This window comes from Rattus norvegicus, chromosome 2 (genome assembly GCF_021556685.1).
Source record: "Rattus norvegicus strain SHRSP/BbbUtx chromosome 2, alternate assembly SHRSP_T2T, whole genome shotgun sequence".
Taxonomy (NCBI): Eukaryota; Metazoa; Chordata; class Mammalia; order Rodentia; family Muridae; genus Rattus; species Rattus norvegicus.
This window is the reverse complement of record NC_141535.1, coordinates 214184498-214256586: the sequence shown is the minus strand read 5'-3', so window position 1 is coordinate 214256586 and position 72089 is coordinate 214184498. Positions and strand designations below refer to the sequence as shown.

Genomic DNA, 72089 nt, shown 5'->3' with positions numbered 1-72089 from the left:
AGCAACCAGAAGATTAGGATGAATTGCCAAAGTTAGTATGAAATTAGTAATTCAATGAGAAACTGGAAGAAGCCAGTTTGAATCAATTTACTTAGAGTGGAATTTGAGCCTGAGCAGCTGAGTTGACCCAACAAGCCAGAGATCAGAAAGAACAAAAAAAAAAAAAAATGAACTTACTCTTTAGTAAGTCTCAGAGGCAAAAAACATTGTAGGCCTAGATGGAAACGTATGGAGTCCAGGACTGGGCTAATGGACTAAGGTGGTAAGCCTTGGAGGCAACAATTATATCAGGCAAATGAAAGTTACTTTTATATTCCAGTTCTAACTATCAGTGTAATTACTTGAAAAAACAAAGAACAGCTCTAGGTTTTAAGATAAAATTAAAAGTTCATAATGCCCTAACAATTGTTCTACCATTCTGTAATTAACTAGAAAGTCTTTCCAAAAGTCTTCTGTTCTTGTGTACAACTAAGCTAATGCTCCAAAGATCAAGGCCATGTGAAAACCCATGTGAAAACCCTTGAAACCTCCATTTTTGATGTTAATATTATGGTTAGAGTTAAGTATGACTGGGTTCATGGAAAATCCCCAGCCAGCTGCAGAAGACTAATACAAATCTGGTGGTCAGGATGAATAATGATATGATAAAGCTCTGACCTTGCTGAGAAATACATCTGATGTCAAGATACCCAATGTGATGACCTGTAACCTTTCTGAAAAACTAACATCCTGTTGACATCAGCTAAACCACACAAATGCTGTGTCCTTGGCCTACGTAAATGTTTCCCACTGCCCCCCTCTCTCTGTTACCCCTGTTATGGTATAAATTCAGCCTTGGGAAAAAAATTAAATTGTCGCCTTGATCAGACTTTTGGCGTCCTTCTTTGCGTCTCTTGTCCCCCATTCTCTTCCAGGCACCCTCTGCACCCTCGTTGACACCAGGTAACAATACAACAGGCACAGCTGTGGGACACCTTAAGAGAGGGTCCGGCTATAAGCCTCTGGAATTGACCTACTATGGAGCCTGAAACACAGAGAAGAGCCTGTTTTCAGGCTTTTCAAAAACAGGGTGAAACCATGCGAATTATCCTGCATCACCAGGTGGAAGGTTTTAAGGAAATCAGGAGTCTAAGAAAAAAGAAAAAAAGAAAAACAGGGGAAACACAAGCACCTGCTCTGATGGAAATCTTTTAACTACTAGAGTTTGAAGGAGAGGAAACCTAATTAAATTTAAAACAACCTGGAAACTTGGCAGTTTATTTCACTTTCTTATACTATTGATCTCCTTTTAAGACTCATAAAAAGTAACTGCCTGATATGTTTAAGGCCTTTGCTATGTTGGGAGCTGCTGTGGTATTCCAAGTGTGAATAGAGGAAGAAGAAGAAAGCTGGGAGTGTAGTTGAGCCATAGCTTGAATCAAAGTCATTTACACAGTGCCCTATGAGAGGCTTTAGAGCTGTGGTTCTCAGCCTTCCTAATACAGCAGTCCTTTATTACAGTTCCTCATGTGTGATGACCCCCAACCATAAAATTACCTCATTGCTACTTCATAACTGTAATTTTGCTACTGTGATGAATCATAATGTAAATATATGATATGCAACCCTTGTGACAGGGTCATTCATCTTCCAAAGGGGCCGTGATTCACAGATTGAGAGACACTACTTTAAAGCAAGGAAAAACATTAGGATTTTTAAAACAATTTCAGAAAGGCTAATAATAACATGGGATTTTAGCAAACAAGTTCTTTCAATTGCTACTATAATTGAGCAACTCCAATAAAAGATTTAATGGTGTTAATTTAAAGATGCAAACAGCAAAAACTGGAAGTAAAATAATTTTAACTCCTTGTTCTATAACATATGGTAATGAACACGCAGAGACTATGAAAGAGAGAATGTGCATAACAGGAAGTTTTCACAGGTGCTGGATCATAACTCTTTTCTATCTATATTTAGGGATATTTATTAAACTTCTTCCAGGAAGGCAATGCTAAAAAAAATTAACATCTTGCCTCAGACACTTGCAGATGTCTAGGGCACATGTTAATTTGCTCTCTGAAATAATCGCATCTCCAAGATTTTAGAATTGTATGGATCTGTGCATGTACAAATTTGTCATCTAAAGGAATGATAGCAATTTGATGAGATCAAAGGGAGAAGATGTTAACTTTAGAACTCAAATGGAGAAAATTCAGGCAAAGGGACGATGCTCCCTATGTAATTAGCAGCTCCAACACCAGGGAAGATGGCATTGGGAACACTGGGGAGAAAGGCACAGATAAAGGGTACCAGATAACACAAGAATGGATGCAAATGTGGCTCATTCCTACAAACAAGAGAAGCAGAGACATAAAGAGTAGAGCCAAGTAGAAAAGGAATCTTCAGGAGAAAATTCAGAATAAGGGAAGAAAAGTACTTGAGAATCATTGGAGTTTCCATGGTGGAGGAGAGCTTGAAATACTGGGGAATATTACAAAAATAGAACATAGAAAATAAGAATTTCTGAAGAAGGCCAAAAGTGAAAACAGTATTTTGATTAGAATCAGGAGCCATCTAGGAAATGCTAAGCCTAGCATGTTGCTTCCTGGAGGTGGCCCACCATCTTTGCATGGCTTACAATGGGTAAGCTCATGGGAGGCAAGTTTCCATGAGACTTCATCTCAGGATTGCTTCTTGATATACCTTTCCTGTCACTATTACATAGCCTAAGAATTCCTGGGCATTAGCCTACCCTATTGAGCAGATTTCCTAAAGATCAGCATAAAGATGTTCTTTCATGAATTAATGCTATTTAGATGAATTAATGATTATATAGAATTCCTGATTTGATTTAAATAATTTAAGGAAGAAAATTTTAAGAGATGATTTTAGGTTTTTTCCACAAAATATATATTAAAGTTAGAATCCACTGTAGAGTGTGCCCCTTTCTCATAAAATAGGAAGTAAAGGCTTTATAATAGCAATACAATGAGATTTCACAATCACACTAAAGATCACAAACTTGATCAAGGTAAAACAGTCATTCTAGGTCAGTTCCAAGGATGAAGCCACAAGTGTGTACTATGATAGAACAAGGGCATGTGAAAGTGTTGTTTTGAACCTATAATGAGCTTACAGTATGAAACACTGCTTTGAACTTGTTATTGGTATCCTTCTGTAACTCCTGCTTTATGTAATATTTTATTTGTGAGATAATTCCTTCCTTTTGTATTGGATACTTTATTTATTTACATTTCAAATATTATCACCTTTCCTGGTTTCCCCTCTGGAAAATCCCTATTCCATCCTCCCATCCCCCTGATTCTATGAAGGTGCTCCCCCACCCACCCACTCAAGCACTCCCACCTCCACACCCTGGCATTTCCCTAAAATGGGGCATCCAGCCCCCAGGACCAAGGGCCTCTCCTCCCATTGATGCCCAATAAGGCCCATCCTCTGCTACATATGTATCTGGAGCCTTGGGTTGCTCCATGTATACACTTTGGTTGGTGGTTTAGTGCCTGGGAGATCTGGGGATCTGGTTGGTTGATAATGTCATTCTTCCTATGGGTTGAAAACACATTCGGCTCTTTCTGTCCATTCTCTAACTCCTCCATTGGGGACCACGTGCTCAGTAAAATAGCTGGCTGCAAGCATCTGCCTCTGTATTTGTCAGACTCTGACAGAGCCTCTCAGAAAGAGCTATATTAGGCTCCCGTCAGCATGTACTTTATGGCATCAGTGATAGAGTCTGCATTTGGTGACTGTATATGCCCCAGGTGAGGCAGTCTCTGAATGGCCTTTTCTTCAGGCCACACCTTATCTCCCTATTTCCTTCTGTGAGTACTTTGTTCCCCCTTCCAAGAAGGACAGAAGCATCCACATTTTGGTTGTCCTTCTTCTTGAGCTTCATAAGGTCTGTGAATTTTATCTTAGGTATTCTGAGCTCTTGGGCTAATATCCACTTATCAGTGAGTGCATATCATATGTGATCTTTTCTGACTGGGTTACCTCACTCAGGGTGATATTTTCTAATTCCATCCATTTGCCTAAGGATTTCATGAAGTCATTGTTTTTAATAACTGAGTAGTACTTCGCTGTGTAAATGCACCACATTTGCTGTATCCATTCCTCCATTAAAGAACATCTGGGTTCTTTTCATCTGGCTACTATAAATAAGGCTGCTATGAACATACTGGAGAATACAAGAAGGGAAGCTACACCCTAGAAAAAGCAAGAAAAAAATCTTCTTTCAACAAACCCAAACAAAGATATCCACACAAACACATTTCCACCTCTAACAACAAAAATAACAGGAAGAAAAAAGTCACTTATCCTTAATATATCTTAACATTAGCGGACTCAATTGCCCCAAAAAAGATAAAGATAAAGAAACCGAATACATAAACAGGACCCAGCATTTTGCTGCATGTAGGAAACACACCTCAGTGAAAAAGACAGATACCACCTCGAAGTAAAAGGCTGGAAATTATTTTCCAAACAAATGGTCCCAAGAAACAGGCTCAAGTAGCCATTCTAATATGAAATAAAATCTATTTTCCATGAAAAGTTATCAAAAAAAGATAAGGAAGGATGCTTCATACTCATCAAAGGAAAAATCTACCAAGATGAACTCTCAATTCAGGACATGTAGGTTCCAAATGCAAGGTCACCCACATTTATAAAAGACACTTTTCTGAAGCTAAAAGCACACATTGCACCTCACACAATAATAGTGGGTGACTTCAACACCCCACTTATATCAATGGACAGATCATGGAAACAGAAACCAAACACAGACTTGGTGAAACTAACAGAAGTTATAAACCAAATGAAATTAACTGATACCTGTAAACCATTTCTTCCTGAAATAAAAGAATATACCTTCTTCTCAGCACCTCATACTGTCTCCAAAATTGACCACATAATCAGTCACAAAACAGGCCTCAACAGATAAAAGATTAAAATAATCCCATGTATCCTATCAAATCAACAAAGATTAAGGCTGGGCTTCAATAACAAGAAAAAAGACAGAAAGTTCACATACACGTGGAAGCTAAACAACATTCTACTCAATGATTATTTGGACAGGGAAGAAATAAAGAAAGAAATCAAAGACTTTTCAGAATTTAATCAAAATGAAGGCACAAATACTCAAATTTATGGGAAACAATGAAAGCAGTGCTAAGAGGAAAACTCATAGCCCTGAGAGCCTCCAAAAATTAACTGGAGAGAACATCTGAAAGCACAAGAACAAAAAGAAGCAAATGCACCCAAGAGAAGTAAACAGCAGGAAATAATCAAACCCAGGGCTGAAATCAACCAATTAGAAACAAAAAGAACTATACAAAGAATCAACAAAGCCAGGAATTGGCTCTTTGAGAAAATCAACAAGATAGATAAACCCTTACCCAGACTAACCAGAGGGCACAGAGAGTGTATCCAAATTAACAAAATCAGAAATGAAAATCGAGAAACCACAACAGAAACTGAAGAAATTTTAAAGATCATCAGATTCTACTACAAAAGCTTATATTCAATTTCTAGATAGATACCAATTTTCTAGACAAATACCAGGTACCAAAGTTGAATCAGGATCAGATAAACCATCTAAACAGTCCCATAACCCTAAAGAAATAGAAGCAGTTATTAAAAGTCTCCCAAACGAAAGAGGCCAGGACCAAATGGGTTTAGTGCAGAATTCTATCAAACCTTTAAAGAAGACCTAATACCATACTCTTCAAACTATTCCACAAAATAGAAACAGAAGGAACACTACCCAATTCATCCTATGAATCCACAATTACACTTATACCTAAACCACACAACGACCCAACAAAGAAAGAACTTCAGACAAATTTCCCTTATGAATATCAACACAAAATACTCAAAATAATCCTTGCAAACCAAATCCAAGAATACATCAAAATGATCATTCAGCATAATCAAATAGGCTTCATCCCTGTGATGCAGGAATGGTTCTATACACAGAAATCCATCACTGTAATCCACTATATAAACAATCTCAAAAGAAAAAAAACATGATAATTTCATTAGATGCTGAGAAAGTGTTTGACAAAATTCAACACCCCTTCATGATAAAAATCTTGGAAAGATCAGGAATTCGGGGCCCATACCTAAACATAATAAAAACAATATACAGTAAACCAGTAGCCAACATCAACCTAAATGGAGAGAAACTTGAAGCAATCCCACTAAAATCAGGGACTAGACAAAGCTGCCCACTCTCCCTGCCTATTCAATATAGTGCCTGAAGTCCTAGCCAGAGCAATCAGACAACAAAGGTTAAAGGGATACAAATTGGAAAGGAAGAAGTCAAAATATCACTATTAGCAGGTTATATGATAGTATACTTAAGTGACACCAAAAACTTCATCAGAGAATTCCTAAACCTGATAAACAACTTTAGCAAAATAAGCTGGATATAATATTAACTAAAAAAAATCAGTAGTCTTCCTCTACTCAAAGGATAAAGAAGCTGAGAGAGAAATTAGGGAAACGACACCCTTTATAACAGTCCCAAATAACATAAAATACCTTGGTGTTAACCAAGTAAGTGAAAGATCTATATGACAAGAACTTCAAGTCTCCGAAGAAAGAAGAAATTGAAGAAGATCTCAGAAGATGGAAAGATCTTCTCCCATGCTCATGGATTGGCAGGATTAATATAGTAAAAATGGCCATCTTGCTGAAAGCAATCTACAGATTCAATGCCATTCCCATCAAAATTCCAACTTAGATCTTCATGGAGTTAGAAATCACAATTTGCAAATTAATTTGAAATAACAAAAAAAAAAAACTAGCAAAAACTATTCTCTACAATTAAAGAACTGCTAGGGGAATCACATGAGCACAGGTTTCCTGAACAGAACACCAATGGCTTATGCTCTAAGATGAACAATCGACAAATGGGATCTCATGAAACTGCAAAGCATCTGTAAGGCAAAGGACACTGTGGTTAGGACAAAACATCAATCAACAGATTGGGAAAAGATCTTTACCATCCTACATCTGGTAGAAGGCTAATATCCAATTTATACAAAGAACTCAAGAAGTTAGACTCCAGAGAGCCAAATAATCCTATTTAAAATGGGGTACAGAGATAAACAAAGAATTCTCAACTGAGGAATATCGAATGGCTGAGAAGCACCTAAAGAAATGTTCAACATCCTTAGTCATCAGGGAAATGCAAACCCAAACAACCCTGAGATTCCACCTCACACCAGTCAGAATGGCTAAGATCAAAAACTCAGGTGACAGCAGATGCTGGCGAGGATGTGGAGAAAGAGGAACACTCCTCCATTGTTGGTGGGATTGCAGACTAGTACATCAACTATGGAAATGCATCTGGCAGTTCTGAGAAAACTGGATATAGTACTACCTGAGGCTATACCACTCCTGTGCATATACCCAAAGGATGCTTCAACATATAACGAAGTAATTCTTTCATAAACAAAGAACTTTTTGTCTAAAAGCTATAAAAACCTGGCTTAAAGAAAAAAATCTGTAGCCATATCCCCTTCAGTATTTTGTGTATTGTCTGTATGTGTATTGTGTTTCCTTTCCTTTCTTTCTTCTCTGTTGCAAAAAGAGTTAACAAGGTCCAAGTCTCTTACCTGACCACTGAGGGGCTCCTGGCTGACTTGCCAGAAAAGAGCTCTAGTAATAAATCCTGTTACTTAATTCCCCACTGCTAAACAGCATGTGTTAACTTGTCAGAATATATCACTTATTTAAGCACAAATAATAAGAGAGTTACAGAGTAAGAGACAAGTGCATATTTAAACATAAATAGTTAAGTGTTCAGTCTGTATTTAAGCATAGAACAGTAAAAGTTATGTTATTTTTCTTTCACTTAATAAAGCACAGAGAGTTATAAAGATACAATGTTTAATAAAGCACAGAGTTATAAAATAAAGATACAGCCCTTACTAAAAGCACAGAGAGTCAAAAAATAAATTGAAACAAATAAAATAAAGTAAAATAAAATAGAAAGAAAGAAACCAAAGCTTAATAAAGCATAAATAGTATGATTATAAAGCCAGGGATCCAGTCCATTGTGTGGGATGCCATCCCGGGGCTGGTGGTCCTGGGTTCTATGAGGAAGCGGGATGAGCAGGCCAGTAAGCAGGACCTCTCCATGGCCTCTGCATCAGCTCCTGCCTGCAGGTCTTGTCCTATTTGCGTTCCTGTTCTGACTTCCTTTGGTGGTGGACTGTGATGTGGAAGTGTAAGCTGAATAAACTTTTTATGCCCCCCCCAAAAGCCAGGGACCATTCATTCAGTTTTTAGTCTTCTTCCAACTTTGTGCTCCAACTCTACTCTATCCCCTAAGCGCCAGGACTGCTTCCCCCACCTGCAGTTTCAGATTATGCACAGTCTCTAGAAAGAGCAGACATCAGAGGCTACCATTAATCTCCTAATAACCCATAAACACTCCCAGCCGTGATGTAAATCACCTCCTAAAAGGGGAAAGTATTCACATACCACGCTAGGTCTCTTGAGCAGGTGAAGCTCCTTATTTTCCATAGAGCAGTTGGTCCTTCCTAAGCACAGTGTGAGAATGTACACCTCATGACAGTTGATGAACAGTCGGAAATTGAAAGTGGGAAATAGATTTATATTTACTGTCTGTCAGAGGAGTCTACCATATATATGTGTAATCTACATCTTTGGGTTTAATGCTCCATTGCATATCAATAAAAAGGTTCTAGGAATTAAAATAACCTTTAAAAATAACAATAGTATTTTCTTTACAATTAGTAAAACCGTAAAATGTAATTCTATTCATAAAACAACCTTCTTTTTATAAAACACACATCTAACCATGAACACACAGAGCCATTCATTAGTATAAGGTATTTTGTCTTATATCCTCTACCAATATCTAAATTTACAGAATTCTTGAAATGAATTTTAAGTTAGGAATGACCCTAGTTTGTTCCCTGTAACACATTGGGTGTTTGAAAGTCAACTGGTAATTGCTTCAGTATTTACAATGTGCATTTGCAGGTCCAATATTAGTCTTCTGGAATTTCCATAACCTAGGCCTTCTTTACTAAACTAGATAAAATTCTTGAATATGTTGCCTTTGGAGAGAAAAACAAGAATAGACTTGCTTGTTATAAGCGTCCTGATTGAGACCCTGCTAGCAACATCTGTTTTTGCCCCTGAAGACATGGCATATGACATGGTCTTTTACAAGATATTCAGAGGGAATTAACATCTACGTTCCATCTTTTGGGTCACTATGAAGAAGCTCAACACCACATCCTCATGAATTGTTAGTTTCACTGAAAACATCTATATCCTGGAATGAGAGAAATAATAATTTACCAAAAACCACTGATGTGCCCCAGTTCCTGGTCGCATAATTTAATTCAGAAAAACACAAAGTAGAAAGTGAGATAAAAGAGCATGCATCTTGGTTTGGATTTTATTGCTGTGAAGAGACACCATGACCAAGGAAACTCTTCTAAAGGAAAACATTGAATTGGAGCTGGCTTACAGGTTCAGGGGTTTAGTCCATTATAAGCATGACAGGAAGCATGGCAGCATCTAGGTCAACACGGTGCAAGAGATGGAGCTGAGAGTTCCACATCTTAATCTGCAGGCAGTAAGGACAGTCTGTCATTCTTTGAAACCTGGGCAAAGCTTCAGCATAGAAGTCTTCAAAGCCCACTCTCACAGTGACACACTTATTCCAGCAAGGCCACATCTCCTCCAACAAGGCCACACCTTCTAATAGTACCACTCCTTATGGCCCAAGCATTCACACAGATGAGTCTATGAAGGCTAAACCTACTCAAATGGCCACAGCATGAAAGAGAAGTATAAGAAAGGCCATAGTGAGGCCAGTCAGATCAGAGAAGGACAAAAGAGTGCAGGTGCAGTAAGGAGCCCACATCACTGAGAAAGGGAGGGATCCTGACCTTCTTGTCCCTTTAATAAAATCTAGATGATACATATGAGTTTGTACCTCACAAACCTGCCCCCTATCTGGCATTCCTGCAAAGCCCACCCCACTGTGTTATCACTGTCTACACAAAGTGTATAGCAGCAAATTCACCTCTCTCTTGTCAGCCATAGTGAGGAGTGTGTGATGGTTTGTATATGCTTGGCCCAAGGAGTGGCACTATTAGGAGGTGTGGTCTTGTTAGAGTAGGTGTGTCACTGCGGGCGTGGGCTTTAAGACCCTCACCCTCACTGCCTGGAAGTCAGCATTCTACTAGCAGCCTTCAGATTAAGATGTAGAGCTCTCAACTTCTCCTGTCCCATGCCTGCCTGGATGCTGCCATGTTCTTGCCTTGATGATAATAGACTAAGCCTCTTAACCTGTAAGCTAATTAAATGTTGTCCTTATAAGGCACGGTTAATCATGGTGTCTGTTCACAGTAATAAAACTCTAACTAAGACAGAGTGAATCTGCACAATCGTTAAAGAACAGAGCTCTGTAAGGCACAGTTTCTTGGTGTCTGGCAATCATCTGTTTCCTTGTCACCTACTCATTAGATATGTAGATTGTACACTCTGCTGAGGAATTAGTGGAATCATAACAACAGAACAGGCAGTCAAAGAAGGCTACACATATATACAGATATGCAAACAGCAAATCAAATGTATTTTGTGCAGTAAACAGGATTTCTCTGGAACTGAAAATATTAAGCTAATTATGCAGGTTAATATAATACCATATTTGTCACTGACTTGCCTTTCCCTTTTAATTTGCAAGTGCTACATTTTCCCAGCGTTCTTTTCCTAACAAGCTCTGCCATGTTAGTTCAATTCAGTCAGTGATCAATCAGCAGCTGCAGCTTTTGTAAACAGATCGGGGTTCGTCTGTGTATGAAGAGATTACAAAAAAAATCATCAAGGAACCACATCCTCTGAAAGTGGGATTATTTATTTTTTTAATTAATTTATTTTATGTATATGAGTACACTGTAGCTGTTTTCAGAAACACCAGAAGAGGGCATCGGATCCCATTGCAGATGGTTGAGAGCCACTGTGTGGTTGCTGAGAATTGAACTCAGGACCTCTGGAAGATCAGTCAGTGCTCTTAGCCACTGAGCCATCTCTCCAGCCCACAGCACACTTATGTACACAATTAATTTTTCTACATTCTCCAGACAGAGGTGTGGGAGGGTAATTTTGAGTTTCTCAGCCCTAGATGACTGGTCTCCTGCCTGTCCTTTTACAGCTCTCCCCATTGGCTAAATTGTGGGATTATTTATAAATGGGAACCCGAACTTTGAATCAGGCTTTAGGAGATGGGTGTTTGGCTTTGGATTCATAACTGAGACATTTACAATAGTAAACAAGAGACATGTACAAAATGTTTTAACTTTACAAAGACATTAAGAGTCCCCCTCCATATACAGGGAGAGCTTTCACTGCTGGGATGAGAGCTCCCATCTATGTGGCAACATATAGTCAATTTCTCAAAGTCAATTAAAACTATCTCAATCCTGCTTCCTTTCTGTTTCTATTTTTAATATTTTTTAGTTATGGGTATGCCTGTGCATGTAAACATGCATGCATAAATCTGGTACCCCAGGAGGTAAAAAAAAAGATGTTGGACCCTCTGAAGCTGGAGTTACAGGCAGTTACAACTGTGAGCTGCCCATAGTGGGTTCTGAAGTTCAAATGCAGGTCCTTCAGTAAAGCAAAAAACCACTCGTAAGCCCTGAGCTGTCTCCAGCCCATTGCGATGCATCCCAGAGAGACAGAGACTGAGACTGGCAGTTCCGTGTCAGCATTTCACATTACCAAGTTAAACATTATTACTCTCCATTTGTTCTCTGAAGGAAAGGAAAGATGTGGGGTTGTCAGACATTTGGGACATAGTCATTCATTAGACAAGAAGTGTTACATCAACTCAGTGGTTTTTGCCTGCCTGGAGTGACCTACAATCTACACAAGAGTGTGACAGCCATAATTTCCCTGTCTGTTTAAATGTGAAAGTCAAATTTCTTCATCATGTCTATTACCTGCACTCGGGCCTTTTCTGTGTGTAGTGGTTAATCATTTTCAATTTAATGGGTTTGGAATCACCATGGAAACACGTGTGTGTGTGTGTGTGTGTGTGTGTGTGCGTGTGCGTGCGTGTGTGTGTGTGTGTGTGTGTATATAATGGGGCAGGGAAGATGCACTCTGGATGACGGCAGCCTGCAGTGCTAGCCTGTAGGCTACTGTCTTGAACTGAGCAAAATGGGAGAAAGTGACTGAGGCAAGAGGGCTGTGACTCTCTGCTCCTGACCCAGAACACAGAGTGACCAGCCACCTCATTTGCTTGCCGCTATTCTGTCCCTTCCATAATTGACTTTATGCTTCTTAAACTGGAAACCATTTCCCCTGCTGTTGCTATTTCTCAGGTATTGGTCACAACAATGAGAAAGTTTTAACTGATACTCCTGTGTGTAGTTTGTGTGTATATATCACTCCCTCTGTTTAAAAAGTCATAATCAGTATTCACAACAATCGTATCTCCATATCAGTAAATAGTGTTTCTAGGTGGATGGAGGGAGAGAAGAAACTGGGTGAGAGATGGGGTGTGGAGGGGATACGGGGAGATTGGGTGTAGAAGGAGCTAGCAGGAGTGAACAGAAATCATTTACAGTGGACAGGGTGTAGCATCTCTAGGATGTGCCAGTGACCGAAGATACAGGGATAGGAGGTAGGGGGGCAGGGTGTCTTTGGGGTCTAGCTGAGACTCCTTGCAGTACAATACCCAGATCCTGAAGTAGCCACCTCCTGTAGCCAGGCAGGACTACAAGTGAAGGGATAAGGACATCAACTCACATACAAAACCTTTGACCCAAAATATGTCCCCCTGCCTACAGGGTATTCAGAGACAAAGAAAGAGCAGAGATGGACATAATGGCCAACCAATGACTGGCCTAAATCAAGATTCATCCCATACGTAAGAACCAATCTCTGACACGACTAATGATACTCTGTTATTATGCCTAGCAGAACAGTCCTCTGAGAGGCCCTACCCAACAGCCAATGGAGATAGATGTAAAGACCTACAGCCAAGATGGAGCTCAGGTTGTCTTGTGGAAGAGCTGAGGGAAGGACTGAGGGACGAAAGAGGATGGGGACTCCACAAGAAGAACAACAGAGTCAACTAACCTGGACCCTTGGGGACTCTCAGAAACTGAACCACAAACCAAAACTATCATGTGCTGGACCTACCCCCTCCCAAACACACACACATATGCCCTCACACATATGTTGCAGAAGTGCAGCATGTTTTTCATGCATGTCCTCCAACAACTAAACCAGAGGCTGTCCCTGAATCTGTTGGCTGCCTGTGGATTCCAATCCCATAACTGGACTTCTGTGTCTGGCCTCAGGGGAAAAGGATGCTCCTAATCCTTCAGTGACTTGATCAGGGAAAGGGGGCATGTTTAAAGCCCAGAGAGGCTTCCCCTTCTCTGAGAAGAAAGGGAAGGGGTTGGGGGAAGGCTCTGTGTGAGGGATACTGGGAGGAGGGCTGATATTGGGATGTAAATTGAATAAATAAATTCATATAAAACTCTTAAATCATCAAAACAAAACAAACAAAATCCCCATAATATAAAGGAAATAATGGTCTGTGGAAGAAAAATTGATTGGGATTTTGTTATCTTGCTCCATTAATGCCTTACTAGAATTCCAGGAAAAAGTAGATAACCATTTCCAGAAAAACATTAGAAAATTGTGGATGACAATATCTGCCATAAAGCATAAAGAGGACAAGTGGGTGACAAGTATGGGTGACAAGTATGGGTGACAAGTATGGGTGACAAGTATGGTTGACAAGTATGGGTGACAAGTATGGGTGACTTGATAATCACTGCAAAAACATACTTTGGAGAACTGTAATATGTCTTTGGATATTTCCAAATATTTCTCCCAAAATATTTCAAAATGTAGTGTTTGACATTTAAATTTATAGCTAATCATAAACAGAAGTATATTACAATGAAGTCATCCCACAAGGCATGGTGATAAACGTCTTTAATCCCAGCACAGGCAGACATCGGCAGATCTCTGAATTCGAAGCCAGAAGGGTCTACACAGTAAGTTCCAGGAAGCCAGGGCTACAGTGAGACAGTCTCAAAAAATTAGTAACACCACAGAGAATATAAAAGCTAATACACTTATTTGAGACAGATAAATTATTAAGCTAACTTAATCACTGATTTTATTTTCCTCCACTAATTTCATTTATAGCAATTGTCCCATTCATGCCACTGTAACAAGTGAGTAATAGGATTTCTAGGGATCTCTTCTTATGTATAAGAAATACAGAAGCAGGGCGGAAGGCCTATTTGAGCAATGACTATCCACTGTTTTAAACCGAGGACTTAGGATTGTAATGAAAGATTTATTCCTGTAAATTCCTCTTTTGCTGGCATCCCTCTTCCAATTTGAAAATACATTACATCAGCGGTTCATTTGGAGGCTCGATAACCTTGGTGCATTATTCTTTCAAAGAGATAGATACCAATTTTGGTTTTTCTTGAATGGGAAGCAGTGTGTATAATCAGTGTAGATTGGGTTGCCCTATGAAGCTTTCCATCTGTAATTGACTAAAAATCTGATCCATGCAAGTCTCTCACGGTGTTCTGTAGATGGCTGGGAAAGAGACCTAAAGAAAGTTGTAGTAGATGGTGTGATAAGCACAGGAATACAGAAAACTCAGAAGTCAGAAATCATGAATTCTAACAACTAGCCTACGGGTTACATATTGACCCAAACAAGGACTTGGAATGTAGCTTATTTAACTCCGTCAGCTTCCATGACTGACTGCAACCTTAAAACTTGGACCCCTGGGAGCTCCCAGAGACTGAGCTGTCAACCAAACGGAATGCCTGGGCCTAAAATTCTGAAACTGTAAGCCAGTCCCAAATTAAATATTTTCCTTTATAAGAGTTGCCTTGGTCATAGTGTCTCTTCATAGCCATAAAACCATAACTAAGGCACTCAGTGAGACCTGTCTCAAAGATGAAACTAATAAATGAATATAGTCCCATAGAATACCATGTCCACCTGTCTGTCCAAATCCACTACTTGTATGGAAATGGAGTCATCCTCTCTCAGCAAACAAAACCCACCAGATATATATAATACTAAAACTGCCATTTTGATGTCATATATTTACTTCCATTAAAGGTTCCCATTTGGTTTTATTCCTTTGTTTCATCCTCCATCGAGGACTAATTGAAGATGTGATTGCCGAGGTGCTTACATTTGCAGTAACTGTCACCAAAACTAAATATTCTACAATCAAAACTTAACTGGACAAGCAATTTTGTTGGTGATACATGAGGCAGAACGGAATTCAAGTTGATTCTTTCTCAACTGAATTGACATTGCAGAACAGAGGGTAGCAGAGATTTCTGTGTTAGTAAATGAAGTTGGTCAGAGGCAACAAAAGATGCAAATGCCCGTGAGCCCACAGCATTCCTTAATATTTAGTTATGCTCTTGTGCAATGCACTGTATGCTTCGACAAGGTGAAAACACAGAAGAGAAAATGCCTCTTAAAGTGAATCTGAATTTCAGATGTATGCTGTTTTAATGACTGAACAATATGGTATCATTTCTTACAAAATTAAGAATTAAATTGTCTTAACAATTATTAGTTTATAATAAGAATTATTAAATATCTAGCATATTTTGTGCCACATAAAGCACCCTTACATTTTTCCTCTTTTAGTGTTTCCATTTCTAAAGCAATGGTACATGTGTGTGTGTGTGTGTGTGTTTTTCACAGTCTGAAATTGTCTATTACACAAATGGGAAAAATGTATCTAGAAGTTCAGTCAACTTATATATAAATACACTGATAGCCTGGGGAATATCTTACAACTTCTCTTCCACACAACTGATTCTTGTTACTCATAATAGTTACAGTGTATAAAGTCACCATAAAAACTCATCAGGAATCTGTGAAAGATTGCCCCCTTGAGCAAGGCAGAAATAGATTCCCATAAGACTGTGGTTGGAATATTTTTATCAACTGATCCATAGATAACCTGACTTTGCATGCATTTCCTTAAGTAAATGTATTTAATTAGGTCTTTATTAATTAATGTTGAACTAACAGACACTACATTTAATGTCAGCCAGTCAGCCTATATCCTGTACAGGTATGGCTGGTCCTCTTGCGCACTAAAAATCTCTCTAAAATCGTGACAGGCCATCTCAAGCAGCAAAATCATTGACACACTAGCATGAAAATGCAAAAGGCAGGGGGCTAACTAGATGCTAATAAAGATGCTGGGATACAAGCAGAGAGAAGGCTGCATATGTTTTGTTGGACTCAGGAAAGTGTGTGTCACTAACTCAAAATATTCCCCATTATCGAAATATCCATGCATGTCCAAAAATTTCTTAATAAGAAGCTTTAATAAAAAAAGGTGGAAATAATTTCAGCTGTGCATACTCATAATGTTAGCAGCAATGCCAAGTGTTGACTAGAAGCACATTGGGGCATAGTTCAAGGTCAGAAACCCATGAGGGTGCTCTATAGCTTTAAGTCTTCCTCTTGCTATTTGACTGTGTTATCCTGAGGAAAGCCTGGAGATGATGGGTGTACTGAGTGACACGGAGAAAAGGAATATTTGGCTTGGATTTCTCCCATGGAACTCTCACTACTAAGAACTGATTCTAAATGAAACAATTATAGTCTGAATTATCCAGAGCAACACACAAACATACCCACACACAACCGTGCTGCTTTACTGTCTGTCAGCTTGACACAGCCAGAGTTATCGGGGAACATGAACCTCAGTTGAGAATTTTTCTCTGTCATATTTGCTTGGAGGAAAATTTATGGAGCAATTTTTGACTTCTGAATGATGCATGAGGATCCAGGCCACTGTGGCAGTACCAATGCTGGGCACGAGTTCTGGGTTGTATAAGAAAGGTATAGTGAGCAACCCATTGGAAGCAAGTCAACAAACAGACTTTCTCCACTGTCTCTGCTTTGGTTCCTGTCTAAAGTTCCTGCCCTAAGAGTTCCGACCCTGATTTCCCTTCAAAATAGACTCTGATTTGGCCATGAAAGCAAATAAACCATTTCCTCCCCACGTTGCTTTTGCACATGGGGTTTATCATAGCAATGGAATGCAAACAATGACAGTGTGTGTGTGTGTGTGTGTGTGTGTGTGTGTGTGTGTGTGTGTGTGTGTGTGTGTGTCTGTACACACAGAGAGACACACATACATAATAGGGTATAATTTTTAACATATCTAGAAAGACAAATTTACTGATATGAAAATGAATACAGGAGTAGCTAACACATATAAATAGATGAAGAATTACTCTGAGGAACTGATTCAAATAAATGCTGAACTATGCCAAATCCACATTTAGTCAACTAAAGACCCAGGAGAGGAGATGATACAGAGTTCTAACCTAAGTTCAAAGTCCTGAAGACCAGGAGGTCTGCTGGTTCACAGACCTGGAAACAGTGCGGAGTAGAATTCTGTCCTACTTGCAATAGTCAGTCACAGTTTCTGTTCTCTCTTCGAGTCTTCAGTTCACTGGACTGGTTCACCCACATAAGAGAGAGCAGTCTGTTTCCCTCTGTCTGTTGACCCAAATGCTAATCTTATCCAGAAACACCCCAAACACACCGACCCAGAAGGTTCAAACAAATATTTCAACACCGCATGGCCCAGTTAGCAGGTAAAATTAACCATCACAGATTATATTCTCTTTTCCATAAATACATAAAGTCAATTCAAGTAAGTCTGTAAAGAATAACAAGCAAGAAAAGTGAACCAAGAAGATGGAATCTGCACCCTTTGTTTGCTTTTTAAATAAAATAAGGCATTTAATTCGGGATTTGCTTACAATTTCAGAGGATTGGCCCATGACATCATAGCAGGAAGCATGGTGGCAGGTAGGCATGGTTCTGGAGCAGTAGCTTATATCTGATCCACAGTAAGGAGGCCATGGGGACAAGATTGGGTCTAGCATGGGCTTTTGAAACCTCAAAGACTACTTCACAGTGACACACCTCCTTCAACAAGGCTACACCTCCTCATCCTTCCCAAACATGTCTTGGTTTGTATTTTAGCACGGTCAGGAACATGGTGCTTTCTATATGAAATGTTGTGCATACTCAGGTGACAGAATCAGCTATTCATGGGCTCTGAGTTCAGGTAGCATAATGCTTGTCCAGCATGCATAAAGACCTTCATTTAATCTCAGGCACTGCACAAACCAGGTGTGGTGGCACATATCTGCAATTCAATCACTTGGGATGTTAAGGCACAAAGATAAAATGTTTAAGGTCATCTTCAGCTTCACAGAGAGTTCCAGACCAACCTGGGCTGCATGAGACCGACAAAGGTGACAAGAGAGAAAAAGGAAGGGAGGGTAGTGATAAAAGAGGGAGAGAGAAGATTAAGGAAGGGAAGGAGAGGAGGGAGGGAGGGAGGGAGGGAGGGAGGGAGGGAGGGAGGGAGGGAGGGAGGAAGGGACAAAAAGATAAGAGCAATCCACACTATACCACAGTCATACAGTTTTCAGCAGTCCATTTAGACATATTCCTTCTGTATGTTGCAATAGCATTGTTCTTGACCTAGAGCTATCCTTTGGCCATTGTGATCTATAGCATCCTTAAATATATTTAGCTTATAAAGTGAACCTGCTCTGTCTTAGTGCTCAAAATCAAATTCAGTAGAACATATGTATGTGTACTGCTGGCAGAATACTCTTTGTGACTTTTATTTAGTAATCAGAACAACCACTTAACAAATATGTCACATGTTTATGGGATTCACACGTCAGCAGAAGTCGACCCTAACGAATTCCCCAAGAAGTGATGATTGGTGTGATATTACCTCGATGATGATGAAGGGTCAGCTTCCAGTTTCAAGGACTTCCAAGTCTGGGGTGGGAGGGGGATACCATTTTACTCTGAAACAATCTTCTTCACATCTGGATTACAGAGCCCTACAACTACATTCAGCTTCCAAAGGAACTTTGAGCCTAAATGCATTAAGAGATAGATAATATAGAAAAAGTCTCGCTTTCTGTTCCATTAGAGTTATTTTCACTTTCAAATCGACAGTAACACAGCCCATTATTGTGTTTTAGGAATCGTTCTTCCTGGGAATTTGAGGAGAGGAATAAAAAGTAAAACCAAGGATCGAAAGAAATATCTTTTCAGCCAAACTGTTGCTTGAGAGAACAGAAGTATACCATCTGTGAAAAAGAGACTTGACAGGTGAGAACATGTCTGTCTCAAATGACTCAAACTGCAAAGAGAGAGAGTAGCTATATGAGAAAATGCAGACACCACCCAGGACATGAGCTATGCAAAAGCAGAACTGCTGAGATGTTCAGGCCACAGCAGCCATCACAGGTGTTTGTGTGGCCTCAAAGGAGACAGTCAGTCAGTCCTGAGGTGATCAAGCATGACTACTGCGAACAGTGGATCCTCACTAATTGAAATGTTGATAGCATAACACATTATTTAAATGCCTTTAACCTGGAGAAAGGGTAATTCGGGGGTGAATATGTGAATAGTTTTTTCTATTTAAAAGCACAAATAAAGTTATAGAGAGCCAACAATACTCAGGTAAGTGTTGAAGGGAACTTTAAGTCAATACCTTCATGCAATGACAAGTGAAACTGAGACCTAAACCCCCAGTCACAACTCCTCTCAGGGAAAAAGGTAAGTAGAAATCCTTCCACAAGTTCATACAAACATATGAATTTGCTACAGAGATTTTCAAATAGCTTCTCAAATTTATTATAAATTTATAATCTGTTAGTGACAAAAAGCAAATTCTTGAGATTTCCTTAGGAATACAAGCTGCAATGTTACAATTTTAAAAGTCATTGAATCAAACAGTAAAGTTTAAGCACTAATTTATGGGACACAATGAAAGCTGTGCTAAGAGGAAAACTCATAGCTCTGCGTGCATATGTCACCAGCTTGACAGCACACCTAAAAGCTCTAGAACAAAAAGAAGCAAATACACCCAGGAGGAGTAGAAGGCAGGAAATAGTCAAACTCAGAGCTGAAATCAACCAAGTAGAAACAAAAAGGACTACACAAAGAATTAACAGAACCAAAAGCTGGTTCTTTGAGAAAATCAAAAAGATAGATAAACCCTTAGCCAGACTGACCAGAGGACACAGAGAGTGTGTCCAAATTAACAAAATCAGAAATGAAAAGGCAGTCATAACAACAGAATCTGAGGAAATTCAAAAAATCATCAGCTCCTACTACAAAAGCCTGTATTCAATAAAACTAGAAAATCTGGAGGAAATGGACAATTTCCTAGACAGATACCAGGTACCGAAGTTAAATCAGAAACAGATAAACCATTTAAACAATCCCATAACTCCTAAAGAAATAGAAATTAAAGGTCTCCCAACCAAAAAGAGCCCAGGTCCAGACGGGTTTAGTGCAGAATTCTATCAAACCTTCATAGAAGACCTCATACCAATATTATCCAAACTATTCCACAAAATTGAAACAGATGGAGCACTACCGAATTCCTTCTATGAAGCCACAATTACTCTTATACCTAAACAACACAAAGACCCAACAAAGAAAGAGAACTTCAGACCAATTTCCCTTATGAATATCGACGCAAAAATACTCAATAAAATTCTGGCAAATCGAATCCAAGAGCACATCAAAACAATCATCCATCATGATCAAGTAGGCTTCATCCCAGGGATGCAGGGATAGTTTAATATACGGAAAACCATCAACATAATTCACTATATAAACAAACTGAAAGATAAAAATCACATGATCATTTCATTAGATGCTGAGAAAGCATTTGACAAAATTCAACACCCCTTCATGATAAAAGTCCTGGAAAGAACAGGAATTCAAGGCCCATACCTAAACATAGTAAAAGCTATATACAGCAAACCAGTAGCTAATATTAAATTAAATGGAGAGAAACTTGAAACAATTCCACTAAAATCAGGGACTAGACTAGGCTGCCCACTCTCTCCCTACTTACTCAATATAGTACTGGAAGTCCTAACCAAAGTAATCAGACAACAAAAGGAGATCAAAGGGATATAGATTGGAAAGGAAGAAGTCAAAATATCACTATTTACAGATGATATGATAGTATATTTAAGTGATCCCAAAAGTTCCACCAGATAAGTACCAAACCTGATAAACGCCTTCAGCAAAGTGGCTGGGTATAAAATTAACTCAAATAAATTAATAGCCTTCCTCTACACAAAAGAGAAACAAGCTGAGAAAGAAATTAGGGAAACGACATCCTTCATAATAATCCCAAATAATATAAAATACCTCGGTGTGACTTTAACCAAGCAAGTGAAAGATCTGTATGATAAGAACTTCAAACCTCCGAAGAAAGAAATTGAAGAAGATTTCAGAGATGGAAAGATCTCCCATGCTCATGAATTGGCAGGATGAATAGAGTAAAAATGGCCACTTTACAAAAAGCGATCTACAGATTCAATGCAATCCCCATCAAAACTCCAATCCAATTCTTCAGAGAGTTAGACAGAACAATTTGCAAATTCATCTGGAAAAACAAAAAACCCAGGATAGCTAAAACTATCCTCAACAATAAAAGGACTTCAGGGGGAATCACTATCCCTGAACTCAAGCAGTATTACAGTGCAATACTGATAAAAACTGTATGGTATTGCTACAGAGACAGACAGATAGACCAGTGGAATAGAATTGACAACCCAGAAATGAACCCACGCACCTATGGTCATTGGATTTTTGACAAAGGAGTCAAAACCATCCAATAGAAAAAAGATAGCAATTTCAACAAATGGTGCTGGTTCAACTGGAGGTCACATGTATGAGAATGCAGATCGATCCATGCTTATCACCCTGTACAAAGCTTAAGTCCAAATGGATCAAGGACCTCCATATCAAACCATATACACTCAAACTAATAGAAGAAAAAGTGGGGGGAAATCTCAAACATATGGGCACTGGAGAAAATTTCCTGAACAAAACACCAAGGACTTATGCTCTAAGATCAAGAATTGACAAATGCTATCTCATAAAACTACCAGATTCTGTAAGGTAAAGGACAAAATGGCAACCAACAGATTGGGAAAAGTTCTTTACCAATCCTACAACTGATAGAGGGCTCATATCCAAAATATACAAAGAACTCATGAAGTTAGACTGCAAGGAGACAAATAACCCTATTAAAAATGGGGTTCAGAGCTAAACAAAGAATTCACAGCTGAGGAATGCCAATTGGCTGAGAAACACCTAAAGAAATGTTCAACATCTTTACTCATAAGGGAAATGCAAATCAAAACAACCCTGAGATTTCACCTCACACCAGTGAGAATGGCTAAGATCAAAAACTCAGGTGACAGCAAATGCTGGCCAGGATGTGGAGAAAGAGGAACCCTCCTCCATTGTTGGTGGGATTGCAGACTGGTACAACCATTCTGGAAATCAGTCTGGAGGTTCCTCAGAAAAGTGGACACTCCACTACCTGAGGACCCAGCCATACCTCTCTTGGGCATATACCCAAAAGATGCCCCAACATATAGCAAAGACACATGCTCCACTATGTTCATAGCAGCCTTATTTATAATAGCCAGAAGCTGGAAAGAACCCAGATGCCCTTCAACAGAGGAATGGATACAGAAAATGTGGTACATCTACACAATGGAATACTACTCAGCTATCAAAAACAATGCCTTTATGAAATTCATAGACAAATGGTTGGAACTGGAAAATATCATCCTGAGTGAGGTAACCCAATCACAGAAAAACACACATGGTATGTACTCATTGATAAGTGGATATTAGTCCAAATGCTCGAATTACCCTAAATGCACAAAACACATGAAACTCAAGAAGGATGACCAAAATGTGGATCCTTCACTCCTTCTTTAAAAGGGGAACAAGAATACCCTTGGGAGGTGATAGGGTGTCAAAGTTTAGAACAGAGGCCTAAGGAACACCCATTCAGAGCCTGCCCCACATGTGGCCCATACATATACAGCCACCAAACTAGATAAGATGGATGAAGCAAAGAAGTGCAGGCTGACTGGAACCGGATGTAGATTTCTCCTGAGAGACACAGCCAGAATATAGCAAATACATAAGCGAATGCCAGCAGCAAACCACTGAACTGAAAATAGGACCCCCGTTGAAGGAATCAGAGAAAGGACTGGAAGAGCTTGAAGGGGCTCTATACCGCATGTGAACAACAATGCCAAGCAACCAGAGCTTCCAGGGACTAAGCCACTACCCAAAGACTATACATGAACTGACCCTGGGCTCCAACCTCATAGGAAGCAATGAATATCCTAGTAAGGGCACCAGTGGAAGGGGAACCCCTTGGTCCTGCCAAGGCTGGACCCCCAGCGATTGGGATTCTTGGGGGAGGGTGGTAATGGGATGGGGAGGGGAACACCCATCGAGAAGGGGAGGGGTAGGAGTTAGGAGGATGCCTGGAAATCAGGAAAGGGAACATTTGAAATGTAAATAAGAAATACTCAATTTAATAAAGATGAAAAATAAGAACTTCACAATAAATTTATGTTCCATAAACATATGCCTCTTCATTGATCTGCATTTACTAGACCTTCTTTTTCATAATCCCGTATCCCATGTCCTGACTCCTGACAGCTGTTCTTCATTAGCAAGAAAATATTACATTTTTATCACACTGAAGAAAGTTGCCTTTAATCATTATTCCATAGAGTTCTCTTGGTTTCTTATTTACAGATTTCCCTAAAGCTTTTGTTCCTGTTCATGCTAGTCTTTATTTTTTTTTATTTTTTTGGGGAAACACAAGCTATATTTTTTTTTTATTAACTTGAGTATTTCTTATATACATTTCAAGTGTTATTCCCTTTCCCGGTTTCTGGACAAACAACACCCTCCACCCTCCCCTTCCTTATGGGTGTTCCCCTCCCAAACCTCCCCCCATTGCCACCCTCCCCCCCCAGTCTAGTTCACTGGGGGTTCAGTCTTAGCAGGACCCAGGGCTTCCCCTTCCACTGGTGCTCTTACTAGGATATTCATTGCTACCTATGGGGTCAGAGTCCAGGGTCAGTCCATGTATAGTCTTTAGGTAGTGGCTTAGTCCCTGGAAGCTCTGGTTGCTTGACATTGTTGTACTTTTGGGGTCTCGAGCACCTTCAAGCTCTTCCAGTTCTCTCTCTGATTCCTTCAACGGGGGACCTATTCTCAGTTCAGTGGTTTGCTGCTGGCATTCGCCTCTGTATTTGCTGTATTCTGGCTGTGTCTCTCAGGAGCGATCTACATCCGGCTCCTGTCGGTCTGCACTTCTTTGCTTCATCCATCTTGTCTAATTGGGTGGCTGTATATGTATGGGCCACCTGTGGGGCAGGCTCTGAATGGGTGTTCCTTCAGTCTCTGTTTTAATCTTTGCCTCTCCCTTCCCTGCCAAGGGTATTCTTTTTCCTCATTTAAAGAAGGAGTGAAGCATTCACATTTTGATCATCTGTCTTGAGTTTCCTTTGTTCTAGGGATCTAGGGTAATTCAAGCTTTTGGGCTAATAGCCACTTATCAATGAGTGCATACCATGTATGTCTTTCTGTGAGTGGGTTAGCTCACTCAGGATGATATTTTCCAGTTCCAACCATTTGCCTACGAATTTCATAAACTCGTTGTTTTTGATAGCTGAGTAATATTCCATTGTGTAGATGTACCACATTTTCTGTATCCATTCCTCTGTTGAAGGGCATCTGGGTTCTTTCCAGTTTCTGGCTATTATAAATAAGGCTGCGATGAACATAGTGGAGCACGTGTCTCTTTTATATGTTGAGGCATCTTTTGGGTATATGCCCAAGAGAGGTATGGCTGGATCCTCAGGCAGTTCAATGTCCAATTTTCTGAGGAACCTCCAGACTGATTTCCAGAATGGTTTTACCAGTCTGCAATCCCACCAACAATGGAGGAGTGTTCCTCTTTCTCCACATCCTCGCCAGCATCTGCTGTCACCTGAGTTTTTGATCTTAGCCATTCTCACTGGTGTGAGGTGAAATCTCAGGGTTGTTTTGATTTGCATTTCCCTTATGACTAAAGATGTTGAACATTTCTTTAGGTGTTTCTCAGCCATTCGGCATTCCTCAGCTGTGAATTCTTTGTTTAGCTCTGAACCCCATTTTTAATAGGGTTATTTGTTTCCCTGCGGTCTAACTTCTGGAGTTCTTTGTATATTTTGGATATAAGGCCTCTATCTGTTATAGGATTGGTAAAGATCTTTTCCCAATCTGTTGGTTGCCGTTTTGTCCTAACCACAGTGTCCTTTGCCTTACAGAAGCTTTGCAGTTTTATGAGATCCCATTTGTCGATTCTTGATCTTAGAGCATAAGCCATTGGTGTTTTGTTCAGGAAATTTTTTCCAGTGCCCATGTGTTCCAGATGCTTCCCTAGTTTTTCTTCTATTAGTTTGAGTGTGTCTGGTTTGATGTGGAGGTCCTTGATCCACTTGGACTTAAGCTTTGTACAGGGTGATAAGCATGGATCGATCTGCATTCTTCTACATGTTGCCCTCCAGTTGAACCAGCACCATTTGCTGAAAATGCTGTCTTTTTTCCATTGGATGGTTTTGGCTCCTTTGTCAAAAATCAAGTGACCATAGGTGTGTGGGTTCATTTCTGGGTCTTCAATTCTATTCCATTGGTCTATCTGTCTGTCTCTGTACCAATACCATGCAGTTTTTATCACTATTGCTCTGTAATACTGCTTGAGTTCAGGGATAGTGATTCCCCCTGAAGTCCTCTTATTGTTGAGGATAGCTTTAGCTATCCTGGGTTTTTTGTTATTCCAGATGAATTTGCAAATTGTTCTGTCTAACTCTTTGAAGAATTGGATTGGTATTTTGATGGGGATTGCATTGAATCTGTAGATTGCTTTTGGTAAAATGGCCATTTTTACTATATTAATCCTGCCAATCCATGAGCATGGGAGATCTTTCCATCTTCTGAGGTCTTCTTCAATTTCTTTCCTCAGTGTCTTGAAGTTCTTATTGTACAGATCTTTTACTTGCTTGGTTAAAGTCACACCGAGGTACTTTATATTATTTGGGTCTATTATGAAGGGTGTCGTTTCCCTAATTTCTTTCTCGGCTTGTTTCTCTTTTGTATAGAGGAAGGCAACTGATTTATTTGAGTTAATTTTATACCCAGCCACTTTGCTGAAGTTGTTTATCAGCTTTAGTAGTTCTCTGGTGGAACTTTTGGGATCACTTAAATATACTATCATGTCGTCTGCAAATAGTGATATTTTGACCTCTTCTTTTCCGATCTGTATCCCCTTGATCTCCTTTTGTTGTCTGATTGCTCTGGCTAGAACTTCAAGAACTATATTAAATAAGTAGGGAGAGAGTGGGCAGCCTTGTCTAGTCCCTGATTTTAGTGGGATTGCTTCAAGTTTCTCTCCATTTAGTTTAATGTTAGCAACTGGTTTGCTGTATATGGCTTTTACTATGTTTAGGTATGGGCCTTGAATACCTATTCTTTCCAGGACTTTTATCATGAAGGGGTGTTGAATTTTGTCAAATGCTTTCTCAGCATCTAATGAAATGATCATGTGGTTCTGTTCTTTCAGTTTGTTTATATGATGGATCACGTTGATGGTTTTCCTTATATTAAACCATCCCTGCATGCCTGGGATGAAGCCTACTTGATCATGGTGGATGATTGTTTTGATGTGCTCTTGAATTCGGTTTGCCAGAATTTTATTGAGTATTTTTGCGTCGATATTCATAAGGGAAATTGGTCTGAAGTTCTCTTTCTTTGTTGGGTCTTTGTGTGGTTTAGGTATAAGAGTAATTGTGGCTTCATAGAAGGAATTCGGTAGGGCTCCATCTGTTTCAATTTTGTGGAATAGTTTGGATAATATTGGTATAAGGTCTTCTATGAAGGTTTGATAGAATTCTGCACTAAACCCGTCTGGACCTGGGCTCTTTTTGGTTGGGAGACCTTTAATGACTGCTTCTATTTCCTTAGGAGTTATGGGGTTGTTTAACTGGTTTATCTGTTCCTGATTTAACTTCGATACCTGGTATCTGTCTAGGAAATTGTCCATTTCCTGAAGATTTTCAAGTTTTGTTGAATATAGGTTTTTATAGTAAGATCTGATGATTTTTTGAATTTCCTCTGAATCTGTAGTTATGTCTCCCTTTTCATTTCTGATTTTGTTAATTTGGACGCACTCTCTGTGTCCTCTCGTTAGTCTGGCTAAGGGTTTATCTATCTTGTTGATTTTCTCAAAGAACCAACTTTTGGTTCTGTTGATTCTTTCTATGGTCCTTTTTGTTTCTACTTGGTTGATTTCAGCTCTGAGTTTGATTATTTCCTGCCTTCTACTCCTCCTGGGTGTATTTGCTTCTTTTTGTTCTAGAGCTTTTAGATGTGCTGTCAAGCTGCTGACATATGCTCTTTCCTGTTTCTTTCTGCAGGCACTCAGCGCTATGAGTTTTCCTCTTAGCACAGCTTTCATTGTGTCCCATAAGTTTGGGTATGTTGTATCTTCATTTTCATTAAATTCTAAAAAGTTTTTAATTTCTTTCTTTATTTCTTCCTTGACCAGGTTATCATTGAGTAGAGCATTGTTCAATTTCCACGTATATGTGGGCATTCTTCCCTTATTGTTATTGAAGACCAGTTTTAGGCCGTGGTGGTCCGATAGCACGCATGGGATTATCTCTATCTTTCTGTACCTGTTGAGGCCCGTTTTTTGACCAATTATATGGTCAATTTTGGAGAAAGTACCATGAGGAGCTGAGAAGAAGGTATATCCTTTTGCTTTAGGATAGAATGTTCTATAAATATCCGTTAAGTCCATTTGGCTCATGACTTCTCTTAGTCTGTCTACATCTCTGTTTAATTTCTGTTTCCATGATCTGTCCATTGATGAGAGTGGGGTGTTGAAATCTCCCACTATTATTGTGTGAGGTGCAATGTGTGTTTTGAGCTTTAGTAAGGTTTCTTTTACATATGTAGGTGCCCTTGTATTTGGGGCATAGATATTTAGGATTGAGACTTCATCTTGGTGGATTTTTCCTTTGATGAATATGAAGTGTCCTTCCTTATCTTTTTTGATGACTTTTAGTTGAAAATTGATTTTATTTGATATTAGAATGGCTACTCCAGCTTTCTTCTTCTGACCATTTGCTTGGAAAATTGTTTTCCAGCCTTTCACTCTGAGGTAATGTCTGTCTTTGTCTCTGAGGTGTGTTTCCTGTAGGCAGCAGAATGCAGGGTCCTCGTTGCGTATCCAGTTTGTTAATCTATGTCTTTTTATTGGGGAGTTGAGGCCATTGATATTGAGAGATATTAAGGAATAGTGATTATTGCTTCCCGTTATATTCATATTTGGAAGTGAGGTTATGATTGTGTGCTTTCATTCTCTTTGTTTTGTTGCCAAGATGATTAGTTTCTTGCTTCTAGGGTATAGCTTGCCTCCTTATGTTGGGCTTTACCCTTTATTATCCTTTGTAGTGCTGGATTTGTAGAAAGATATTGTGTAAATTTGGTTTTGTCATGGAATATCTTGGTTTCTCCATCTATGTTAATTGAGAGTTTTGCAGGATACAGTAACCTGGGCTGGCATTTGTGTTCTCTTAGGGTCTGTATGACATCTGTCCAGGATCTTCTGGCCTTCATAGTTTCTGGCGAAAAGTCTGGTGTGATTCTGATAGGTCTCCCTTTATATGTTATTTGACCTTTTTCCCTTACTGCTTTTAATATTCTTTCTTTATTTTGTGCGTTTGGTGTTTTGACAATTATGTGACAGGAGGTGTTTCTTTTCTGGTCCAATCTATTTGGAGTTCTGTAGGCTTCTTGTATGTCTATGGGTATCTCTTTTTTTAGGTTAGGGAAGTTTTCTTCTATGATTTTGTTGAAGATATTTACTGGTCCTTTGAGCTGGGAGTCTTCACTCTCTTCTATACCTATTATCCTTAGGTTTGATCTTCTCATTGAGTCCTGGATTTCCTGTATGTTTTGGACCAGTAGCTTTTTCCGCTTTACATTATCTTTGACAGTTGAGTCAATGATTTCTATGGAATCTTCTGCTCCTGAGATTCTCTCTTCCATCTCTTGAATTCTGTTGGTGAAGCTTGTATCTACAGCTCCTTGTCTTTTCTTTTGATTTTCTATGTCCAGGGTTGTTTCCATGTGTTCTTTCTTGATTGCTTCTATTTCCATTTTTAATTCCTTCAACTGTTTGATTGTGTTTTCCTGGAATTCTTTCAGGGATTTTTGCGATTCCTCTCTGTAGGCTTCTACTTGTTCTCTAAGGGAGTTCTTTATGTCTTTCTTGTAGTCCTCCAGCATCATGATCAAATATGATTTTGAAACTAGGTCTTGCTTTTCTGGTGTGTTTGGATATTCCGTGTTTGCTTTGGTGGGAGAATTGGGCTCCGATGATGCCCTGTAGTCTTGGTTTCTGTTGCTTGGGTTCCTGTGCTTGCCTCTCGCCATCAGATTATCTCTAGTGTTACTTTGTTCTGCTATTTCTGACTGTGGCTAGACTGTCCTATAACCTGTGTGTCAGGAGTGCTGTAGACCTGTTTTCCTGTTTTCTTTCAGCCAGTTATGGGGACAGAGTGTTCTGCTTTCGGGCGTGTAGTTTTTCCTCTCTACAGGTCTTCAGCTGTTCCTGTGGGCCTGTGTCTTGAGTTCACCAGGCAGGTTTCTTGCAGGGGAAAAATTGGTCCTACCTGCGGTTCCAAGGCTCAAGTTTGCTCGTGGGGTACTGCCTAAGTCCTCTCTGCTGTGGCAGCAACCGGGAAAATCTGTGCCGCTCCTTCCGGGAGCCTCCGTGCACCAGGGTTTCAGATGACGTTTGGTGTTTTCCTCTGGCGCCTGGATGTGCACAGAGTGCAGTCTCTTCTGGTTTCCCAGGCGTGTCAGCCTCTCTGAAGGTTCAGCTCTCCCTCCCACGGGATTTGGGTGCAGAGAACTGTTTATCCGGTCTGTTTCCTTCAGGTTCCGGCAGTGTCTCAGGCGCAGGGGTCCTGCCGCTCCCGGGCCCTCCCCTACGGGAACCCAGAGGCCTTATACAGTTGCCTCTTGGGCCAGGGATGTGTGCAGGGGTGGGCAGTGTTGGTGGTCTCCTCCGCTCTGCAGCCTCAGGAGTGCCCACCTGATCAGGCGATGAGATCTCTCTCCCACGGGGTTTGGGAGCAGAGAGCTGCTGCGGTCCGGGATCCGCCGGTGTGGGCCATGCTAGTCTTTATTAAACATAGGATCTCCTTATGAATCTGTTTTCCCTTGGTTGTTTATTAAAGGCGCTCTTTGTGTCTTTACGTAGCCCTTTAAATCCTAACTTGCCTTACAAACAGATGCAAATTTGCAATGCTTCTCCAGGTTTAGCTCAGTAAAGACAATTGTCCTCTGTCATTTCTTACAACAGCCTGACTACACTGCAAAGATTAGTGTGATGATCCGCTAGGTAAGAATGCATACTTTAATTTTTTTGTAACTATTCTAGAATGTCCGTTATTAATATGTATATAATTTAGAAAGCCACCCACTTTTGGTGGGAGAGACTGAGATGATTTTGCAGGAATTCTTTCAGAAGTATTTGTGCCTTTCTGATTTTAAATCTGGACTCTTAAAGATGTTACCCATAAAGAAGAAAAGCAGACAGGTAGGAAGAGATAGTGATATTATACTTGTTTGACATCTGTAACTTAAACTTCAAAATAAATGAGAGTGAAAATAGTAAATAGGATTTCATTTTAAAACAGCACCTAAGACCCTTAAAAGCTATTGAACCTGGAGGCAATAATACAATAGAAGTCATGAATAGAAGTCTAAGATACCTGTTTGCTTATAGCATCCGGGAACCACAGTTATTAATAAACTAATCCAGTCTATATACATTTATTGATCATTTGATACTTCCTGGGCATTAAAATGTAAGAACTCACATTAGATTCCAAATAACTGAGAAAGCCATCCATTTTCATTTCAAGTGTTATACTATTCAGGTCATTGAAACAACTCAGTGTTTGAAGTCAACTATCCTCTGGGCATGTGTAGATGCTGCTTGTCAACTCACAGTGCTCAGCATATAGAAGCCAGAGAATCATGAGTTCAAAATCAGCCTGACTGTATATGCTCAAAAGAAATTAAAAGTTAAAAGGAAGACAGTATATTATAAACACATACTCATTTGTGAATTATTCATCAAATAATTTTGGAGGTGTTACTTGATTTGTGATTTGTCAGGCCACTAACAGGATACTAATAATACAAGATCAACAGAGCACTAAGCAAAACCTGTCAGGGTACATACAACCTTGTGCGAGGAGATATGCTCTCAGGACACAATTAAAATAAAAAGAAGCCCTGAATTCTGCCCATTCAGAAGTTAAAATTTGAAAGTGGTATGGAGGACAAGATACTTCACTTGGTAGAGGAATGAAAGACATTGGAGACACACAAAAGCAGACTAGTCCTTGTGAAGAAATGCTTGGTAAAGGGGAACACAGCCTGTACAGACGCAGACGGCACGCATCAGACTGTGAAAGGCCTTAAACGCCACACATGGATTCTGCTCTCTTCACGGATTCTCAGCAAGGGAGTAGCATGGTCACAGTTGTATGTTAGATGAACTAAAGGACAGAACAGTGTTTACACATTTGGATCAAAAGAATGTAAAAGACAATAGGTAGCATTAGAAGGTGATGGAGAGGATTAAAGGGAAAATTCTTTTCAGGGTGTCAGGCTTGAGTGACCGCTCCTCAGCCCTCAACACTGGAACAAACTGTCTGTTGCTGCCTGCTATTTATAAAGGGTAATAAACCCTTTATCTTGCAATTTTAGGAATTTAAAAGGTAACATTGGATGCCCCCACTCCCTGACTGATTTGGCTTCTTGTGAGTGTAGCAGGTGGTGGCACAGCATGGTGAGAGCATGTGTGGAAAGATGGTTGCATCTCAAACAGGAGCAGAGAGGGCACATCCCCGAGCCTAAGGGCCTTGCATTAAATCCCACTTTGTAAAGGTCCATGTCCACCTGTTTAAATAATTATTGCAGTGTATCCTATTTTATACGTCTATCTTGAGTGACATAAAGATTTCTTGGGCACAAAGAAGTAACATTTGGAAAATGCAAAAATAAGTGCTTCCTTGACTAAAATGGCATAGCATTTACATATAGGCTGTGCACACACTCATGTGTACCTTAGGTAGATGCTTCTTAACGTTTCATTTCATTTCCCTGGGCATAACGAAAAGAAGAGAGCATGCTCATGTCCAGGACATGTGCATTTTCTCTCCCCACACCCTGTCCCCAACATAATTCGTGTGTGTGTATGTGTGTGTGAGTGTGTGTGAGTGTGTGTGTGTGAGTGTGTGTGTGAGTGTGTGTGAGTGTGTGTGTGAGTGTGTGTGTGAGTGTGTGTGTGTGTGTGAGTGTGTGTGAGTGTGTGTGTGTGAGTGTGTGTGAGTGTGTGTGTGAGTGTGTGTGAGTGTATGTGTGAGTGTGTGTGCGAGTGTGTGTGTGAGTGTGTGTGAGTGTGTGTGAGTGTGTGTGTGTGAGTGTATGTGTGAGTGTGTGTGTGAGTGTGTGTTATGTGTTGTTATGTGTAACGAGCGCGCACGTTATGTGTTGGGTGGAGAATCAGAGGACAATACTAGCATTGTTTCTCAGATGGCAGAGGGGTGTTTTGGGTTTTGGGTTTTGCTTTTGCTTCCTTTGGTTGGATGTTTTTGTTGTTGTTATTTGTTTATTTGTTTGTTGGTTTGTTTTTAAGATAGGGTCTCTCTTGACTGGAATGCACCAAGTAATGAATTTGGTAGGTAGTGAGCCCCAGAACTCCTCCTGTCCCCATCATCCCAGAGATTATAAACACACCACTGCAGTCCCTAGCTTTAAAAACATTTTTACTGTGTTTTAGTGGGGCAGGAGGGAGCTCCATATGTGCATGTACAGTGGGGCCCAAGATTCAAACTTGAGTATCAAGGCTTCATAATTGATTTGTCTCCCCAACTTCTATTGTGTGGATTTCGTGTGTTGAACTCTGGTCCTCGTCCATGAAAGGTAAGCAGTTTCCTGACCGAATTATCTGTTGTGGTAAAAATTAATGAAGAACGTTTTCTTTTTTCTTTTCTTTTCTTTTTTTTTTATAAAGAAGAGCTGCAATATGGTCCTAAAATTATGAGCAGAATGGGATTGGGAATTCCTTTTTTTGTTTGTTATTTTTTTGTTTTGTTTTTGTTTTTTGTTTTGTTTTGTTTTCTTTTCATCTTTATTAACCTGGGTATTTCTTATTTACATTTCGATTGCTATTCCCTTTCCCGGTTTCCAGGCCAACATCCCCCTAACCCCTCCCACTTCCCTTTTCTATGAGTGTTCCCCTCCCCATCCTCCTCCTATTACAACCCTCCCCCCAACAATAACAATCAATGGGGGTTCAGTCTTGGCAGAACCAAGGGCTTCCCCTTCCACTGGTGCTCTTACTAGGCTATTCATTGCTACCTATGAGTTTGGAGCCCAGAGTCAGTCCATGTAAGTCTTTGGGGAGTGGCTTGTTCCCTGGAAGATCTGGTTGCTTGGCATTGTTGTTCATAAGGGGTCTCGAGCCCCTTCAAGCTCTTCTAGTTCTTTCTCTGATTCCTTCAACGGGGGTCCTATTCTCAGTTCAGTGTTTTGCTGCTGGCATTCGCCTCTGTATTTGCTGTATTCTGGCTGTGTCTCTCAGGAGAGATCTACATCCGGCTCCTGTCGGCCTGAACTTCTTTGCTTCATCCATCTCGTCTAATTGGGTGGCTGTATATGTATGGGCCACATGTGGGGCAGGCTCTGAATGGGTGTTCCTTCTCTCTCTGTTTTAATCTTTGCCTCTCTATTCCCTGCCAAGGGTATTCTTGTTCCCCTTTTAAAGAAGGAGTGAAGCATTCACATTTTGATCATCTGTCTTGAGTTTCATTTGTTCTAGGCATCTAGGGTAATTCAAGCATTTGGGCTAATAGCCACTTATCAATGGGTGCATACCATGTGTGTTTTTCTGTGATTGGGTTACCTCACTCAGGATGATATTTTCCAGTTCCAACCATTTGTCTATGAATTTCATAAAGTCATTGTTTTTGATAGCTGAGTAGTAATCCATTGTGTAGATGTACCACATTTTCTGTATCCATTCCTCTGTTGAAGGGCATCTGGGTTCTTTCCAGCTTCTGGCTATTATAAATAAGGCTGCTATGAACATAGTGGAGTATGTGTCTTTGTTAAATGTTGGGGCATCTTTTGGGTATATGCCCAAGAGAGGTATGGCTGGGTCCTCAGGTAGTTCAATGTCCACTTTTCTGGGGAACCTCCAGACTGATTTTCAGAATGGTTGTACCAGTCTGCAATCCCACCAAAAATGGAGGAGTGTTCCTCTTTCTCCACATCCTGGCCAGCATTTGCTGTCACCTGAGTTTTTGATCTTAGCCATTCTCACTGGTGTGAGGTAAAATCTCAGGGTTGTTTTGATTTGCATTTCCCTTATGAGTAAAGATGTTGAACATTTCTTTAGGTGTTTCTCACCCAATTGGCATTCCTCAGCTGTGAATTCTTTGTTTAGCTCTGAACCCCATTTTAAATAGGGTTATTTGTCTCCCTATAGTCTAACCTCTTGAGTTCTTTGTATATTTTGGATATAAGCCCTCTATCAGTTGTAGGATTGGTAAAGATCTTTTCCCAATCTGTTGGTTGCCGTTTTGTCCTAACAACAGTGTCCTTTGCCTTACAGAAACTTTGCAGTTGTATGAGATCCCATTTGTTGATTCTTGATCTTAGAGCATAAGCCATTGGTGTTTTGTGAAAAACATTTTCTATCAGTTCACATGAGGCAAATCTGCTAACTCAGGATGCTACTCTGCCATGAGGTTCTCACGTAGCTCACTCCCGGCTTTCTCCCTTTTAGCCACCCTCTCTGTGATGTCCCCTAGGTGGTAGTTACCATGCCTGGTGTGCATGCACACACACACACACACACACACACACACACACACACATACACACACACTCACAATTCGTTCTGCCGGCCCTGTGCTTTCTTACTATCCCTGAGCAGCAGAAGGAGATCCGCACTCTCCAACTGCCTCTCAGTCATTTCTTTCACACACACTGTCCTCTTTAGCCCAGTAAAATCAAAGTTCCAGAAACTTGTAATTTAACAATTAGATTTACATATTGGTGTAGATCTGAGCCATGCTCCTCTGTAGACTCCATCTTGATTCCTCTTGCTCCTCCTCCTCTCTCCTTACTAGACTTTTCCCCTTGTGCCCTTCCTTCTCATGCAATGATAGGCTAGACTCACCTTGCTGCATAAGAACATCATCCTACCATTAATTATCCCTCTGGTACAGGTCCCCAAGATATTTTTTTGGCCGCAGTTTTGTTGAATTTGAGAATATGGAAATTGCTAATATGAAGGCATTAGTGTGTTGCGTATTTATTAAAATAAAATAACAGCATTGGACTGATATGTAAATTTTATTGTGATGAGTTAGCTTAAAACTATCATGTATTTGTTAATATATTTCATTATGACATATAAAAATGGAGCAAATTAAACTTAAATGATGTCTATCCAGAGACTGATTCAGTTTTCTTCTACCTGTCAACACACACATCTCCAAGATTAGTGTGTAGATAATTTATAAATATCAAATACAAATTAAATAGTTTGTAGGAATCACTGTGATACATTCTCTGTCCTTATAAATGGACATAAAAACTGTCTAGTTGCTCCTGTAGGTTGGATTTTGGGTGTCCCCTAAAGGACCTTTTGTAAAGATTCTGTTCCTAGAGCAGCAGGATTTTGAGACATTTACTAAAGAAATAAACATTTACTAATAATGAAAAACAAATTTATTTAAAACAAGTTTTGGTATACATAAGGTTTTAGAGCATTTGTTAAAGATGAAAGCCTATTTGCATACTAATGAGATAGATAAGCACTTTTTTTACATAAAGAATTAAATCTAAGCGGAATATTTGACACATGGGACATAGAACATAGTCAACATTTTCCAAATTATTTGCTGTCTGATTTTATAACTGTCAACATTGAGAATACCATTTTACATAAACACACAATGTAAAATGGCACATGCGTCTGTGGGGCCATTACGGGAATTGTTGGATATTCTGTACTAATGTAAAGTCAAAATTCATTTAATGATTTGCTTTATGAAACTGAAGTCAGTAACTCAAATACAATTTTGAAAATCAAACATTCTAATGTAATACAATCCGAAGAGACACTAACTTTAACACTTGCATACTAAGGAACAATCGTAGGAAAACATTAACAAGTCAGAGAAGAGCAGAAAGCATTGCATGTAGGGTTACATATCCATACTGCACTACTGTAGAGACAGCCTCACTTCAGCCTCATCCCCAGACACTCAGGAGCACAGGTCGTTAGGTGTTGAGACCAGTCCTCTGCACTTTCTTTTGTCATTAAGTCAGTATTGCTACAGTTAAAATAAAATAAAATAAAATAAAATAAATGAACGGAAAGTGACTACAGTTCTTGATATATTACTTCTCTCTGCCCTAAAAAAAAGAAAAGACAAAAAAATGGGTACATTGGAAAGAAAGGTGTGCATTCTCATTAGGGTTCAGATGAGGAACTGAGACCACAGGGATCTATTTCAAAGACATTCAAGCACATTTTGCAAACCAAACCTGGCACAAGGTCCAATTGAATAGCAAATAAACACCCTGCTGATGGTTCCAAAGTACTAGGAAGATAACTGAAAGGCTACCCTCCATGGGCACACCATTCAAAGTTGTTCTGAATAGAAGCATGACTCTATCCAAAGCTCCCTGGAGTTAGAATGGAACTAATGCTATAGGGAACAGTGGCCAGCAGACTCTAGAGCAGCCCAAGGGCCTCCTTGCACCACTGCTGAGCTCTGTGAAGTCCCTGTGACTTGCTTCTAAAAAATGTCATTGATGTTTCTCACTATGATAATTTTATACATATGCTCCATCCAAAGTGATGGGTCAAAAGCAGTACCCTATTGCCATGAGGCAAGCATTCCTACATAAACTGTCAGTTAAGTGGGCATTACGGAAAATAGCTATGAGTTACATTGGTGATATAACAGAAACTTTCCAATAAACAGACAGCTAACCTGGGGTTCTCATTCTATGGTCATGTAGAAATGAATTCTGCTAACAACCAAAGCTCCTAAACCTAGCTTAGAAATTTCCCAATGACCTATTTATCAAGATAGCTAATTGACTAAAAGCACATGGAAAGTTCCCAATCACCTAGCATGAGGAAAAATTAAAAATCAAAATTTCATGTCATCAAAATGGTTAAATTTAGTCGACTTTGGCTATGGTGGCGGTATATGCCTGTTATATTAACATTTGAGAGGTAGAAGTTATAGATCCATTCAAGTAGAGTCTCGGGTACATAGTAAGTTTGCAGTCTGCCTGGGCTACCTTACTTCAAACCCACCATCACTCTCCAAAAAGAAAATGGAAATCACTAAAATGTTAAAGCAAAGCCAATTATGGAAAGACCAATAATCAGCAAGTTAATGTGTACATGTGTTCATTTGTACATGCATTCTACATAAATAAGAAGTAGATAGATGTTAAAGAGAAACACGGGCCACTACTGTCAGAGAACAACTTACTAATGAACATAGGCAGACAACACACACTACCATATAAATAAATATTATCTGGTATGACAACTAGAGACAACACTTCAATGAGCATTTGTCACTGTTAATCACAATGTGAGCACACATGAACTGGCTCACTGGCCATATAAAATTGATTCCACTTTTCTGAAGAACAGGGTTAGCTATATATTTGAATACTAGTAACATAACAAGTCAAATTCTATAAGTTTATAGGAATATAATCAGATCAACACCTTAAAATGCATATAATAAATGCACACTGTTGATATTGACACTTAAACAATTATAAATACAACTCAGAAAATATTATCTGTCTCTTTAGCCATAGATACAAACTATTTTATGATAATACATACTTTTGCACAAAGACTGCAAGAGAAATGAAACGAGATATTGGAAACATTTAACTATATGAATAAAATTGGCTCAAAATAATTCATTGAAAGTATTCTTTGTAAGCTCAATATGCAAGGGATAGATAGTCCATTTGAATATTGATAGGAAGCTAATAAATGGCTAGAATGAGTTACATAGAAAATAAATTTCCAATGACTTTCTTGAATAGGAAAGAACATGATTGGAAAAAAATTTAAGATATACTAGGGTTCAAGCAGATGGTTCAACAAGCTAAATGTCTTTATCACAACTTAAAGACCTGAATTCAACCCCAGAAACAACATAAAAATCTATAGGCAGTACTGTCTATTTGCAATCCTAGCATTCTATGACAAAACAGGAAGCAGAGACAAAAGATTTGCTGGAAGTCCATAAATAACTAGCCTGGAATAAGCAGGCACTCACACTACCTCACAAAGAAGGTGGAGAGAAAACAATGATGCCTAAGAAGTTATTCTTACCTCTGCATGTGTGCTGTGCACACACACACACATACCTACATAAAGAGAAGACAAGGACCTGTTGAATGATAAAAGACAGTGAGTTAACAGCTTCAATGATTTTGTCTATTTTACTACTCTTGCTTTGGTTAATGTAGATACAAAATCAACCTAGCTTTAATATTACCTTTGAAAAATTTTTCAAGAATACCCTTTCCATTCATTCCTATGGTTGTATGTCAGTGAAAATAACCCATGAACTCATAGTCTTCTGATGTCCCATTTGCAGACACAAATACAAGCAATTTTGTTTTACTGAAATAAAGGTAATTTTAAAGAGTAAATACATCTCCATCTGCTCCCAGAGGGCTGTCCTATAACCCTTACACACAAAACCTTCCCAAAGAAAGCTGGTCTGCCATAAGCCATCTTTCTCCTAAGGCTACAGGCCACAGTCATAGGCAGGACCCCACAATTGACTGTTCAAGGAGAAACACTCCTGGAGCACACAAATTGTGGAAGCTGCAGGGCTGCCTAGGACAGTACACTTCTAGTCTCCATCTACACTCAGAGCTGGGGCAGACCCACAGATCTCAGACCCAAAACTTGCCCTGAGATAGCTTGTCTCCCAGAAACCCTCTCATTTCTCAGATCACAGGTTCACAGGCGTACAGGAGGGACAAGCTCCAGTCAGAGACAGCAAGATGAACTAAGATCAAAGATAACCAGATGGAGAGAGGCAAGTACAAGAACCAAATCAACAGAAACCAAGACTACTTGGTATCGTCAGAACCCAGATCTCTGACCACAGCAAATAGTGGATAACCCAAGACACTGGAAAAGCAAGATTTGGATTTAAAATCACATTTCATGATGATGATAGAGGACTTTAAGAAGAACATAAATAACTTCCATAAAGAAATACAGGTGAACACAGGTAAACAAGCAGAAGCCCTAAAAGAGGAAACACAAAAATCCCTTAAAGAATTGCAGGAAAACACAAACAAACAGGGGAAGGAATTGAAAAAAACCATCCAGGATCTGGAAATAGAAATAGAAACAATAAAGAAATCACAAAGGGAGACTATCCTGGAGAGAGAAAGCCTAGGAAAAAGATCAGGCATCATAGACACAAGAATCACAAACAGAATACTAGAGATTGAAGAAAGAATCACATGGGCAGAAGATACCAGAGAAAACATTGACAAAATAGTCAAAGAAAATGCAAAAAGCAAAAGGCTCCTAACCTAAATCATCCAGGAAACCCAGGACACAATGAAAGACTGAAGCAAAGAATAATAGGTATAGAAGAAAACGAAGATTCCCAACTTAAAGGGCCAGTAAATATCTTGAACAAAGTTATAGAAGAAAACTTCCCTAACCTAAAGAAAGAGATGCCCATAAATATACAAGAAGCCTACACAACTCCAAATAGATTGGACCAGAAACAAAATTCTTCCCATCACATAATAGTCAAAACACCAAATACACAAAACAAAGGGAGAATATTAAAAGCAGTAAGGGGAAAGGTCAGGTAACATGTAAAGGCAGAACTATCAGAATTACACCAGACTTGTCAACAAAGACTATGAATGCTAGAAGATCCTGAAAAGAAGTCAAACAGACCCTGAGAGAACACAAATAGCCCAGGCTACTATACCCAGCAAAATTATCAATTAACATAGATGGAGAAACCAAGATATACAATGGCAAAACAATATTTATACAATATCCTTCAGAAAAATCCAGGCCCAGAAAGGATAATAGATGGAAAGCTCCAATACAAGGAGGGAAACTACACACTAGAAAAAGCAAGAAAGTAATCTTCTTGCAACAAACCAAAAATAAGATAGCCACACAAACATAATTCCACCTCTAACAACAACAACAAAAACAGAAACAGGAAACAACAATCACTATTCCTGAATATCTCTTAACATCAATGGATTCAATAAAAAGACATATACTAACAGACTGGATATGTAAACAGGACCCAGCACTTTGCTGGATACAGGAAACAAACCTCAGTGACAAAGGCAGACACTACCTAAGAATAAATGGCTGGGACAAAATTTTCCAGCAAGTGGTTCCAAGAAACAAGCTGGAGTAGCCATGCAAATATCAAATAAAATCGACTTCCAACCAAAAGTTATCAAAAAAGATAAGGAAGGACACTTCATATTCATCAAAGGAAATATTCACCAAGGTAAACTCTCAATTCTGAAATCTATGTTCCAAATGCAGGGGCACCCACATTAATAAAAGAAACTACTAAAGCTCAAAGAGTACTTTGCAACACACACAATAATAGTAGGAAAATTCAATGCACCACTATCATCAATGGACAGATCATGAAAACAGAAACTAAATAGAGATATACTGAAACTAACAGAAGTTATGAACCAAGTGGATTTAACTGACATCTATAGAACATTTCATCCTAGAACAAAAGAATATATCTTATTCTTAACACAGCATGGTAGCTTTGCAAAAACTGACCATATAATTGGTCAAAAAACCTGCCTCAATACATACAAGGAGATTGAAATAATCCCGTGCATTCTATCAGATTACCAAGGACTAAGGCTGGTCTTCAATAACAACAAAACATCAGAAAACCGACACACAAATGGAAGCTGAACAAAGCTCTACTCAATGACAACTTGGTCAAGGAAGAAATAAAGAAAGAAATTAAAGACCTCTGAGAATTTAATGAAAATGAAGGCCCAACATACCCAAACTTATGGGATACAATGAAAGCAGTGCTAAGAGGAAAACTCATAGGTCTGAGTGCCTGCAAAAAGAAATTGGAGAGAGCATACACTAACAGCTTGACAGCACACCTGAAAGCTCCAGAACAAAAAGAAGCAAATTCACACAAGAGGAGTAGACAGCAGGAAATAATCAAACTTAGAGCTGAAATCAACCAAGTAGAAACAAAAAGAACTATACAAAGAATCAGCAAACCCAGGAGCTGGTTCTTTGGGAAAATCAACAACATAGATAAACCCTTAGCCAGACTAACCAGAGGGTAGAGAAACATTATCCAAAATGACAAAATCAGAAGTGAAAATGGAAAGATAACAACAGAAACTGAATAAATTCAAAAAAATTATCAGATCCTACTACAAAAGCCTATACTCAACAAAACTGGAAAATGTGGATGAAATGAACAATTTTTGATACAGATACCAGGTGCCAAAGTTAAATCAGAATCAGATAAACAATTTAAACAGTCCCATAATCCCTAAAGGAATAGAAGCCATCATTAAAATTCTCCCAAACCAAAAAAAGCCCAGGACCAGATGTGGGGTTAAGTAGAATTCTATCAGACCTTAATAGAAGACCTAAAAACAATACTCTTCAAAATATTCCACAAGATAGAAAGAGAAGGAACACTACCCAATTTGTTCTTTGAAGCCACATTTATTCTTATACCTAAATCCACAAAGACCCAACAAAGTAAGAGAACTTCAGACCAAGTTCCCTAATGAAAGAATATTCCACAAAATTCTTTCAAATGGAATCCAAGAATACATCGAAATGATCATTCACTATGATCAAGTAGGCTTTATTTCAGGGATGCAAGGATGGCTCTATATATGGAAATCCATAAATGTAATCCACTATATAAAAATCTCAAAGAAGCCCTGCACCCAAATCCTATGGGAAATAGAGCTGAACACCAAGGAGTACAGACATCCTGAGACTGCAGGACAGACTGCAACCTCTGCACACCTCTGCCCACATCCCAGGTCCAAGGGGAAACTGCACAGTGCCTCTAGACACAGGGATATAGGAACAGACAGCCGCCAGTACTCTCAGTTCTGGTCTGCGCCCAGGACCGAACTGAACCAGCCAAAGAGCTTCCTGTACCCAAATCCTGTGGGGGAGAGAGCTAGACCCTCAGAAGTGTGGACACTTCTGAGAAATCAGAGGAGACCAACCTCTGTGCACAATCCAGAACCAGGAGGGAATCACCTAGTGCCAACTGTGCCTCCTGGGTGCAAGGACCTAAGAGTAAGCAGGGGAGCGACCCTTTGATTTCTGCCTGCACCTCGAGCTAGAAGACAATCTCCAGGAGCACCGACATACCTGAAATCAGAGCACCTCTTCTCAGGAAAGGCTGAAAGAAAACAGGAAAACAGTTCTACACGAATGCTGACACAGAGGCCTACAGCAGGGTCAAGTCACTCTCAGAAACAGCAAGACAAGCAAACGCCAGAGACAACCCAATGGTGAGAGGCAAGCACAGGAACCTAAGCAACAGAAACCAAGACTACTTGGCACCATCAGAGTCCAGTTCTCCCACCAAAGAAAATACTGGACATGCAAACACACCAGAAAAGCAAGATTTAGATTTAGAATCACATTTTTGATAATGATGGAGGACTTTAAGAAAGACATTAAGAACTCCTTTAAAGAAATTCAGGAAACACAAGTAAACAAGTAGAAGCCCCTAGAGAAGAAACACAAAAACCCCTGAAAGAATTATAGGAAAACCAAACAAACAAGTGAATGAATTGAAAATGGAAATAGAAACAATAAAGAAAGGGCAAAGGGAGACCATCCTGGATATAGAAAACCTAAGGAGGAGACAAGGAGCCATAGACACAAGCATCACCAACAGAATACAAGAGATAGAAGAGAGAATCTCAGGGACAGAAAATACCATAGAAAACATTGACACAACTGTCAAAGATAATGTAAAATGCAAGAAGCTCCTAGCCCAAAACATCCAGGAAATCCAGGACACAATGAAAAGATCAAACCTGAGGATAATAGGTATAGAAGAAAGTGAAGACTTTCAACTTAAGGGGCCAGTAAATATATTCACAAAATTATAGAAGGAATCTTCCCTAACCTAAAGAAAGAGATGCCCATAAACATAAAAGAAGCCTACAGAACTCCAAATAGATTGGACAAGAAGAGAAATTCCTCCTGTCACATAATAGTTAAAACACCAAATGCACAAAACAAAGAAAGAATATTAAAAGCAGTAAGGGAAAAACCAAAGTGACATAAAAAGGCAAACCTGTAAGAATTACACCAGACCTCTCACCAGAGACTATGAAAGCCAGAAGATCCTGGACAGATGTCATACAGACCCTAAGAGAACACAAATGCCAGCCCAAATTACTGTATCCAGCAAAACTCTCAATTAACATACATGGAGAAACCAAGATATTCCATGACCAAACCAAATTTATGCAATGTCTTTCTAAAAATCCAGCCCTACAAAGGATAATAGATGGAAAACTCCAACACAAGGAGAGAAACTACACCATACAGAAAGCAAGAATATAATTTCCTTGCAATGAAACCAAAAAAGAGACAAACATAATTCTGCCTCTAACAATGAAAGTAATAGGATGTGACAATCACTTTTCCTTAATAGCTCTCAACTCATCAGACTCAAGTCCCCAATAAAAAGACATAGACTAACAGACTGGATACATAAAGAGGACCCAGCATTTTGCTGCATGCAGGAAACACACCTCAGAAACAAAGACAGACACTACCTCAGAGTAAATGACTGGAAAACAACTTACCATGTAAATGGCCCAAAGAAATAAGCTGGAGTTGCCATTCTAATATCAAATAAAATTGGCTTTCAACCAAAAGTGATTTAAAAAGATAAGCAAGGACACTTCATATTCATCAAAGGAAAAATCCACCAAGATGAACTCTCAATCGTAAATATCTATGCTCCAAATGCAAGGGCACCCACATTCATAAGAGAAACCTTACTAAAGCTCAAAGCACACATTGCACCTCACACAATAATAGTAGGAGATTTCAACACCCCTCTCTCATCAATGGACAAATCATGGAAACAGAAATTAAACAGAGACATAGAGAAACTAACAGAAGTTACGAACCAAAGGATTTAACAGATATTTACAGAACATTCCATCCTAAAACAAAAGGATATACCTTCTTCTCAGCACCTCATAGAACCTTCTCCAAAATTGACCATATAATCGGTCACAAAACAGGCCTCAACAGATACAGGAAGATAGAAATAATCCCGTGCATCCTATCAGGTCACCACGCACTAAGACTGGTCTTCAATAACAACAATAATGACAGAAAGCCCATATGTACATTGAAGTTGAACAATGCTCTACTCAATGACAACTTCATCAAGGAAGAAATAAAGAAAGAAATTAAAGACTTCTTAGAATTTAATGAAAATGAAGATACAAAATTCCCAACTTATGGGACACAATGAAAGCTGTGCTAAGAAGAAAACACATAGCTCTCAGAGCCTGCAAAAAGAAACAGGAGAGAGTATATATCAGCAGCTTGACAGCACACCTCAAATATCTACAACAAAAAGAAATAAATAAACACAATAGGAGAGGAAGGCAGGAAATAATCAAACTCAGAGCTGAAATCAACCAAGTAGAAATGAAAAGAACTATACAAATAATCAACAAAACCAGGAGCTGGTTCTCTGAGAAAATCAACATGATAGATAAACCCTTAGCCATACTAACCAGAGGTCACAGAGAGTGTATCCAAACTAACAAAATTAGAAATGAAAATGGAGACATAACAACAGAATCTGAAGAAATTTTTTAAAAAATCAGATCCTCCTACAAAAGATTATATTCAACAAAACTGGAAAATCTGGAGGAAGTGGACAATTTTCTAGACAGATACTAGGTACCAAAGTTAAATCAAGAACAAATAAACCATCTAAACAACGCAATAACTCCCAAAGAAATAGAAGCAGTTATTAAAAGTCTCCCAACCAAAAAGAGCCCAGGACCAGATGGGTTTAGTGAAGAATTCTATCAGACCTTCATAGAAGACCTCAAACCAATACTGTCCAAACTATTCCACAAAATAGAAACATACAGATCCCTGCCAAATTTCTTCTATGAAGCCACAATTACTCTTATACCGAAACCACACAAAGACCCAAAAATGAAAGAGAACTTCAGACCAAGTTCCCTTATGAATATTGACGCAAAAATACTCAATAAAATTTTTGCAAACCAAGTTTAGAACAGAGGCAGAAGGAACACCCATTCAGAGCCTGCCCCACATGTGGCCCATACATATACAGCCACCAAACTAGATAAGATGGATGAAGCAAAGAAGTACAGGCTGACTGGAACCGGATGTAGATCTCTCCTGAGAGACACAGCCAGAATACAGCAAATACATAGGCGAATGCCATCATTAAATCACTGAACTGAGAACAGGACCCCCATTGAAGGAATCTTAGAAAGAACTGAAAGAGCTTGAAGGGGCTTGAGACCCCATATGAACAACAATGCCAACCAACCAGAGCCTCCAGGGACTAAGCCACTCCCCAAAGACTATACATGGACTGACACTGGGCTCCAACCTCATAGGTAGCAGTGAATAGCCTAGTAAGAGCACCAGTGGAAGGGGAAGCCCTTGGTTCTGCCAAGACTGAACCCCCAGTGAACGTGATTGTTGGGGGGAGGGCGGTAATGGGGGGAGGTTGGGGAGGGGAACACCCATATAGAAGGGGAGGGGGAGGGGTTAGGGGGATGTTGGCCTGGAAACCAGGAAAGGGAATAACAATCGAAATGTAAATAAGTAATACCCAAGTTAATAAAGATGAAAAAAATAAAAATTCTTGCAAACCAAATCCAAGAACACATCAAAACGATCATCCATCATGATCAAGTAGGCTTCATCCCAGATGCAGGGATCGTTTAATATACGAAAATCCATCAATGTAATCCATTATATAAACAAACTCAAAGAAAAGAACTACATGATCATTTCATTAGATGCTGAGAAAGCATTTGACAAAATTCAACACCCCTTCATGATAAAAGTCCTGGAAAGATCAGGAATTCAAGGCCCATATCTAAACATAGTAAAGGCAATATACAGCAAACCAGTAGCTAACATCAAACTAAATGGAGAGAAACTTGAAGCAATCCCACTAAAATCAGGGACAAGATAAGGCTGCCCACTATCTCCCTACCTATTCAATATAGTACTCAAAGTCCTAGCTAGAGCAATCAGACAGTGAAAGGAGTTCAAAGGGAAAGACGTTGGAAGGGAAGAAATCAAAATATCACTATTTGCAGATGATATGATAGTGTATTTAAGTGATCCTAAAAGTTCCACCAGAGAACTACTTAACCTGATAAACACCTTCAGCAAAGTGGCTGGATATAAAATTAACTCAAACAAATCAGTAGCCTTCTTCTACTCAAAGGATAAACAGGCCGAGAAAGAAATTAGGGAAATGACACCCTTCACAATAGCCACAAATAATGTAAAATACCTCGGTGTGACTCTAGCCAAGCAAGTGAAAGATCTGTATGACAAGAACTTCAAGTCTCAGATGATGGAAAGACCTCCCATGCTCATGGATTGGCAGGATTAATATTGTAAAAATGGCCATTTTGCCAAAAGCAATCAACAGATTCAATGGAATCCCATCAAAATTCAAATGGAATGAATTAGAAAATATCATCCTGAGTGAGGTTACTCAATCACAGAAAAACACACTTGGTGTGCACTCACTGATAAGTGGATATTAGCCAAAAAGCTCAAATTACCCAAGATGCAATCTACAGACCACAGGAAGCCCAAGAAGAAGGATGACAAAAATGCAGATGTTCCCACTCCTTCTTTAAAAAGGGGAAAATATTCATAGGAGGGGATATGGAAGCAAAGTTTAGAGCAGTAACTCAAAGAATGGCCATTCAGAGCTTGACACACATGTGGCCCATATATATATATATATATATATATATATATATATATATATATATATATATATATATATATATATATATATATACAGTCACCAAAACGGGATAAAATTGATGAAGTTAAAAAATGCATGCTGAAAGGGACTGGATATAGATCTCTTCTGAGATACACATCCAGAGCATGTCCAATAGAGAGGTCAGTGCTAGCAGTAAACCACCGAACTGAGAACAGGACCCCTTTAGGGGAAATAGAGGAAGGATTGAAAGAGCTGAAGGAGCTTGCAACCCCATAAAAACAGCAACGCCAACCAACCAGAGCTTCCAGGGACTAAACCACAAAGATTTACTATACTGAAAAACTATACATGGACTGACCCAGGGCTCCAACTGCATATGTAGCAGAGAATAGCCTTGTTGGGGCACCAGTGGAAGGGAGAGCCCTTGGTCTTGCCAAGGTTGAATCCCCAGTGCAGGGGAATATGAGGAAGAGCAATAAGGGGGATGTATAGGTGGAATACCCATATGGGGGAGGGGAGGGGAGGCAATAGGGGCTTATGAACAGAAAACCAGGAAGTGGAATAACCTTTGAAATGTAAGTAAAGAAATATATAATAAAAAAAATTAAAAAAGAAAAGCAAACAAAAAAGAAATGTATCTAATAAAAATTTTAAAAATCTCAAAGAATAAAACCACATTATCATTTCATTAGATGCAGAGAAAGCATTTGACAAAATTCAACACCCCTTCATGATAAAAGTCTTGAAAGATGAGGAATTCACGGCCCATACTTAAACATAGTAAAAGCAATAGACAGCAAACCACTAACCAACATCAAACTAAATGGAGAGAAATATGAAGCAATCCCACTAAAATCAGGGATAGACAAGGCTGCCCACTTTCTGCCCACCTATTCACTATGGTATTTAAAGTCCTCTCCAGAGCAATTAGACAACAAAAGATTAAAGGGATACAAATAGGAAAAGAAGAGGTCAAAATATCACTATTTGCAGATGATCTGGAATACTCAAATGATCCCAAAATTCCACCAGAGAACTCATAAACCTGATAAACAACTTCAACAAAGTAGCTGGATATAAAATTAACTCAAACAAATCAGTAGCCTTCTTCTACTCAAAGGATAAACAGGCTGAAAAAGAAATTAGGGAAATGACACCCTTCACAATAGCCACAAATAATATAAAATACCTCGGTGTGACTCTAGCCAAGCAAGTGAAAGATCTATATGACAAGAACTTAAAAGTCTCTGAAGAAAGAAATCAAAGAAGATCTTAGAAGATGGAAAGACCCCCCGCCATGCTCATGGATTGGCAGGATTAATGTAGTAAAAATAGTCATCTTGCCATATGCAGTCTACATGTGCAGTACAATCCCCATCAAAATTCCAACTCAATTCTTCATAGAATAAGAAAGAGAAATTCTTAAATTCATTTGGAAAAGCAAAAACACACACAATGAATACTACTCAGCTATTAAATCAATGATTACATAAAATTCTTAGGCAAATGGATGGAACTAGAAAATATCATCCTGAGTGAGGTAACCCAGTCACAAAGGAAGACACATGGTATGCACTCCCTGATAAGTGGTTTATCACAAATGTTTGGAATACCGAAACAATTCCTGTTCAAAACCAGTGTGCTAAGAGCTTCTCCATCAACATCTTCAGCAATTATGACCAAGGGCTTCCGATGAGCATTGGCAATTTCAAGAGCAGGTACAATGGTCTGAACACTAGAAATGTTCTTTTCACTCAACAAAACATAGGCATCTTGGAATTCACATTTATGACATTTTGATATGTTAATAAAATATGGGGAAATATATCCTCTATCAAACTTCATGCCTTCAATAATTTCTAGCTCATCATTCAGGGTTTTTCCGTCCTTCACTGTGATGGCGCCCTTTCTTCCAACCTTCTTCATTGCATCAGATATGATGTTCCCAATGTCTTTGTCTCCGTTTGCAGAAATTGTAGCAACCTGAGCAATTTCCTCAGGGGTTGGCACAGGTTTGGATTGTTTCTTAAGTTCAGCAATTACAGCATCATCAGCCAACATCACACCTCTCCAGATTTCCACTGGATTAACCCCTTTGCTGATCTTCTCAAAGCCCTCCTCGGCAATAGACCAGGCCAGAACAGTGGCAGTGGTGGTGCCGTCTCCAGCCTCCTTGTTTGTGTTATTGGCAACATCCTGAACAAGTTTAGCTCCGATATTTTTTTATTTATCCTTTAAATCAATTGACTTTGCAACAGTGACCCCATCTTTTGTTACTTTGGGACTTCCCCAACTCTGTTCAATAATCTTCCCTTTGGCCCCATTGGAACAGCTACAGCATCAGCTAAAAGGTCTACACCTTGAAGCATTAAGGCTCAAGCACCCGCACCAAATTTTACATCTTTGGCATAGACCCAAGTGAGATGAGGAGCCAGTGCCTGAGACATTGGTCTCATCTTGAGAAGGACTGTGGGTAGTCGAAGCATTACTGCAGGGTGGTGGTGGGAGAACACCAGACAAGGCAGGCCGTCTGCGGCAAGTGAGGGACCCAGCACCCTTCTTCCTATATTCTTGAAGATGCATCTATGAACCATATGTAAGACATTTTGAAAATGAACAATACAGACTTTTTCAAAGATCATATAGGAGCCTATTACTGAACAAGTTACCTAAAAGTATACATATATAAAATAAACTTAAATAGAATCATTATATAATAAGGGAGCCATGCACAAATTCCGGTACTAGAAATTGAGTTACATCTTGCTGAGCTCTTGGCTAGAGAAGAGAACACCTCCAAATATCAAGGCTATCAACTGCTTCTGCAACTAGTTAGTAAGGCTCAATTGCTGAAACCATTGTTTATGTCATAGAACACAAAGAAGTTAAGCTTGTGCCCAGCAAGAACTTCACACGGACTCACTGGTGTTCATGATGTAAAAGGTTCTCTACCTGCTACCAGAAGAGAAAGATAATCATTAACATCACAGAGCTACAAACCCTATGACCTACAACAGAGACCAACCTGCAAGACATACTGATACAAAAGTGGCACACAAATGACATAGAAGTAACCACTCTGTTTTTTAAGTTGGAATTAAACCTTATTCCATGAGAGGGAAAGAGTAACTGACACTTCCAAAGTGACAAGAACTTAGACTCAATAGACTATGGACCATAGGGTTAAGCCTACAGCTATTATTCTACTAAAGGAATATAATAATTAAATGACTCCAATGATGGGTTACTATTCCCATAAATCATAACATTATTTAGCTCTCATCAGAGAAGTATCGTTTTCCAGCAGATATGAATTAACAGAGAAACCAGCAACTAGACTATCGCAGAGTGAGTGACATTGGAGCAATCTGCCCTAAACGTTGTGTCTTTATCAAACGCCTCCCCTTAGTGCTCAGGGATGTATGTGAAAGAGGAGGCAGAAATACTTTAAGAGCTAGAGGTGATAGATGACTATGAGTAAACAGTATCTTCCAAACACAGCAGGACATATACACATATGAGCCTCTATAGACTGTAGGAGCATACCCAAGACCTGCATAGCTTCAAGCCAGATGGTGGCCCGGATTGAGAAAAGGAAGTGGATGCAATGCCCCCTTGCTAACCAAGAAACTCTTCGTAATTGATGACTACTTGTCAGTTATCTCCAATGGACTATCACTGGGTGTATCAATGATATAGAAGTAACCACTCTGTTTTTTAAGTTGGAATTAAACTCTATTCCATGAGAGGGAAAGAGTAACTGACACTTACTGTGCTCCATAGTAGTTGGCCAATACAAAACAAACTCTATGATTTTTTCCCGTATTTTTGGTTTTTGTTTGTTTGGATTTTCATTTAGGTGTGAGTTTTGGAGGTTGGTAGGGTTTGTTTAGGTAGAACAATTTTATTGTATAAGAATGTAAAATAGATTTAGCACATATTCATTTCCCTGTTCCAACAACTTCAAGATTCTACCATCTCCCAACCTACACTCTCCTCTCTCTCTCTCTCTCTCTCTCTCTCTCTCTCTCTCTCTCTCTCTCTCTCTATGTCTCAATCTCTCTCTCTCTGTCTCTCTGTCTCTCTCTCACACACACACACACAATCACACACACACACACACACACACAAACACAAACACAAACACAAATAGAAAACAACAAAAGCTCAAAAAGTCAAAACAGACAGAAGGAAAAGGAAAAGGAAAAAGAGGAGGACAGGGCAAATAAAGTGAAATGGGATGTAATTAACCTTATTTTCAGACTGAAGTTTTTCTTCTTGTGTCTATTGTAGAAATGGGTTAGTGGCAAGACATTAATTTTTTTCCAAAATTTTTACTTTCTTCTGCCAATTGTTATTGATAGCTTTGAGGATAAAACTGGCTTGGTATCTATAATCTCTTGGAGCTTATAGAAAACACATCTAGGGCCCCTGGCTTTCAGAGTCTCCACTAATGAGTCAAATGTTATTCTAATGGGTCTGGCTTTATATGTGACATTGTGTTTCCCCCTTGCCTCTTTATTATCCTTTCTATGTTCTGTACATTAGTTTTTGATTAAGAGTCATAAGAGATGTCATTTCTGGTCCTACCTACTTGCTACTGTTATAGACATCTATTTCCTTAGACCGGAGAAATTTTCTTCTAAGACTTTGTTAAAAATAATATCTGTGGGGTTGGGGATTTAGCTCAGTGGTAGAGCACTTGCCTAGCAATCGCAAGGCCCTGGGTTCGGTCCCCAGCTCCGAAAAATAGAAAAGAAAAAAAATAATATCTGTGCCTTAATCTGAGTTTCTCCTTCTTTCTCTAATCCTGTTATTTATAGGTTTGTTATTTTTATAGTATCCTATATTTTCTTGATGTTCATTTCCTAAATTCTTTAATTCCATGTCTTTTTATCTGTTGGTTAGGCTTACCTCTGAGGTTTTCGTTTGATATCCTGAATTTTTCATTTCCAAATTTGCTTCAATTAGGGTTTTCTTTAATGACTCTATTTCTTTGTTAAATTCTACTTTCATATCATAAATTGTTTTAATTATATCATTCAACGGGTTTGGTTTATATGGTCTTCATCAAGGCATTCATTCATATCCTCTTTCTGGTCTTTGATCATATTCATAATGCTATTTTGAAGTCCTTTCATTCTGCTATAGCTAAATTGCTTTTCTCAGGCATAATACAATAGGGGTTCTGATTTCTGGAGGAATCATGTTGTCTTGACTTCACATTTATGTTTTTGTGATATCATCTAACCATCTAGAGTTAATGGTATCTGAGATACTTTTTAGTATAGATATCTGGCACCATCTTTCTTTGGTGGCTGTTCTGGACTTTGGTTGCTGTTGTCCAATCTGGGTCCCAGCCAAGTATGGCAGTTGTGAGGTCCCTGAGTCTCAGCCAAGTGTGTTAGCTATAGGTCCTTAGTAAAGCCCCATTCCTGGATCTTAGCCAATATAGTTACTGTGGTTTCTGTGGTAAAGAAGTTCTGCAGGATTATATAAAAGTCACAAAAGAATGGAGAAGGGCTAAAGGGAAGGAGTGAAATGGTCTGCACTGAGAAACATATGAATGGAGGTTGGCTTAAAGGGCAAGAAAGGAAAGGGAGGTTCCCTACCTGATTCATAGACTAGTGTGGCAGCTTTCTGTCCCCATTCATGAAAAGGGTTGTTAGAAAGAAGAAGAGCTAAAAGGAAAGGCTGAAAGGTGTTACCGGGAGGAACAAAGGGGACCCTGGGTCCGCACCAAGAGGGGAGTCCAACATTTCTTATTGTTAAGGAGTAGTCATACTGACATCTACTGAGAATTTAAAAGATACTTTATGTATGAAGGTTGCCCAAAGTAATTTAATGTGTACTTTTGGGAGGTAAAACTATTTAATCACTCCTTATTTTCACTGTGTAAAATACAAGCTACCTGACTCAGGAATATTACACCCTATAGCGTGAAAAAGGCATGGTTACTTCCAAAGGCACATTTTTTTGTGACAAATGTAATTAAATTGAAACAGATCACTGGACTTGTTATTCTATTTTATAGTTCTACCTAGAGAAGATGTGAGGAGCAGCAATAACTATATCTTGTAAACAAACTGAGATATCATTAATCATTTTGACCCAGTTTTGATTATCTTTCCTTGATAGCCTCATAGACATAAATACCTGAAAAGAAGATAAAATATTTTGTTCATACATTTGATAAATCTTGTCTTGAAATCAACATTTTAATGTATTTTGAGAAAGTGCTGAAATGATGTCTACTAATAAACATATACATATAGACGAAGATTAAATGTTTGTATTTGTACCCTAGGGAATTTACATTGATTAATACCATACTGGCCAATGGAAGAAAAAGTAAACACAACCTCATCATTTATTTTGCTTTCTTATTTTTCTCAAAAATAAAAAGGTTAACAAGCTAATAAATGACTCTAGCTTCATGGTGCCAAAATACTAAATTAATCAACACCACTAATTTAGAAAGATGTTCTATTTACTAAGCAAGTCAAAAGCCTTATTTTTTTTTTGCTTGCTTCTCTATCATTAAAGATGACAAAACACTGACTATCTTTTAATTCATTTTTGTCACAGTTGGTTACATTATTCATGAAAATACATTAAGTCACTGCTCAATTGCACCAAAAGTTAGAAACAAAAGTTAAATTAAGTAAGTTGACTTAACATCATTTTTCAAGTATCAAAATGTTCTTGGGAAATAAATGAAGGAAAATGAGGAGTTAAACAAGGGATTAATGAGAGGAGAACCTGGGTCCTTTAGATTTTTCCTTTTTTATCTATATCCTAAAGCTGTAAGAATAAAAGTCTTTCTATGTGCTTTGGATATTGCAATATGTTTCTTAAAAAAAACAAAACTTCAGACCACTTTTGAATTCTTCATCAAGTATATCCTTTTATTTAGAAATAAATATAAATATTTCTTCAATCAGAATTAAAAATCCTGTGATGGTGACTGGGTAATAGTAATCTACTCACAGCTGCTTGGCAATGTTCTCATTAATCAATCACAAAAATTTTTTGAATTATTACTTGAATCTCTGCAGGAGGAATCCTGGGAAAACGGACTGAGATACTGAAATATTGAAGACTCTGAATTCTCAAAATTATTATAACTTTAATGAACTATCAGTGTGTGATCTGTATAAAATATTATACTTACTTTTAGAAAATAGGCCTTTGATCAAAAGTAGTAATTTAGAATATAATTTCATTTCTTTATGTAACTACTTTTGTTTCAACTGACCAAAGCTACAAATGTCTTTTGTAGATGGCAACATTTAATGATGAGTATGCTTGGTAACATTATAGAAACATGTATACAAGACAATATATTTTAAATTCATCCTCTCTCAGACACCTTCATTTCACTTTTTGTTTTTTAATGTTGAAAACTATTGATTGCTCTTAATCTATGAGAATAAGAGAGGAGCTCCTGTGTGCTTCACCATCCTTTTCAGTAACTGAACCTTTGAGTTTAGCCTGATTCAGACCATGCTAGCAAAGAGTCACAGTTTTATGCCTGCTATATCTGAATTGGTTCCACAAGGACAGTGTGGGGAAGTGCAAAGAAACGAGGCAGTTTTATACAATGAAACCAAGACTTTCTAGCATTTCATGAGATTTCAGTCATATAATAGACTCATTCAAATTTATAAAATGAGGAACAATCCCAAAAACTTTAGTATAATAGTAAAACCCTGAGAGAATCATAAGAAAATTGTAAAAAGTCTCAACAATCAGATTTTATACTAATCCCAGTTTTAATAAATTTACTACAAGTGCCCTAATTAGAGTTTGAAATAAATAAAAAGCCAAGAAAAGACAGCTGATCCCAACTAAATATATGGTAAACAGAAAAATAAAAACACTAGATAATCACCCAACTTCTCTCAAAAGGGACATGTAAGAGATAAAAACTCAATATCGAGGGGAAGAAGCACCCAGTACAAAATTTGTTCCTTTAGACGCTCAACAGATGAACATGTCCTTAAATCCTTGCTCTCGAGGAAGTGCCCATGACCTTGAACGGCTGCTGACAGGCCTGGACTGCCGTGGTGGCTGAAGAGCTCCTTCTTCAGTAATAGAAAGGCTTGACTCACTCCATCTGGCCACACCCTTCCTCATCGTCTAGAAGAGAGAAATCAAAACTTCACTTGTTTTCTCCTGTCCATTGGTCACTTCATCCGTATTGACTGGAAGTTATTTGTGCTAACTGTGTCTGGAGAGGACATAAAATTTCAATTCTTGGGTCTACGCTGTGATCCCTCCTTCTCCAGACAGCCTCCTTCCCCTCAACGCTCAGAGCTAAATAATTAATCCTATCTCCAGGCACACTCTTCGCCCCCATTTTCTATACTTACTTCCTCTTTCTTTTTTCTTTCTTCCACCATAATTTTGTGCTGGAAATCAAACCCAGATCTTTCTGCAAACCGGCTCCTGAAATAACACATAGAAACTTTTTGGAAAAGATTGTGAAAATCCTTCCTTACTTCTGACCTTTAAATAGAACTGCATTCTTTCCACGGGCTTTATCTCACACTGGCCGTGCTGCCTTTGCCAGTGTCACATTATAAATACAAAACAAAAAAGCCGTACCTACCCTATGGAAGAATTTCAGACCCTCTAAAACTTTCTCATTAAACAGTGATGCACCTAGCATGGTGTAGCCTCATAGTCTTCATTCGTTATCTGAGAATATAGCATAGTCTTTTCACAACCATGCTGAACGCATTAATTTAAAAAGCTATATTAGGGTATAAAAGAATGTTAGACAGCTTTGGGCATTTTATAACAGCACTAACCATAGTAGCAAAAGCCTATATGAGCAATAATTTCTACTTAGCTGCTTGGAGGAATAAAATTATGACAGAGTTTTTACTTTTAAATATTTTAGGGCCTAAACCAGGAAAAGTTGAGGGAGAAGAATCTAGCAAAAAAATTTAAATTGTTGCTTGTGTGAGCTGGCTAATAAAAATACACAAATTCATTACACTTTAAATTTTATTTAGATGATTGAGTAGAAAACAAAAATAATGAATTAAAGTAAACAGCAGTATGACGATCTTTATCTTTGAGGCTTAGAGGGCCTCATGTCTTTAATGCCCTTCTTCTTGACTTCCTTAGTAGATTCTTGAAAACGTTTCTGAATACTTTTCAGGCAAAATGCATTCTGATACTGCCTGCGGGTGCATTTCCATCCCTGAAGCCATAGAGATGACAGAGAGGAAAGATCAAAGTGGAGAGGCTCTTCAGATAGGAAAGAAAAGACAAACTTGAGCAATAAACTGCGCTAGAAGGTTCCAAAACGCATTACCACATCCTGCCATATGGCTACCTGAGGATAACTTCCATCCCACAGTCTTAACTAAGATGTCCACATGTGACTGTAGTCACAGGAAGTCATCATAAGCCTCAGCAAGTTCAGTACATAAATCGGAAGTGCTGCTCAGACCAAAACTTATGTTAAAACAACTTATGCATAGAGACCGGCAGAAACAATGTTTTCATCTTTTTTCAAGTGTTTCAAAATGAAAATGAGCTAAGAAAATATTGAAGATAAGAAGGTTAAATTTAAAAACATTGTAAAAAAAAGAAGAAGAAGATATATTTAGAAGAATTTAACAAATTCGAGTGAGAAACAATTCTTCCGTTTCTCACAAAATTCATTTCAAGTGAGAGACGGACCAAGTACTGAAAATTCTACTGTGAGCATAATCACTAAAAGAATTTGCATACATCACACTGTGAGAGTCAGAGAATCCTAGATGTCATTTAATCTCCAGCTTAACCCCTGAGTTGATCACCAGTTGCACTTCAGTGCAAGTCTATAATTTAAATAAATAACCACAGTGGTAATCTCGTTGTTGCAAATGCCCTGTTCATATGCATCTGTGAAGCTGGTAACTGGAAAAACACAGTGTCAGGAAAGTTAGTTGCTTCTTGCCAACTTGACACAAGCTAAAATCAACTGGGAAGAGAGAATCGAATCGCTATTGAGAAAATTCCCCATCAGAGTAGACTATAGGCAAGCTAGCTCGCGGTGTGGTGCATTTTCTCAGCTCTCTGTGAGCAATACTCCCGCGGTGGTCCTGAGGTGTATAAGAAAGCAGCTAAGCAAACCACTGAACTGAGGACGGGACCGCTGAAGGAATCAGAGAAAGGACTGAAAGAGCTTGAAGTGGTTTGAGACCCCGTATGAACAACAATGCCAACCAACCAGAGCTTCCAGGACTAGGAGTGACCCTGGGCTCCAACCTCATAGACCCTGGGCTCCAACCTCATAGGTAGCAATGAATAGCCTAGTAAGGGCACCAGTGGAAGGGGAAGCCCTTGGTCCTGCCAAGACTGAACCCCCAGTGAACGGGATTGTTGGGGGGAGGGCGGTAATGGGGGGAGGATGGGGAGGAGAACATCCATATAGAAGGGGAGGGGGAGGGGTTTAGGGGGATGTTGACCCGGAAACCTGGAAAGGGAATAACAATCGGAATATAAATAAGAAACACTCAAGTTAATAAAGAAAAAAAGAAAAAAAAGAAAGAAAGAAAGAGAGAGAGAGAGAGAGAGAGAGAAAGAAAGAAAGAAAGAAAGAAAGAAAGAAAGAAAGAAAGAAAGAAAGAAAGAAAGAAAGAAAGAAAGAAAGAAAGAAAGAAAGAAAGAAGCTAAGCCAAGGAAGCCAGTAAATTGTTCTTCCATGATCGCTGCCTTAGCTCTGCCTCTACGTTTCTGCCTTGAGTTTGACCCTTCCATAATGAGCTGTGATACGAATGGTAAACTGAAATAAGCCTCTTCCTTCCCAATTGCTTTTGGTCATGGTGTTCCAATAGAAACAAACTGTGGTAGTTAGCAAAGCGTCACCATATCGGAAGCCATTTTGCTCAGGCTTATAGACAGGATGTTTATACAGGAGTTTGATGGAGATATAGTTTAGTCACAGCGGAATGAGGCATCCGGTTAATTGTGCAAAAATTCTAGGGGAGTGGGATTTTCGGATGTACATGCCGCTGTTTTATGAAGGTCACCAAAGTTCCTGATTTTATAACTTGATAGTTACTCATTTAAAAATCCATTCTACTAAGATAATCCTAGAGCTAATTATTTAGCTACAAAACAAGGAGGGAAAGCAATGGGTTTCAAGGGCAGTAGTTTTAACTCATGAGTAGGTGACTCCTTTAGCAAAGAAAGGAAAAAAGAGGGAGGAGGAGGGGGAGGAGGGCAGAGGAGGAGGGGGCAGGGAGGAGGAAGGGGAGGAGGAGGGAGAGGAGGAGGAGGAAGCATTTGTTAGTTGTTCAGCTTCCGTGCTTAATTACTGGAAACTGTAAATAAACAAAGATGGTTTATCTAGTTTCTCTTTTATTCAACCTCAAGGCTTATAATTCACTCAGTTTAACTTCCTGATACATAAGAGACACATTACAATTTAAGGATATGTTGAAAGAAGGACTCTTTTCTTGTCAGAGAAAAAAACAAATGTTAATTTTTAAGAACTTTGAGCTGCAACATGTAATGAGTGACATTTATAAAAAAAAATTTCTGAACGCAAAAGTTACTCAAAAAAAAATGTATGTAACTGGTTATGTTGTCAGTACTCGCAGTAGACGCTGTTTAGACATCACCAAAGGAAAGCTGAGACTTAAGGTTTCATCAGGTTTCCTGGAGTGCTGGAGCTGATAAGTCGTGGTGGGAATTACTAGGTGGGAGAACTCTAGCAACAACACTGCAATGTCTATCTGGAGTCGATATGATTCTTAAAAACTACCACTCCAGAATTGCACACCCTTGCTTCCCTGAACTTGTTATAGAACCTAGCTTATCAATTCTTCATGTTTAGAGAGTGCATGTATCCTGACTCAACTCCGTCTGGTGAAGGGGAACCTGGCTGAGAAGTAGCCAGCTGTAAGACAGTGACAGTCTGGAAGCAATGCCTGAGAAGATGGTTAGATTTAAAGATCCCATTTCAACAGAACACAGCAGAAGAACTACACCAGGAACTGACTGAAGTGCCAGAGTTGAAAATAAATAACTGCTTTCATGGGAAACATGGTTCTCAAAGCAAGAGGCATCCAGTGGCTGTGCAGCAGGGACACTATGAGGCTCAAATTGGGAAAAATCTACAAGATTCTACAAGTGACTCTAGAGTTAAACCCTTTTTCATGGTGACCTTAATTAGAGAAGTTTTGTTCTTTTCATCTTGCTGTCTCTGTATAATTTATAGCATAAGGAGAATTTAAACAACACTGTAAAATAATCCTTTAAGAAACATTCATTTATATATAAATTTTTCTAACAAATGAATGTTTTGAAAATTATATATGGATAAAAAGAGGATCTGACTATACTTGATACATAATTCAATATAAAATACCTTGTTTAGGGTTACCAGAATGACCCTGATAATACCTGGAGAGAAAGTTGTGAGAGGGAGCAGTACTGAAAGTAAGGCTACATATTAAAATCTTCCACAGAAAAGGCCTACCACACTGAAGGGAAGAGATATTAGATGGGACAGCATGCAGATGACCATGAGACTCTGGTAGTGACAAACAAGCCAATAAAAGAGGCATTACTGGTCATATTAGAGGAGGAATAAAAATGTCAGCATAGACCAGCCAAGCAACACAGTCCATAGCTATTGCAAGCCTAGTTTCCAATTATGATATAATATATATAATATACATATATATTATATATATTTACGTAAGCATTAAAGCAAGCTCGTTGGCAGCAGTCAAGCTGTCATGACAAGACACCAGTTCTGCTCTCAGTTGTGCAAAGCAGTTTATTGTCACCCTAGCTGCCAGGAAATTCAGAGGCAAGTCAGTGGCAGATGTTTTCCTGAGGGAACCTTTTTTATGCATCCTGTTTGGGCGTGCTTTTTTGAGCAGGAACTGAAAAAAAAAATCTAGATTCTCCTCTTTTCTATTTCTTCCATCCCACTCTCTGAAATAAATTATGATAATCTTTACTACCAACAACCAGAAAAGTAGAGGAAAATAAAATAAAAAATACATAAATAAATGAGCAAATGCCTGCTATAATTCACTCATTAAGGAGAAGAAATATGTGTAGATTCCAAAACCTTAGATGAGGCAGGAAAGAGCTATAGTAAGGATTAGGTTTGAAATGAGCATGGGTTTGAGTGGCAGCTCCATTGCCATATTAGTTATTTTTCTATCACCTTGGCAAAATACCAGAGTCAACCAACTTAAGGAAGGGTCTCCTTTATTTTACAATCTGAGGATAAAAAGTATCATGGAGGAACGGTGGTGTCAACAGCACCTCTAGCGAAGGTGACGTCAGATTAACGAGCAAAAACCAAAAACACTTGTAGAGGGACTCTCATCTCTAGCCTAAGATGTGTGCAAAGTATTACATTATGTGTCTATTAAGAGAATAATAGCATATAAACGAGCCTGGCATAGAATAAAATGTTCAATTATCCTCATTGCTATTATTACTCCTCTCAAGAAATAATCTCAAAACTCTGGGATTTTATGGACAGCCTGAAGGTTCTTAGATTAAAAATGTTGTTTGGTAGAGCGCTTACCTAGGAAGCGCAAGGCCCTGGGTTCGGTCCCCAGCTCTGAAAAAAAGAACCAAAAAAAAAATGTTGTTTGGTTTTGGACTCCTGAACAAGAGACCGAGGTGCATAGCTTACATCTCAAAGCAGACCTGTCCTCCTGGCTCTCCCAGTGTTCCTCAGTCCCTACCTGTCACACCCTCCCCTCAACCTTGAACTTTCCAGTCCTTCTCCAGAGGCATCTCCATATGTAATCCAGACATTTTGTGTACCTGCTCTCTCTCTCTCTCTCTCTCTCTCTCTCTCTCTCTCTCTCTCTCTCCTTCCCTTCCTCCCTCCCTCTCTCCCCTCCTCTTCTTCTCCCCTTTCCTCCCCCTCTCTGTCTCTCTGTCTCTCTGTCTCTCTGTCTCTCTCCCCCCTCTTCCTCCCTCCCCTTCTCTTCCTCCTCTTCTTCCTCCTTCACTTCCTCCTGCTCCTGCCCTTCTTCCTCTCCCTCTTCCTTCTCTTTCCCTTCCTTCTCCCCCTTTCTCTCCCCTAGGGGCCAGTGAAGTCTCTCACTTGAGAGCAGCTTCCCAATAAACCTGCCTTTAATGCAATCTAATCTGGCTTGAATTGGATCATTTCTCCATCAGCAGAGAACTAACCGTTAGATGGTAAAGAAACCAGGGAGAAGTTTAGTCCCTAGACTGATGACCTGTCTCTTCCTGGCCACATCAGGACAACTTCTGTCCCACAACCTGGACAGCAGTGAAACAACCAGCTCTTCCCAGAGAAATAACCTATCGAATATTCTTGAAACATTCTCTCTGAAACACAAAAGAGGAGCTTTATTCTTGAGCCGGGTGACTTTGCTGAATGAGTATTTCTGTCTTGCAGGCAAAACAACAGAGTTTAAATGTGCCCTGGAATGCCTGAAATTAATGTTAGTTTAAAATAGAACATTGGAAATGTACTATTTCTTCTCAGTTGCCAATTTGTTTTATGTGTATGGATGTTTTGTCTGCATAGATGTTTGTGAACCACACGTCTAGTGCTCTTGGATGTCTGAAGAGGGCGTATGATCTCCTAGAACTGGAATTACACATGAGTGTGAGCCACCATATGGATGCTGGGAATCCAGCTCAAGACCTGCAGAAAAGCAGCCAATGCTCTAACCACTGAACATCCCTCCAGCCCTTCACTTTCACTTTAAAGAAAAAAATAGAGAAAAGAAAGGAAGAAAGAAGCTTGAGCTAAGTGTGTATGAAATATCAGGAAGGCCTGTTGGCACCAGGCAATATCAGCAGTGTTTTCCTGAAAAGAGATGTCCCCAAGTCACATGGCCACACTGCTTGGGCAGCAATGGCATTATCTCTGATATTGGAGCCACACTCTGGCCTTGGCAGATAGCTCAGGAGAAATAATTCTTCACATGAGAATGCTATTTGAAACAATGACGTAAAGTCATGGCTTCAGGGAAGATGTACTCTTTTAATCCGAGCCCCATAGATGGCAGTAATACAGATATTCCAGCAATGAAATGATCACTACTGGCCGTACTGAACCTGAGAGCTGCAAAGGAGCAGAAAGGCAAGGTTTACACCCGGAACCTTTCTCATGCTCTTCAGCATCCAGCTCACATAGTGTCGGGCTGCCTCTCAGTGCGTGAAAATTGCATCCAGGGAAGATCAAATTTCCCAGCTAGTTGTCTTAACAACATCGACCCTCTATTATTTATTGTGCCTAAAGAGAGTCTTCTGTGAAGAAGAAGAAAAAAATGTCATGGTTCCCAGGAATTAAAAATAAAGAGCAAGGATTATCCTTGAAAGCAAAGAATAGAATTTTTGTTGTTGTTAACCAAGTTGTCAGATGAGTTGCCATGGGCACCATTAGGGGCCTAGGTTTAAATGTCAGACTTCTATTCAACTACTCTCTTTTCAGCATGCTTCTGCTGTCTTGTTGTTCAGTTTTCTCTACCAGACCTTTTTTTTTCCTTCATGAAATAAACATCATTTTTACTCTGCTGTTCTTAAAGTCTCTCCTCTTTCCAAAAAGCCAACACTGCTTTCACTGTTACGTAAATAAATTGGTGAGTTTTGCATTCCTTATTGTTCTTTTGTGCCTCCCGTCCTCTGATCTAATAAAGGGGAAAACACTGAATCCTCATAGCACAGGGTAGCATTAGGCAATGAAATGACTTAGCGTTCAGGGGATAGAACCATCCTGTCATTGTGGTACAGGATGGATTCCCGAGGCTGACTTACCATGGTACACTGTTGACTTGACCACCGGACTACTGGATGGAAATGTAAGAGAAGCATGCAGAACACACCAAAGGAGAAAGACAACAATCTTACTTTTCCAACGTGGTTTCTATAGGGCTGGCCATAGTACCTCAACTGATAAACCTTACAATGCTAAAAAGAGTTGACTCCAAGCTGGCTGAAAACACTGAAGAAACTGAGCATGGGAGGGTGACGCCTTTACTTTTTCTTTTCTTTTTCCTTTTTTTTAAAGGAAGGACAGACTGTCAAATAGATTTTATTCTTAGGCTTCCATCATTGAAAAAACTAAAACAAGACCACCTCCTAGACTGAGTGCCCCTGTCCTCTGGTTTCATGCTCCTCCCTTTGCAAAATTACATTTTGCATACTATTTGCCTATGCTTTGCTCCTTAGCATGCAAAGGGTCAGTCACTCGGTGTTGAACTGAGTCCTGAATAGGAAAGGCGAAGGCTTGAGGAAGGATTTATAGCTACTTATGCAATTGTGTAGGGTTTCTTTTTGACCCCCTGAGTGAGAGCTGTCATTTGCATAAGCAGTGGCTAGACTCCCATTGGAGCAGAAGGAGACATGCCTTTTCACTGAATTCTGTGAACTAATCATGACAGAAAAACCCATGTATTGTGTGGGTGGATTTGAATAATCTTCCCAAAGGAAGTGTGCAGAATTACTAAACAATCCATTTGACTTTTCTTCTGACCAACAACACAGTCGCCCTCCACTTTAAACCACTGAACTATTTCAAACTAATATACTTTTAGTTTTAATTGTTAGAACACAGCTCATATCTAATAACTGGAGATCAAAGGGTTCCATAGCTTTCATACCTTGGGCATTTAACACCCACAGGGCAGCAATCAGAATAATACCTTCTTAAGGGAGTAGACTAGGATTGCACTATATGCAAACCAAGAGTCTTTGCAAAGCAAGGGACCATCATGCTAGCTGTTTCTTCAGGGTTCTGAGGAAGCAAACCTGAAGGGCAGAACTCAAGAAGCTTCAGGATGAATGTTAGTTTCCTTTCCTTACAGAAAGTCCATCTGGTAAATCCATCCTCTCTTGTTAATCTTTGGGTATCCTCCCCTCAAACTTTAATGGAGAAGCAGCACATCTTGCCAATAAATAACCTAAACAGAATGAATATTATTCTGTGAGCCCTATGTTGTAAGTGAAAAATAAAGCATGGGAAGAAATAAAGCAAGTGTGGGAGCCCAGGAACAGAACAATATTTTTTTAAAGACACTGGACAGACTATTAAAGCAATAGGAAATGCACAGGGAGATGGTAATTAAAGGATAAGTAGTGAGGCTATAAGAAGACTTCTGGAACGAGTGACCAGCCAATACATGGCTGTTTATATTTAGGTTCATGTTAAATTAAAGCTGAATAATATTTACATGTACCTTCCTCACCTACCACATTCCACACTCTTGATGACTACGTGTGACAGTAAAGAGGGAGCAACATCTGTACCCTCCATCCAGCAAGGGACAAGAACAGAGTGGAAGGCAGGATGACAGGATGACAGGATGACAGGACCAGAGATGTACTGTGGCAGTCCATCTAAGGGCAGGGGAGTCTGTCTTGTACAGAAAGGGTAGTTGAGCAACCTGCTAAGCCAGAATCCTCAGAATCTGCTTTAAAGTCCTGCCTTGAATTTTTGCCTTGACTCCCCTCAATGATCGACTATACCCTATAAGATGAAATAAATAATGTTGGCTTTTGACCCAAGTTTGTTTGATCATATTATTTATCATAGCAAGAGAAAACAAACTGGAACACTTATTGTATATGAAAATTTTTCTAGACTGATTGGGAATCATCCCAAGCTGGAATGCTTTACACGATTTTTGGAGCATCCTGTACATATTAGGTGTTTATGCAAACATTGCTCTCAGTAAGATCATGAAACCTTGACTCCTTATTTCATCAATAATTTGTTCCTAATGTAAATAAAATATATTAGAGTAAGAACTATGTTTATTTGTATCTGTACAGATTTTGAAAGGTCTAACATTAAAAATTATTTAACATTATGAAATTACAAAACGGCTACACTCAAATAAATCATGCACACTGAGATCTAGCTCATTCCTGGAGGAACATAACATAAGCCAATTTTACTGTCACTGACTCCATGACTTCTCCAAGTTGCCGACCCTAAGCTTGTCATTACATTCATTAAGGCTTAAGAATGCCTGGAACCTTGGGTGTTGGCTCTGCACCCATTCCCACAATACCCAGAGCAATGCTGACTCCCAGGTGCTCTAACACACCCAGGATCACAGGGGAGGAGGCCACAACTGTCCCAACACCCAGAGTAACTGGGACCTCCGTCCGGCCAGTACCACAGGTTCCTTCCAGTTTGATCCTGCACCCGGAGCAGACCTTGGGTGCTGACTTTGCACCCATGCGTAAAACACCCAGAGGGAGCCCAACTCCCAGGAGATCAGACACAACCAGGAACACTGGAGTTCTGATACACTCGAGATCACAGTTGAGGCCACAATGTTTTTCCCAACACCCAGCATAACAGGGACCCCTACAGGAGCCAAGGAAACACAAATCCATGCCCAGCCAGAGGCACAGGTTCCTTCCAACTTGCACCCGCTAAGCAGAGCAAACCCAGGGCTCTGGCTCCCCAACCACTGCTGCAATACCCTGAGAAAGCTTGACTCCCAAGAGCTCTGACACAATAGGACCTCAGGAGGTTGGTAACACCAGGACTTCAGAATCCCAGAGGCAGCTTCACTCCCAGGAGCTCTGACACACCCAGGATCTCAGGATCTGAGAATCACAGGATCACAGAGACAGCTGGACTCTGAGGAGTTCTGACAGAACCAGGATCACGGGAAGGACAGGCTCCAGTCAGATAACATTAGAGATAACCAGACATAGAGAGGCAAGTACAAGAACATAAATAAGCAACAGAAACCAAGCTTACTTGGCATCATGAGAGCCCAATTCTCCCACTACAACAAGTCTTGGATACGCCACCACACCAGAAAAGCAAGATTCAGATTTAAATCACATCTCATGATGATGATAGAGGACTTAAAGAAGGACATAAATAACTCCCTTAAAAACATACAGGAGAACACAGGTAAACAGGCACAAGCCCTTAAAGAGAAAACACAAAAATCCATTAAAAAATTGGAAGAAAACACAACCAAACAGGTGAAGGAATTGAACAAAACCTTTCAGGAACTAAAAATGGAAATAGAAACAATAAAGAAATCACAGAGGGAGACAACCCTGGAGATAGAAAACTTAGGTAAGTTCAGGAATCATAGATGCAAGTATCAACAACAGAATACAAGAGACAGAAGAGAAAATCTCAGGGACAGAGATACCATAGAAAACATTGACATAACAGTCAAAGAAAATTCAAAAAGCAAAAATACACTAACCACAAACATCTGGGAAATCCAGGACACAATGAGAAGACCAAACCTAAGGATAATAGATATAGAAGAGATCAAAGACTCTCACCTTAAAGGGCCAGTAAATACCAAGAAAATTAAAGAAGAAAATTTCCCTAACCTAAAGAGATGTCTATGAGCATACAAGAAGCCTATGGAACTCCAAATAGACTGGACCAGAACAGATCACCAAATGCACAAAACAAAGAAAGAATATTAAAAGCAGTAAGAGAAAAGGGTCAAGTAATATATAAAGGCAGAACTATCAGAATTACACCAGACGTCTCACCAGAGACTATGAGATCCAGAAGATCCTAGGCAGATGTCATACAGACCCTTAAGAGAACACAAATGCCAGCCCAGGCTACCATGCTCAGCAAAACTCCCAATTACCATAGATGGAGAAACCAAGATATTCCAGGACAAAACAAAATTTACAAAATATCTTTCTTCAAATCTAGTCCTACAAGTGCTAATTATTGGAAAACTCCAACACAAAGAGGGAAACTACAACCTAAAAAAATTAAGAAAATAATCTTATTTCAAATAACCCAAAAGAAGATAGCCACAAAAATATAATTCTACCTATAACAACCAAAATAACAGGAGGCAAGAATCACTTTTCCTTATCAATGGACTCAATCCCCCACCCCATTACAAGACATAAACTAACTGACTGGATATGTAAATAGGACCCAGCATTTGCTGCATACAGGAAACATACTTCAGTGACAAAGACAGGTACTATCCCAGAGTAAAAGGATGGAAAAATTCTATCAGACCTTCACAGAAAACATAATAACAATACTCTTCAAACTCTTCCACAAAATAGAAACAGAAAGAACACTACTCAATTAGTTCTATGAAGCCACAATTACACTTATACCTAAACCACACAAAGACCCAACAAAGAAAGAGAACTTCAGACCAATTCCCAATTCCCCTCATGAATATCGATGTAAAAATACTCACTAAAATTCTTGCAAACCTAATCCAAGAACACATCAAAATGATCAACCATCACAATCAAGTAGGCTTCATTCCAGGGATGCATGAATGGTTCAATAAATGGAAATCCATCAACATAATCCACTATGTAAACAAACTCAAAGAAAAAAACTACATGATCATTTCATTAAATGCTGAGAAAGACAAAATTCAACAACCCTTCATGGTAAAAGTCTTGGGAATTCAGGAACTCAAGGCTCATACCTTGAATATAGGAAAAGCAAAATACAGCAAACCAATAGCCAACATGAAATTAAACAGAGATAAACTTGAAGCAATTTCACTAAAATCAGGGACTAGACAAGGCTGCCCACTCTCTCCCTTCCTATTCAATACAGTACTCCAAGTCCTGGTCAGAACAATTAGAACACAAAAAGAGGTCAAAGGAAACAAATTGGAAAGGAAGAAATCAAAATATTACTATTTGCAGATGATATGGTAGTATACATATGTAACCCCAAAAATTCTACCAGAGAACTCCTAAACCTAATAAACAACTTCAGCAAAGTGTAAGGTTATAAAATTAACTGAAACAAATCAGCAGCCTTCCTCTACTCAAAGGATACACAGGCTGAGAAATGAATTAGGGAAATGACACCCTTCACAAAAGTCACAAACAATATAAAATACCTTGGTATGACACTAGCCAAGCAAGTGAATGATATGATGTGAACTTCAAGTTCCTGAAGAAAGAAATCAAAGATCTCAGAAGATGGAAAGATCTCCTATGCTCACATATTGGCAGGATCAATATAGTAAAAATGGCCATCATGCCTGACAAAAGCAATCTACAGATTCAGTGCGATCCTGATCAAAATTCCCACTCAATTCTTCATAGAGTTAGAAAGAGTAATTTGCAAATTCTTTTGGAATAACCAAAAAACCCAGAATAGCAAAAACTATTCTCAACTATAAAAGAACTTCTGTGAGAATTACCATGCCTGACCTCAATCTGAACCTCAAACACATGGGCACAGAGGAATGTTTCCTGACCAGAACACCAATGGCTTATGCTCTATGATTAAGAATCAACAAATGGGACCTCATAAAATTGCAAAGATTCTGTAAGCAATGGACACTATCAATAAGATAAAATGGCAACCAACAGACTGGAAAAAGATACTACATCTGATAGAGGACTAATATCCAATATATCCAAGAACTCAAAAAGTTAGACTACAGAGAGCCGAATAACCCTATTAAAAATGGGGTACAGAGCTAAACAAAGAATTCTCAACTGAGGAATATCGAATGGCTGAGAAGCACCTAAAGAAATGTTCAATATCCTAAGTCATTAGGGAAATGCAAATCAAAACAACCCTGAGATTCAATCTCAGACCAGTCAGAATGACTAAGTTCAAAAACTCAGGTGACAGCAGATGCTGGCAAAGTTGTGGAAAAAGGAACACATTGTTAGTGGGACAACCACTCTGGAAATCTGTCTGACAATTCCTCAGAAAATTTGACATAGTACTACCTGAGGACCTAGCTATACCACTCCTGGGCATATACCCAAAAGATACTCCAACATATAACAAGGACACATGATCCACTATGTTCATAGCAGCCTCATTTATAATAGCCAGAAGCTGAAAGAAACCCAGATGTCCCTCAACAAAGGAATGGATACAGAAAATGTGGTACATTTACACAATAGAGTACTACTCAGCTATTAAAAATGATGATTGCATGAAATTCTTAGACAAACGAATGGAACTAGAAAATATCATCCCACGTGAGATAACCCAATCACAAAGAACACAAATGGTATGAACTCAATGATAAGTGGTTATTAGCCTAAAAGCTCGGAATACCCAAGATACAATTCACAGACCACATGAAACTTAAGAAGGAAGACCAAAGTGTGGATGCTTCAGTCCTTCTTAGAAGGGAGAACAAAATACTCACAGGAGGAAATACAGAGACAAAATATGGAGCAGAGACTGAAGGAAAGGCCATCCAGAGACTGTCCCACCTGGGGAATCCATCCCAAAACCAAACACTATTGCAGATGCCAAGAAGTGCATGCTGACAGGAGCCTGATATAACTGTCTCCTAAGAGGCTCTGCCAGAGTCTGACAAATATGAAGGCAGATGCTAGCAGCCAACCATTGGAATGAGAACAGCATCCTCAATGAAAAAGTTACAGAAAGAAGTGAAAGAGCTGAATAGGTTTGCAACCTTATAGGAAGAAAAACAATATCAACCAATCAGAACCCCCAGAGCTCCCAGGGACTAAACCTCCAACCAAACAGTACACATGGACGGTCCATGGCTCCAGCTGCCTATGTAGCAGAGGATGGCCTTGTTGGGCATCAATGGGAGGAGAGCCCCTTAGTCCTGTGAAGGCTCAATGCCACATGAAAAGTAATGCCAGGGTGGGGAGACAGGAAGGATTGCATTGGTGGGTCAGGGAGAAGGGGAATGTGATAGGGAGTTTCTGGAGGGGAAACTGGGAAAGAGGATAACATTTGAAATGTGAATAAAGAAAATATGCAATAAAAGAAAAGAGAGGGAAAAAAGACCCTCTAGAAGAGTACCCCCCAAGTCCACTATAGGCTATAATTTATGTAGGCTCAAAAGCATATATATCACAATATGATGAAGTGTTGAATCAGGAGACTCTATTTCTAATTGGCTTCAGTATAGGGACTTTGGGTTGCCTCTGCTATTGAACAATGCTCTTGGAATTGAGCTTTAAAAAAACCAGCTTTCTATTTCTTAAGGGATAGACTAGAGAAGTATCTGTAGGTCTGCCTGCCTTCCATAAGAGGCAGGCCTGATACAGTCTCAAGTCCAAGGCTGTTTTTCACTCTTGCCACTCCCATAAGTTGTAGGCATGTCTCTCTAGGAGACTTGGAGGTGGAAGGAGGATGAGCAGGAAACTTTGCTTTCTCTCCTTGTTTATGTAATCTTTTCTCACTATCAAAAAGCCAAATGCTACGGCCTTGCCTTCACTCCTTAGCTGCTGTGAAGGGAGTTTGTTGTTTGGAAAGCTGTTCTAATTAGTGTGTCTAAGGAGAAACAGTCACTATGGGATCTTAGTCATAATGTTTTCTGCCTTGAAGAATTACTCTGTTTATGCAAAACTAAAAAATCCATAATTAGATATAATATACACAGAAATTGATTGTGATAACTTTCAATCAAGTATTGGAAGGTAAGATTTTTAACAGATAATTCATAATACACATATGAAAATCATTCATTTCTAACTTTTCCCTTACACAAAAGAAAACACAAATGCATCAGAGATTTGAATGCAAGACTATTCTAAAAGTATTAAAATAAGTCATAATTTTTTATTTTGTATGAAAATATTCACACTTAAAAGATAGTTTTGATGCATAAATATTTTATATTTTCTCAAAAATTCCATAAAAATCAAAGACAAATGGCAAACAGGAAAATTGAATTTTACCACTGACATAATTTATTTATGACTTTATGACTCAATTAATGAAAGTCTAATATTATGTATTAAAGAAAAAAATAGTAAAACAATGACTTAGCCAATATTCTGTTGCTGTGAAGTGACATGATGACAGTGGCAGTTCATAAAAGAAGGCATTTAATTGGATTGGGGAGAGCTTATAGTTTCAGAGGTTTATTCCTTCTCATCCTGCTGGAAAGCACAGCAGCAGACAGGCAGACATGAGCAGCAGACAGGCGGACATGAGCAGCAGACAGGAGGACATGAGCAGCAGACAGGCGGACATGGTGCTAGAGAAGTAGCAGAGTTCCACATCTACAAGCAACAGGAAGGGTGAGACACTGGGTCTTATTTGAGTTTACAAAACCCTAAAGTCCACCCCCAGTGACAGATTTCCTCCAGTAAGGCCACAGCCCCTAATCCCTCTCAAGTAGTGCCACTCCTTGAAGACTAAGCCTTAAAATATGAGCCTACAGTGGCCGTTCTCATTCAAACCTCCACAAACTATAAGAGCGGATATTTAATAATATTTATTAAAATCAATTCTATACAGACATCTTATTGATTTGGCAATATACTGGAAATTAGACCTACAAAAGCATGGTTATCCCAGCATTATATCAGCAAAAGGTTGTCAGGAATAGAGAGATCTACAATAAATTGGTAACCTCAAAACTGATTAAATAACTGGTCTTACATTCTAACATCATGCTTCGTTCCACCGTGATGAATAGTGAAGCAGACATAATGTATGCACATATGGAGGCAGCATATGGTACCCCATAAATACGCTCTATTTGTGCTATTATGTATCAGTTTCTTTTAAGTTTGAAAAAATGGTAACTTTATTATGCATTCTTACCGGGAAAAATCTGTAAGGTATCACAAGTACGAGATTCCAAACAGACTCAAGAAGTCTGCACATTTTAATAGTATAATGCTGATCATATATTTAATAGATTAGCGTATCATTGTCTTATAGTTTATGACCCATAGGGTCATGTACATATGCAAATATGTGCCTATGTACATCTGTAAAAACTTAGTATTATAAACTCTTAAACAACTATTAAGGAAATTCTTTGTACTGTTTGTACAAAATTATTTATGTTATAAATAATTAAAGTCATTTTAATTACAAATTTAATGTTTTATTGCATGAATATAATAGGAAAGCTTTTTTTTTCTTTTATCCTTCCTGTGCTATCTCCTGTGTGT

The 72089-nt window shown here is 39.1% G+C and overlaps 1 pseudogene; it reads right to left on the bottom strand.

The window, feature by feature from the left end:
* Hspd1-ps12 (heat shock protein family D (Hsp60) member 1, pseudogene 12) lies at positions 48824-49760 on the bottom strand (annotated as a pseudogene).